The following is a 72,089-nucleotide window of genomic DNA, read 5'->3' as shown; positions in this document are numbered from 1 at the left end:
TTATATTCACACCTTTAGTTAATTCAGAATAATTTTTCTGAGTTTCCCATTTAGACAAGCCCGCAGATTATTTGTAGAAGTAAGCAAAAGAAATAGGAACCAAAGAATGTTTTAAAAGATGGTTCCAGTCTGCAAAATCCTTTGCAACCGGTCTCAGCTCCCTTTGAGAGTTGAATTATTAACCTGTATCTCCTCCCAGGACATGATAGAACAGGAAAACAATACTAAAATACACAAAGTCTTTCTCCTTTGATCAAAATTAAGGGGACACAGCCATTTAATCAATGCTGAAATAACCAGGCTAGAAATGACTAGCCCATAAATGAATTTCCAGCAGAATGTGCAGTCACAGTTTCATATTAAGATGGAATGTTTGGAAGAGGAGACCAAATGGGGACTGTTTAATAAGAGTTTGGAGCCATTCTTAAACTTTCTAGGTAAAGAAAATTACAGAAATGTAGTCAAACAATCTACAGTTCCATCATGCTTAGTGTAGGTTGTGCATAGGGGACAATCATGAGGAAAGGAGTCATTTTTATCTTCATCCTATAGTGAGATTGGATAAAAATGGAATGATTGGATTTGGATTTTAGCAAAATCATTGAGTTTTTAGTTTGCCAGGCCAACTTTTCAACTGTCCACGCTTGTTCCATTTTGGAGTGATAAACCCAGGTCTCCCAGTATGTCCAGGCTCACTCAGCTCGGAACTGGAGGTGACAGGGGCAATGGTGGATTTAACCCACCTTTGCACACCCCAATCCTGGGGCCCTGAAATTGCTTTAGTTTACAGCTGGCTCCGTAGGGTCCCAAGGATCTGTTCTGGCAGCCACGGATCAATGAGCTGTACAGACACACCCCAAGGAGCAGTGAGGGTGTAGCATTATAGTGGCCTTACACCACAGGATTCCTCCAGGCAGGATTTAAGACAAGTTCTACCACCGTTTTGCTTGATAATAATTCAGGTCCTCACACTGCACCATCACTGTGGTATCTGAGCACCTTCCAGCAGTGTAGTGGCATCAATCATGTGTTGTTCTTTCCCCCTCTCTCTCTCTTCCTCTCCAACAGGAAGATTATGTGTGGATTGATTTTTAAATTACATCTGCTGTGCTGTGCCTTTATGAATGAAGAAGTGAACCTTGAACTCGGAACAGAAAGTGGCAGCATTGGAAGTGGTTCTTAGATCCCGTGGGGAGTTCATCCCATAGCCTTGGACTGGCTCCTCCAGCTCCTGCAGAACCAAGCTACAACCTTGCAATAGGCAGTTACATGGTGCCAGAGAAGTGGAGTTGCCGATTACAATCCTCAACTCAGGGTTTTAGATGATCTTTTAAGCATCCCAAGCCCAGATCGTAGGAACATAGGACAGGAAGGGACCTCCTGGCTCATCGAGTCCAGTCCACCGCTCTCACTGGCAACCCCGACATATCATCCCATTCATAAACTTAACAAGCTCCATCTTAAAATTAGTTAGGTGTCCTGCCCCCATCACTCCTATTGGGAGGCTGTTTAGAACCTCACTCCTCTGATAGTTAGAAACCTTCCTCATTACATGCACTACATGCATCTAACGAAGTGGGTATTCACCCACGAAAGCTTATGCTCCAATACGTCTGTTAGTTTATAAGGTGCCACAGGACTCTTTGTCGCTTTTTACAGATCCAGACTAACACGGCTACCCCTCTGACACTTCCTCATTACGTTCACTGAAGATAAGGATTGAGATTTTGCGGTATTCTATGGACAGCCAGTGTAGTTAGGCGAGGACAGGTTTGACACGTGTGCAGTAATGACTTTGCTGAGAAGCACTGCTCCATTTTGTAGTAGCTTCAGTTTCCCCAAGGGCTGACACTGTCACACCCAGATAGATTTCATTACTGCAGTCCACTCGGGTGGCAATGGAGGTGTGCATTACTGTAGCCAGCTGATCATCATCTGGGATGGAATGGAGTCTCCTGGGCAGCCATATATAGCAGAAAACATTGTTTATGGATGATGCTGGGCAAGAGCTTAGTACCAGTGAGGAATCCAAGAGCACTTCTAAACTGTGGACTGACCTGACCAGTTGTGGGTGTGTGCTTTCAGCCAAAGGAGACCAAACCATGGCTTCAAACTGTAACGTGTTTCCATCTGGTTGCATGAGCTCCCTCCTGTTCAGGTTCATCTTCTATCAGCTGGTCTTCATCCGTGAGCTGAACTTGGCCAAGCACCAGGTTAGCTTGGTGACAGGTGTAGAGTGTGTTCTGTAGGATAGACAGAGCTGTGAGCCACTTGCACATGTCAGCCCATGATATCTTCTCAGCTCATTCTCCTAGTGGTTGCATGTAAATCTTGAAAAAAGACTGGAGGTCTTTGTGGGACTCTGCAAAGTCAGAGGTCTGGTGGGGGAGTCACTTTTAGAAAAGTTGCTGCAATCTAGTCCGCCCAATCATAGATGTAGGGGTGATGAGCCTTTTAATTTACCATTGCTTATTTTTCACCACTTTGCCTCCAGAATTACTGAAGAAAATATGTAGCTCCCACTGGAGTATGAATAATTATTGGACACACATCTGACTGCTTTCAGTTTTTCGCTTCATGCAGAGCGGAGTACAAAGTGAATTATGAGCCAAAGAATCATCATAGGGCAGGATTTGCTTTGTTATCATATGAAAGGCTTTTTGGAGATAACTCTCTGAGTTGGTGTCATAGCACGACCAACAGATGGGATAAAATATCCCTTGGTAGGTCATTATAGCCACCCATGTTTTTTCTGTGGGCCAATCTGAAAGCCATTTTAGGACAGTTATATACAATTTTAGTATGGAATGGTTTGTTTTATGGTTATACAGGGACATTTTATGATGTATTCACTGTTCCCTATACAGGGACATTTTATGATGTATTCACTGTTCCCTACAACATCTCTATGCGGCATTCTCTCTAGCTGCATGTGAAATAAAATAGCACAGTAATTAGACATTCGCCAAGAGGATATGACCTGGCAAACCAGTGATATCAGAAATATGAGTGGTTGGTGCAGACTTTGGCAATGATCTATCCAACACTAGAACCAAACTGCATTGTGTCTATTTGTGATACCGCACACTGTGTGTGGGTGTAGCTATCACTAAAACACCTTTATTACCAGGACAATCCAATCTCTGTGGACATTTCAGGTTGATGGTGTCTCTACTTTCCAGCCACTGTAAAGAAAAAGTGGGCAAAAGAGAAAATCTTGCAGACTTGACAAGCTCCACTGGCTTCGAGTCACCAGCAGAACAGTAGACATCTGGCCCCAGAGCTAGTCAAATTATTAATTTAACTAGCTGCACCAGTCTGTAAGCACATAGCTAACAGCTGGGGCCTCCATCCTGCAGTCAGAGCCACTAGTGTGAACCAAAGTCAAAGGGACTCTGCCGATACAGGGGCCGGTGCTAGCAGATCAGATTGCAGGACTGAGGCCTTGCTGCTCTACTTCTAATGCTGAATGCAAGAACTTTTAATTTAGAAGCTCTGATCACTGGCATATGGTCTCCCTGAGTGATGTGAAACAGATGCAACGTGTTCATTTAATCCTGAAGAATCTAACTCAATTGAAAACAACGGGACAGACTCTGCTCTCAGTTACAGTAGTTTAAATCCAGAATAATTCCACTGAAGTTAATGGAGTGACTCTAAATTTAGAGTAGTGCGAGAGCAGAAGTAGGCCCCGTGTTGCATTGACTCTATTATTTGCAATGCTAAAGAACTGTCAAGGTGTATTAATACTGATATTTACTCTAGGCTTTTACATCACCACTTCATGCAAACAGATTAATATTTACCTTTTTGTAAATCCTAGAAAGCTGTTTACACAGCACTTAATGCAAGGCAATAGTTTCAGCTGGGGATTTCGATCTCAGATGCTGTAGAACCTCGGAGTTACAAACACCGCGGGAATGGAGGTTGTTCATAACTCTGAAATGTTCATAACTCTAAACAAAATGTTCTGGTTGTTCTTTCAAAAGTTTACAAATGAACATGACTTAATACAGCTTTGAAATTTTACTATGCAGAAGAAAAATGTGGCTTTTAACCATCTTAATTTAAATGAAACAAGCACAGAAACAGTTTCCTTACCTTGTCAAATCTTTTTTTGAAACTTTCCCTTTATTTTTTTTAGTAGTTTACATTGAACACAGTACTGTACTGTATTTGTTTTTGGTTTCTTTGTCTCTACTGCTGCCTGATTGTGTACTTCTGGTTCCAAATGAGGTGTGTGGTTGACTGGTCAGTTCATAACTCTGGTGGTCATAACTCTGAGGTTCTCCTGTATCTATATCTGAGGCACCCACTATAAATAGTGACAGTAGTTTGAGAGGAACAATTTCTAGCTAACGGCTTCCTGAACCCCTCTGCTTCAGCCTTTTTTCCCCACAGAGCAAATAGCTTATTACCAATAGCCCCAAAAGGGGTTGTTTTTGAGGAAATTAAATAACAAAAATATGCAACTGAAGGCTTCAAAATATATTTAATTAAATATTCCATGAAGGGAAAAATCAGGTCAGGTTGATATGGGAATAATTTAGGTTGACTATCAGCCTTTGGGTGTTTGTTAGTGTAAGCAGAGTCTGAATGAGCTCTCTGCTGACATCTAGTGATGAGCTGTGGAAGAGGACTTCAGGAGCTGATCTCATTTGCATGGGCACACCCACCCTACCTACGTGATCAGCATGATGGGATTGCTTGCCCAAATGATCACTTCTGGCCTGTGTTGGATCCCCAGTCTCCTTGTTATTGGGGCAGGAGTAATAAAGGGTTGTTATCCTTGTTGTGTGAATGGAGGGCAGCAGAACTGTACTTGGCATAGCCCTCTGGAGAGACTCACCCTCTACTAAATGGCACTTGCTAGGCAGGGGACATGGGTTCCAAAGCCCAGTGAGTTTAGAGATGGGGTGGGTCCTGCCTGAGGGTTGCAGACACTATTTGAGCTGGTCTGTCTTCATGAAGCTCATTTAGACTCAATTGAGAGCCTTGTTACATGCTGCAGAGTTGAAATCACTGATACCTATAAGTATTAGACCTGCTTTGGGACAGTCTCTCTGATGCAAGAGATTGCCCAGTGTGCACTAGCAGTGAGGCTCCCCCACTAACATCTGAAATAACTGACAGCTGTGTTAAGTGGTGTGTCCTGAAGACCTCTTGGTCATCAGAGTGGCTGGTGGAGAGGCCCAGCGAGCGGCCAGCAGAGCCCTGCAGAGAGGGGTGGCAAGTGAGCACCTGGGCAGTGGAGCAAGTAAGGTGCCTCCTTACCCCCCTCTCCTCCACCCAGGGTGGGAGGTGAACTCTGCAGATGCACCTCTGAACTTTGGGTCTGCACTGACCAAGGAAGACAATTGTGACTGGGGTGCAGAGAAGGGATGGGCATGTTAAAGGGACTTTTGGGTTGCTGGACTTAAGAACCTGAGGGGAAAAGGACACTGCCCAACTTACTTATGTGTGGGTCTTTTGCTCATGGTTTATGTGACATTCTATACCTTGGGGGAGTGCCCTGTAACCCCCATATTCCTCAGCTGTATATAATTGTGATGTTGCCTATAAAGCAGGCCATGTGAGATATCAGGGGAAAGGTTATGATCTGCTGAAAGTCACTGTGCTATCAACATATGTATATCATTAATGCATATGAAGTTATGAGAATTGTGTTGCATGGTCGTCACTAAAATATGCTGTGGGTTTGGAAAGCGCCCAGCTATTAGCTTGCCAGAGATAATGCAAAGGAAAGTAACCAACACCTGGGCGGCTGTCAAACAACCATCAACAGCCATTGTCCAGCAAGGGAGCTACAATTCAGTGCATAAAGCCACACCAGAGGAATTGCTCAACCTTGCCTGGGTGACTCAGCAATGCCCACCAGACATGCCTGGACTTGTGTTCTCCAAGCACATGGGACTGAGAGTATAAAACAGAACATAGAGGCCCAATGCTTGGCCTTTCTCCTGCCCCCACCTGTGCTGCAAGCAACCAGGACACTCAGAAGAAGACTGAAGACTCCAACAGGGGAGACTGGCCCAGGTTTAAGGGACACACCTGCATATTAAGGACTGCAATATCCAGTGGGGTGAGGAAAAACTGCTTAATCTAGATGTTGCCCAATCTAATAGGGTTGGGAGTTTAGACTGCATGCTTATATTTTATTTTATTTTGGTAACTAACTCTGACTTTTTGCCTATCACTTATAATCACTTAATCTATCTTTTGTAGTCAATAAATATGTTTAACTGTTTATCTTTACCAGCGAGTTTGTGTGAAATGTGTGGCAAATCTGCTCAGGTTTTGCAAAGGAAGGTGTATATCCACTTTCCATCGATGAAGTGGTGAACCAATTAATACATTTGAACTGCTCATCTCAAGCAGTGCAAGACGGTATATTCCTGAGGTACAGTGCTGCTGCCTTTCGCTATGTGATTCATGAGTACTCTGGGAGCATTCATGTAATCCTCAGCTGGTATAAATTCACATGCTGTTGTGCTGAGTGATAACAGCACCTGGAGGGGTTTGCAGCTTGTCACTAGAAAAGCATTGTGAGGGACAGCCCCGGCTGGAGAGTTAAGGGGGCACAGCAGTCCCACGGTCCCAGGCTGCACCCCAGGGATCCCATCACAGTTTATGTTTATGAATCCTGTTTGCGATGTTTCCCCAAAATTAATGCCGAGTTACTTCCCTCCTTGTATTCAAAGTTTTTTGCTACATTCAGACTCTGTGCTTGCGAGAGGGGAAGTATTGCCTCTTAGAGGCAGCCAGGAGGTGGTGTGTAAATGTCCCAGGTCACTGGGTGGGGGCTCAAGCCGGTTTTGTGTTGTATTGTTGAAAAGGAACCCCTAGATACTGAACCCAGCCCTTGTTGCTGCCAACTCTGACTGGCAGAAAGGTTACATTAGTGACTCACTGGTTCTAAGCCTGGACCTTTGTCAGGTTTTTGTGGTTTTTAAAATTATTTTCTCTAAGACTAATCTCTATCATTTTGGGATCTCTGTCGCAGCAAAAGAGTTTTATGGAAACTCAAGAAGCAGTCAACCAAATCTAGCATGCAATGCACACTGTACATATATTGATAGATTAAGGCTGAAAGGGTGCGCATTGGGATCATTTAGTTTGACCTCCTGCATAAGATATGCCAAACATTTCGCTCAGAAATTCTAGGTCCAGAAGGAACAACTCTTCCCTCTACAGAAAAGGTTTGTTATCCGGCATGTTGGAGGAACTGGGGGGTCCCAGCTGGTCAAAAATTCCAGTTAACTAAGAGTTATACTTACCAATGGAAGGAGGGAGTTTGGGAGTGGGCTCAGGGCTGGGGGCTGGGGCATGAGAGGGGTTTCGGGGTGCCTGATTGGGCGGCGCTCACCTTGGGCAGATCCCCGCAAACAGTAACAAGTCCCTGCTGCTCCAAGGCCAATTGGAGCTGTGGAGCCAGCACTCGGGGCAGGGCGGGGCGGGAGCAGCGCGCAGAGCCTCCTGGCCATGCCTCCACCTAGGAGAAGCAGAGACATGATGCCGCTTGCAGGGAGCCGCCCGAGGTGAACGCCGGCCAGATCCAGACATCTGGCAACCCTATTGACGATTTGTATTGGGAGATATTAGAAATGCCAGTTTTTAGAGCTTTCTAGTTGGTAAAGTGCCGGATATACAGTAAAAGCTGTGTTAAGGGAATATATCTGAACCCAGTGACTTGTGGTTTAACCAAAGCGTCTCTTAGACCAGGGGTAGGCAACCTATGACACGGGTGCCGAAGGCAGCACTCGAGCTGATTTTCAATGGCACTCACACTGCCCGGGTCCTGGCCACCAGTCCGGGGGGCTCTGTATTTTAATTTAATTTTAAATGAAGCTTCTTAAACATTTTAAAAACCTTATTTACTTTACATACAACAATAGTTCAGTTATATATTATAGACTTATAGAAAGAGACCTTCTAAAAACGTTAAAATGTATGACTGGCACGCGAAACCTTAAATGAGAGTGAATAAATGAAGACTTGGCACACCACTTCTGAAAGGTTGCTGACCCCTGTCTTAGACGAATAGCATATCTCCCACCTTGATTTAAAGATTCCAAATGCTGATGAATTTCTCACTTCCCTTGGTAGGTTGTTCCACTGATTAATTACTATCCCTTTTTTTAAAAAGTTGCATCTTATTTCCAGTTTGAATGTATTTATCTCCAAGGCTCTTGCTGTGACTAGTTTAAGGAACATCACCTTTATACATACAGCTACTTTAAAATACCACCAAGTGTTTAGCTTATTGATAGACCCATCTCATTTTGTCTAGGAGTGTCAATTCATACAGCAGCAGAGGAAGAAGAGGGTCCAGTGCTGTAATGCAGGAGTCCATGATTTTCTGCATAAAGTCTCCCAAAGCACTGGACTATGGGAACTTTATATTCTAACTGTTTTACTGTGTGAAAGGAACCTACTTAATTACCTTCTCACCTCAGTAGTGTTCCCCTGCAAGTCAGAACAGAGGAGTCGTGGTGGAATGGTGTAGCGATGCTTGTATGTTCTCAGGATAAAGGACAATCTCTCTCCTGTGAAGTAGCATGCCCATCAGTCTGTCACTACAATAATGACTAGCCGTGACACACATACAGACAGAAAACAAAATAAAGCCAAATTAAAAAAAGAGCAAAATTGCCTAATAAAAAAATATAATTATATGCCCACTCCTGAACTCACTGAGATGAGAGTCACACTTAGTAAGCAGTGTTCATAATGTGAAGGAAAATTTACAGAGGGCCTCAGGCTTTGGTCAAGTTAGTAGGCCTGAAGTATTCGCTGAGCTTGCTTCTGTGTGTAAGGGGCATGAGAAGGCAAAAGTGAGATGGAAAGTCCCCAAAACAGAACAATGGCTTTCTGTGTATAGGAGGCATGAGGAGGTGAAGTGGAAAGTCCCCAAACACAATTTGCAATAGCCAAGCTTGCCGCAATGGAAGCGTTAGAAAAGTCAAACCGCAGAAGAGCTAGACAGGGAATAACAATAACAGGAAAAGCCAAATAAGGAAGATGATTGTTTCTTTTTGCTTTTGACCTTTATTGGATTTTGCAACTGTATTCCAAATAAGGTAATTAACACGAAATGTATGTGTAATTTGTCTGTGGTTTTAAGCTTTAAAAGGCTTGTGTTTTTCTTGTAACAGGGGGCAGCTTCTCAGAGCTGTTACCCCCCTGCGCTTGTATCAATAAAGGAACCTCAGGCTGATCTGATCCAAACTCAACGTGTGGTCCATTTTCCACCACAATTGAGAACTTGCCTTCAGTTGTTGGATTCTGGTAAGCTGTGAATCCAGCCTCCAATCTAACTTCACGGGCATTACTCCATATTTACACTGGTGCAGCTGAACAGAATTTAGCCCAGAAAATGACGGGTGTAATCTATCAAACCAGATCCTCCGCTGGTGTAAATTAACTTTGAAGTCAATGGACCTCTATTAAATTATCCCAGCTGAGGATCGGGTCAATAGTGGCTTGTGAACATGCAACTGCTGGTCCATGTCTCACGTAAGAGTACCTCTATTTCTGCACCTTGAATAATGTATGGAACTCTAGTCCCTACGGTTTAGAAAAGATTTTTTAAAAGTTACAGGGATGTCAAAAAGAGGGAAACAAAAACCGCATGAATATGGGATGCTAAAATGTGCGCAGAGAGGCAAGACTGAGGTGCAAAGAAATTCATAGCTGAGTCATGCAAACTGCAGTGAAGTCAATGGGAGTTTATCCACTAACATTAACAGGCTTTGGCTCAGATCCATCAGAGATCGCTCAGGAAGAACATCCTCACAATGGATCTCTCACAGGAGTTTTCTGCCCACGAGGAAGACATCACCAAAACCAAGCAGGTTCAGCTGCCTCCTAGAGAACATTATTAATAGCATCCCCTGAAAATGCAGATTGATATTCATTTGCAATAGAAAAGTTTGCTTAATATCTAGGACAAAGACAAGGAATATGGCATCTGTCCTTCCAATATTTGGCAGCTGGAGAAGGTATGAACACTTTACACCATCAAGATCTTAGATGAGTTGTTATAGTTCTGGTCCCATGAAGTGACTTACGGCAGAATGCGAAGTTTCATGTCTTCGGTGATCAAAACGCACTTGAGTTGCCTTCTTCTAACAGTAATGGGTTATCTTCATGGCTGAGGTCAGTATAGTGTCAATTCTTTTGTGTCTGAAAATGTCAATACATTCTGTTAAACATACCGATTTGAATGTAATTCAACATAAAGGTAAAGCCTATTTTTTGCCTTTCCCTCTTGTGAGAGAGAGGGATCTATTACTTCACTCCAACAGGACTCCGTGGAAGGACACAGTAGATGGAGAGTGGAAGTGGTTCCTTCACTCTGTGTTTGGGACTCTGCTCCATCACCTCTATTTTCAAAACTAAGTTAAAATTGTAAGTTGTCCTTTTAAATAGGCAAGGTGTAGGAATATAGGGCTATGGAGCCTGGGTGAATTTAGGTTTTAAGCTGAGTTTGGAGGTTAGCATGAGTAATAGGGAAGGCTATGATTTAGTCACGGAGGTCGCTGGAAGTCACGGATTCCGTCTTCTGTGACTTCCACGACCTCCGTGACTTCAGCCTGCAGTGGCTGGGAGCTGCAGGTTACCCCACTGCCCATGGGGGCAGGGAGCTGCAGGGTACCCCCGGCACCTTTGGCGGCCCCTGGAGCTCCAAGCCGCCATGGGCGGCAAGGCAAGGGCACCCCACAGCTGCCAGCCGACGCAGCTGTGGGGGAGCGCCCAAGCTCCTGGCCCCTGCGGGCTCCTGGAGCTGCGGGTGGCAGGGGCACCTACAGATCCTGGCCCCCTCAGGAGACAGGGGACCCCCCGGAGCTGCAGGTGACAGGGTTACCCCGCAGCCCCCAGCTGCTGCAGGCAACTCCTAGCCCCTGCGCAGCTGCCCCGCTTCAGGCGGTGTGGGGACCCGCAGATCCCCATTTTGTCAGGGATATTTTTAGTAAAAGTCATGGACAGGTGACAGCTTCTGTCAATTTTTCTTTTTTGCCCTTGACCTGTCCATGACTTTTACTAAAATACCCGTGACAAAATCTTAGCCTTACTAATAGGCCCAAAGCATGGGACCAAAAAGAATGAGACCCTGAGACAGAAGGGTTTTTTGTGTTAAATCTGTAGTGCCCAAGTGCTAGCTTATTGAGCAACAAAGCCCGTTGCCAACTCTGTCCACATATCTATTCAAGGGACACCATCATAGGACCTAATCACATTAGCCATACCATCAGATGCTCGTTCACCTGCACATCGACCAATGTGATATATGCCATCATGTGCCAGCAATGCCCCTCTGCCATGTACATTGGCCAAACTGGACAGTCTCTACACAAAAGAATAAATGGACACAAATCAGACGTCAAGAATTATAACATTCAAAAACCAGTTGGAGAACTTCAACCTCCCTGGTCACTCAATTACAGTCCTAAAAGTCGCAATTCTTCAACAAAAATACTTCAAAAACAGACTCCAATGAGAAACTGCAGAATTGGAATTAATTTGCAAACTGGACACCATTAAATTAGGCTTCAGTAAAGACTGAGAGCGGATGGGTCATTACACAAAGTAAAAACTATTTCCCCATGTTCATTTTCCCCTACTGTTACTCACACCTTCTTGTTAACTGTTTGAAATGGGCCATCCTGATTATCACTACAAAAGTTTTTTTTCTCCTGCTGATAATAGCCCATCTTAATTGACTAGTCTCGTTAGAGTTGGTATCGCAACACCCATTTTTTCATGTTCTCTGCATGTTTCCACTGCATGCATCTGATGAAGTGGGCTTTAGCCCACGAAAGCTTATGCCCAAATAAATGTGTTAGTCTCTAAGGTGCCACAAGTACTCCTGTTCTTTTTGCTGATACAGACTAACACGGCTACCACTCTGAAACAAATTAAATATGGTTAATTGGGTACCAGGTACAGTAAATAATATTGCTTCTACAGGTTTGTTTAATTTATGATGAAGAAATGCTTAGTCCAGTAGTTTGGAAGAAATATGGCAAATAGGACAAGAAGAAAACGTTGGAGAGGAGCTCAGCCATTAATCTTGTCTTAACTGGGCCAGAGGCAAGGTTTCGACATTGCCAGTTGTTTTGCCTGCGTCTTTAGAAACTGGCATGGGATTTTCAAAAGTGCTCAGTGTTCACATTCGGATCACTACCACTGACTTCAGTGGGAGCAGATTTGGGCCAGCACTGAGCACATTTGGAAATTCCACCACTGGGGACTGAAGAAAATGAGGTTTTGGGCTAGATTATTAATTCTGTTGCAAAGTCCAATTTGATCTAGGACCCATCCATCTGAAGTGGTCCGTCCCAATTCCACTGGAAAACATGTTCACTTATCTGGCAGCTGTATTCAAAGGGAAGAAGCCTGAAGTCATAAACTGGCTCAGCTGTTCAAAGACATCCTGAATCTGATTTGAACTTCCCTTCCTTCCATCATCTCACCTTGGTACTTAAAAATAAAGAAAACGAAAACCTCCGTAAGAGATACAACTGGATGGAAAAAAATAGATTGCTTCAATCAGAGGAAAATGTCACTGATCCTTCTTCCCCACTTCACCCCAATGGCGCTGTAGCCTCAGATGCAGCCATTGGAGCATCAATTGGGTGCAACCTCTGACAATGAGCCTTCTCTAAGGCCTGGTCCCCACTAAGCCCCCACTTCGGACTAAGGTACGCAAATTCAGCTACGTTAATAACGTAGCTGAATTCGAAGTACCTTAGTCCGAACTTACCACGGTCCAGACGCGGCAGGAAGGCTCCCCCGTTGATGCCGCGTACTCCTCTCGGCGAGCTGGAGTACCGGCGTCGACGGCGAGCACTTCCGGGATCGATCCGGGATCGATTTATCGTGTCTTAACCAGACACGATAAATCGATCCCAGAACATCGATTGCCTGCCGCCGGACCCTCCGGTAAGTGAAGACGTACCCTAAGATTGGGATAGATTAAAATTCTGGCCCTGATTCTCTTCTCCCCTGTTTTACTCTGGAGTTACTCCTGATTTACACTAGCATAAGTGAGATCAGAATCAGGTCCTTTACTCTTTCTTTAAAAACATTTGACTATTAGCCCCTAATGATCTTACAACACTTCTGTTCGGCGAGTCTACTTTCTGCTACCCATTCCCAGCACTAACTGTTATCCCCAGCATTGTCTCGACTCCCATTTTATCCAAGGTCAGCATACACTGGACATTTTATAGCAAACATCAAGCCACTCTTAGTATGTCCTCTATGTAAGTTCTTGATGTCCTTCCAACAATTTACCTTCCAGGCTGGGATTTTCAAGACAGCGCAGGGAGTTAAGTGCCCAAATGCCATTGAAATGTAACGGGAGATGTGTACCTCATTCCCTTAGCCTCCTTTGATCATCCCAGCCTAAATACTGAAAGCACATAACATTGTCTGAGAATGTAGGTGAGGATATTAATCCAGCCACTCTACAGTTAGGAAACACAAGCAGATGAAGGAAATTCACGGTGTTTGCTGCAGCAAAGTTGAAAAGGGCTCTGATGTTTTTCAAGTCACCCTGACACTCTGTGCTTATTAGAAGTTACGGCAACAGGCACCGGTGTTTTCCATGCTGCATTTGATACCGACTGAGACTGCAAATTAATATTTTTGCCACTCTTTAAAAAATTCAGCCTTCTGCCATATTCAGTCTTGATTTGACAATAAAGATGACGCGGGCTTTCATTTCGTTCTATTTTAAAATATCTCTCAGTTTTGCCATTTGAATAGCTAAGTATCTCAATAGTAAAAACCAAGGAATATATGGTTTATTTTAAGCACCCATGTAGAATAAGGCAAGAGCCAGAAACACACTTTATTTCCTGGCTATTAAGGAGTTATTCATAGCACACCTACTCTTAGCATTATTCTGAAGTATAGATTTTTCACTAACCTATATGCATGGCAGCGAAGTCCCAGGGTCAGTTATGAAAACGGAATCCAAGAGAAGTCAAGGCAATGAAAAAGACCACTTATCAAACACAGAGGCAGTAGGTTTGGCTACCCACTAAGAAATGCCCTAGTATCAAGTGCAGCCTCCAAAGCCGCCATTTTGTAGCTTCCTCCACATAGCAGTGTGGAGAGGAGATTTAGCAGGCTGGCTTCTAGCCGTTCCAGCTGAAGAAGGGAGACTACCACTTGGCTTATTATGAGAAATGGTGAGGAACAGCAGGAGGATCTTTCTGTTCTGTTTATTTTCCATTCCTTCTCAGAAGGCCTGATCCAAAGCCTAGTGAAGACAATGGAAAGACTCCCATTTTCCAAACCCAAAATAAGCACTGGAGCATAAAAAAGTAGTTGATTGGCCAAAACCACCCAGGCCTCTACTTTCTTTGGGATGGTCCATGTCTATTTTAGCTTTAGTCACATCCATTTCCATAAGAAATGTTTACCCCAGCCAAGGCCCTCAACGACATGTGTACAATCCCATTCTCCTCAAAAATCTCCCTCAGTCACATAAGGGCAAAACATGACTCTTATTTGTGCTTGCACTTAATTTTGTGGCCACTGAAAAGGATTCTGGGCCTCACTTCTCCTAACAATGTGTCCTTGAAAGATTGTGTAGAAGGGTTGTCTGCTCTTATAAGGACAACCCACCTCTATTCAATCATCAGACCCAACTGGGAAAGGGTCAGGTGATTCCTATAAAGGGCTGAAAGAGACCAGCTGGGGGGAGCTGCAGGAGGGAGGTTGATTCCTGTGGCACACCCTGAAACAGTGGGGAGGGATCTGGGGGCCCCTACAACCTGCTTTGGCCAGGGGAATAGTTTTGTGTTACTTTGAGTTGTGTGTCTGAAGGAACGGCCCAATCAGCCTTCGGATGTGACATTTGTCCTTCTGGGCTGGGGTGAGAGACCAGCAGCCTACAGATCACAGAACCATTCAGAAGACAGACGCAAGCAGTGCTGTTGAGTCAATATTTGCTATTTGTTATCAGGGATGCCGGGTGGCATAATGAGCTAAGGCAGAAGAATGAACCATAAATCTGGCTTAAGTCACAGTTAAAAAGCTTTTGCGGATATCTTTCTAGTCCTCAGCGGACATTTATCTGTATCCCGGGAAACATCATTCAAGGACTAACACTGGAAAGATCATGTCAGGATTAGGAGACACCATGAAGAGGACATTGCACTGGACCATAATCATCGTACTGGGGTTCAAATGGGTGTATTTAATCAGAGCTAAAGTACATCTAGCTTGAGATCTACATTAGGCAACATTACATACAGTGAACAAACCGACCAAGTGAGCACAGGAAAATGCAGCCCTTGTGCTAAAAATCCAGAGTTCTGTCGATAGATGCAGCAGGTGTGAGGGGAGGAAAAGTAAACCATATTTTCTAAGAGTGTTCATTATTTAAATTTAGTAATAAAAGCAGGACTCCTCAGTATTCTCAGAGACTGGCTTTCAGGGTGGCTAGTTACTGCACTATTAGATTTTTTTTTTTTTTTTACAGCCAGTGGAAGATCTGCCAAAAGCATTTACCCCCATAAAAGACGAACGCCTAGTCTCAGTCAAACTTTCTTATGGTATTCGATCCTTTGTGTAATATGCAATCAAAAGTGTTAGCAAGAAAGTGTTGTTTCATTGAAAGTCATCTCGACCAGCATATTTCTTGTCTGAAGATCCCAGCTGCACATTTCCACCTTAAAACTTTCATCCTAGGTCCCAAAGAATGCGGCAATGTACCAAACGCAAAGCCCTGGAGCCCAGCTGAACTAATGCATTTGTCGCCTGAAATCTGGCATGAAAATGGATCATTGAAGTACAAGGGAGAGACAGAAAAATTACAGGTTTTCAGTGACACATTTCACAATGGCATTCTAATCCACCATGAAGCCTTTTCAGTCTGAACACTGTAAAGTCCATTTAACTGGAATGGGAGCATTAAATCCTTAATTTCACAGGAAAGCTGTGATCAGATCGAAATATCATGTTTGAACAGAACTTCTGAATTACATACTTGAACTGGTACGTTTGTTTAATAAAGGTCACCCACTGCTGAGAATGCAGGTTTCTAGGTTTGACAAAGGTGAATTAATCTGTCATCGATTCAAAATGGAGTACTACTGAGAATCCCAGAAGTCAGAGGCTGAAAGAAATCCACGGTCCGTAGGGTGGCTGAACTGACACATTCATTACCTATGGACGTCTGAACAGTAAGCATCAGGTCTGCATGGCTGGTACTGGAAACCTGGGCAACAAAACTCTGGCATAAACCAACTGGAATGCCAGCTTAATCTTAGGGGATTCCCCTTCTAAAAGGGAAATCCGTCCAGGTGACATACAACCCGTTTAGCAAGAATATGCTACTCTCTTAGTCCTTAATACAGGAGGCAAAGAGGGAGTAACCTTGCTGCCTCTGGCTATCCCTGGCTGCTGGGACAGCCTCTTGGTGATGTGGGCCGCCAGGCATAAATTCGAGCAGCCTCTGCTGGGGACTGGTTTAGTCCCATCTGGCCCTAGCTTCCAGAAGCCTAGAAAGTTCATAGGAAGCCACTTTTGCCCCCTCCCAGAGCCTATGCCAAGTACAGCTTTGTCAACCTGGAGACTCTAGCCTCACATCTCAAACACTGACATAGCCTCAAAGGAATGCCAGCACTAGAGAAGCGCATTGGTCCATCCATTCTTCCATACTGGGCTATATGGGTTGTAAGATGCTATTTGTTGTGGGTCAGGGGTTCACTCACCTCAAGAGCACCTCCAGGCATGGTGTAGCAGTTTTCTTCCAGTATGGCGTCCCCTGCCGATGATCACTCTGTCGCTGTGGTGGACTCTCTTCTCATCATCCACAGTGCTCCCTCTTTGCAACTCAGCCCTCCGGCTAGATCACTATTTGGTCTACCCTTCTGGGGTATCAAAGTCTCACTGGACCAGCTGTCCAGATGGAAACAGTCCTGTGCCACTTCCCCATGGCTGGTAGGGTTCTACACTCGGTTCCAGCTCAGTGACCCTATAACTAGCAGCCACGGTCTGCACAGTCCTACTCCTTGCTGGTGTTTCTCTGGGCTTCTTGCCTACCCTGATTTTTCAGGGTTTCCTCTTCACAACTCCTCTGGAGTTGACCCTTCTTCCAGGGCTAGGACCCCAGGACTTATTCTCCCCCCCAGCTTTCCTCCTGCACCCACCTCTCTGCTCCCAGCAAGGACTGCAGACTCTCCCACAGCAGCCTCTGGTATTAACCAACTTCCTCTCTTTCTATTGCTTACTCAGCTTCTCCCCCAGCTGGGCTTCATAAGTAATTAGTAATTTACAACTCTCTGGGCCTCCCTCTGGGTGCAACTGTGAAGGTTAGTTGGCCTTGTCTGAGCCACCTTAACCCCTTCAGGGCTGGTATGGAGTGAACACCTGATCGCAGGGTGGTAGAATCAGATCCTTCGAGTGCAATCCTGCTCTACCTTACTGAGATTGTCAGCTCTTTGGAGAAGGAACCCTCTTTTTGTTCTGTGTTTGTATAGCACCTAGCACAATGGGGACCTGCTCCATGACTAGGGCTCCTGGGTGTACCATAATACAAATAATGGTAAACCACCACCTCTTTCATTACATTTTTGTCAATCCCAAAAGTTGAATGAATTTAATTTCAGTGATTATTCATGCAAAATTTTGTTACAAAATATTTATTGTTCATTTTTTGCTATTTGTGATTCTCCCATTTAAAAAGCTTTCACTCATCCAATCAGGGAACACAACACCATGTGACTCAGGTGATCAGTCATACCCCATGAATACCAAATACCAACCATTTGAAGCAAATAGCAAGCAACCAATCCATGGGGCCTGTCTTCATAAAGACTTCATGCGTGGGAAGCCAGGGCATAAATCTACAGTGGTCTCACCTGTTGTGCACTAAAAGGTCTGTCATGCACTTTGATTTGCACTTGTTTAAAACTGCAGTAGGTCAAAGCACGCTATGCAACTTTTAGTGCATGGTAACAGGGTCCACGCAGCCAGGGACTGTCTGACAAACTACAGCACTGCACATTCACACCCAGGCTTGCCAGGCATTAACTCTCCATATCCACAAGGCCTGAAAACTATTCATCAAAACCACCTAGCGATTTCTTGCAAAGAGCAAATGAAGTTAGAGAAATGAGGAGTGGTTCACAAATAATTTGCAAATCAAAAAGGGGCCTAGTTATTACTTGTAATACATAATTTGAGCAGCTCTACTTAGTGGCCAGATCATATAATTAAATATTTATATTTTCAGTAGCAATTCCAGGCCCCCATCAGGGTCAGGGTTCCGTTGTACTACAGACACCAGTCCATGTAAAGAAAACCAGATACTTATTTTAGGAGTTTACGTGATTTTGAATCACAAGTAAACTTCAGACTGCCTGCTTTCGAACCAGAATCCCTTGACACTCGATAACCTCCATGATTTACCTCTTGGCCCAGAAATTCAGGATTCCCGTGTTTAGTGGTAATGCATGTTGCACAGAATGGTTTGTTGGGAAATGCTGTGCCCTGGTGCAAAGAGCATGTGAGGAAGCTGAAATTTCGGTTTTGCCTGAAGCAGCCAGCTTCACTACCAGCCAAAATGACAAAATAACACCTGGCTGGGGCACTGAATAAGTCTGCCTAATACAAACAACACATGCCAGACACAGAAAGAAGCTTTTAGAAGGTTTTTTTCCTGAAAGCAGTTGGTGAAAATTACTGTAGGACTCTGACATTTTAGCAGGTAGCACAGAAACCCAATACGGTGTATTAGACCTGAATATTTTGATGCGTTTCCCAGGATGCGGTCAAATCAGTGTTTACGTCAAAAGAAGGCCTTTTTTGTGTTCGAGGCTTCACCCTTTGTTCCTGGTGGAGCAGAAGTAACTGTTCCATGGAATTCTTTGGTCGGAGAGACAACAAACTGTTTGCTGAATGGCAGAAAACGGACTGTGATGTCCCCACCTCAGAGGTTTCCTTTTTCTCCAACGACAGGAGAAAATTCTGCCACTGAGAATTAACATGTACAGAAGGGATTTGGAGAGTAAGGAATCTGCTAGCATCACATAAAGGTGTTTTTGTAGGGCCTCTCTCTTGCTCTATGAGCTGAACAGGAGGAAGTGCGGAAGAGTCCCGGGTAGGGCAGTGGGTGTGATATGGCCATGGTTACTGGGATAGGAGCCATAGGACAGGCGGTATTATTACAATTGGCCTTGTGTACGTGCAGCACGCTGATGCACTGTTCTTGGGACAGCCCATCAGCAAGGAAGGAATTACACCTCAGAGAAGCACAACCACCCTCCACCGCCATTGCTCCAAGGAGCTAGTGATCCACACTGACTAGACCCACTGGACTTGTCCTGGCCAGCAGCAGGTGACAGCCCCCACTAGCCGCAGTGGCTCAGCTACACTTTTCCACTAGAGCTGAGTGGGAAAAACCCACATTTTCACTGACATACAGGAAGCCTCTCTAGACATACAGGAAATCCCAAAACAGCAATAAGTAACCTGGGTGACTTGAGCGTGATGGGCATACAAACAAAGCTCCGAGTCAAAGGTAACTCCAAGGTTATGAGTCATGTAGGGGGGACACTGGCTAAGAGCATTAGAGGGTGTAATGAACACAGAGCAAACAGCCAGCATAAGAAAGTGCAAACAAACTCCAGACTAACCTGTACAGTTGCATAACAGAGAGAGAGACTGTCGTTATTGTTTTACTTCTTGGGGGCACCAAGGCAGATAACATAGACAGAATGGAAATGACCTCAGAGATTAAAACCCAGAAACAAAGCATCAGAGAAACCAAGAAACCTTCCAGAATACAGTCCCCAGAGTCCACCTTCCTTTCAGTTAAAACAACAGGGAGTCCAGTGGCACCTTAAAGACTAACAGATTTATTTGGGCATAAGCTTTCATGGGTAAAAAACCCACTTCTTCAGATGCAACTTACCCACAAAAGCTTATGCCCAAATAAATCTGTTAGTCTTTAAGGTGCCACCGGACTCCCTGTTGCTTTTGTGGATACAGACTAACACGGCTACCCCCTGATACTTGACACCTTCCTTTCAGTTGCTGGTTATGAGAATTCAAGTCATTTAGAGGTTTGTAAGTTTCATGCATAGTGCACATACTAATTCTAAATGAATAGGGGGATGTCGCAGCTGGGGCTAGAAGCAGATATTTCAGTTCCATGCAGTAAGACCGAAGAGCTCCTTCAAAAGAGAGCTGAGAGCCAAGACCTCATGTGACTTAATGGAGGCTGCTCTAGATGCCAGAAGCACATGTCCAGAGTTGCTGCCTTGGCCCCATCCTATGCCTACAACATTAATTTCTGTAGTCTTGGAAGTGGTCACGTCTGGGACCCACACCAAGGTGCTGGCAAGTGCTGGGCAGTGACTTAGCAGCAGCTATTTTATTCCAAGTCAACAGGGTCTGTTCTACAGACACAACGTCCTTTCACGCTGAATGTACATTTGAGGCAGCCAGTTGTCCAAATCCGTCCAGTTCATTTCCATCATACCTTGTGGTGAGGCTGTCTGTAGCTGAGCAATCTACCAAACATTTTTCATAAGCAAACAATCAAAAGCTTTCTTGTTTGTGGGGTTCTCGCAATTTGGGAATCACAGAAATAATGGTCTGGGGATCTGCATGGTCTGGGGATCTGCATGGTCTGGGGATCTGCATGGTCTGGGGATTCTGTGCGAGATCATGAACGGGCTTTCGTGGGTAAGTTGCATCTGAAGAAGTGGGACAGGACTGGATGGATAGCTCAGTGGTTTGAGCATTGGCCTGCTAAACCCAGGGTTGTGAGTTCAATCCTTGAGGGGGGCCATTTAGGGAACTGGGGTAAAAAAGTCTGTCTGGGGATTGGTCCTGCTTTGAGCAGGGGGTTGGACTAGATGATGTCCTTTCCCACCCTGATAGTCTATGAACTCTCTTTATCTTTACTATGCTACACGCTCCATTTTGAATGTGCAGACTTTTGCCTTCTCAGTTGCCTGTTTGCCTTCATGTTGAGCTGAAATTCCAAAGGCTGGGGGCAGAACCATAGAGAGACATTAAACTTTGATGATCGGCCACCCACAGAGATAGCTCCCACCCAGGAGGACCAGTTTGCCATGGCAGAGGTCCCCTTGGCAACAAACTCACCTGGCTAGTGAGGCACATTGCGGTGAGGCTGTTTATTGTTTTCTAAATGATCAGTTCTCTCTTGGGCTTTATACGATGAAGGCAAAGAGCAATTGTGTGAGACTTCTGTGCAGTGTGTGTGCGTGTGCACTTGTTATAAATTTCAGAAGTACCACAAGCCTCCAGAGAATAAAAACAGTAACCAGAGGGCTCAACCCTTTCCGTGGGATTCTGGTAGAGGGTGTGTTTACGTATAAGGGATCTGACAGCATCCAGAGGGGCTAGGCAGCTGGACTTCTATTTTAGGAGAGGGGACTTTTGAGATCCAGTATAGAAGCTGGGATGCCAGGGTTGGACTGAAGGCCCATGAGTGTACTCAATTCGGTTTCCCCTAAAACCAGTTCACTCCGTTCCCATAAGCAGGTAAGGGTGGTGGATTCTCCTTCTCTGCTTACAGGCATTAAGAAATGGCAAATACCTGATGCTCTTATACATCTCCAGGCAAATATTCAACATCTCTAGAGTTCTAGTTTCCATTAAGGAGGTCTTGTAGCTACCTCTCCCCAGCATCAACCCAGTTTCTCACTGCCAGCATTTTTAGCTTGCTTGGCACACAAAAGTTTTATGTGTTACATGGGATTAGCTGTTGCAAATAGTTTATGTGCTTCTAGTTTTAAAAGTGTGCTCAGATATGGTACATTACCCAAGACTGATTGAAGACAATTCCCAGTCCTGTGAATGTTGATGGCCCAATATGTCACACTAGTTCCTCTTTGCTGGGCAGGCTAGTTGACATTTCCTCATCAACGTTGACACATCCATAATGACACCGTTTTGCTGGAAAAGTCATCAGAAGGAGACTTTTTAAGGTCAGGGGTATTTTACAGGCACTAGAAATCAGAAGTCATTTTTCACTGTAACAAACAGAAGGGCTGTCCTCCCAGAGTTTACAGGTATGTGCATGAACACAAAGAGCGCCAAAACAAAATGACAAAATATTTGTATGAAAATCCATACTTACTGGGATTTGTGGCTCTGCCCACATTTCATATTTCACAGACATGTGCCGATATTTAAAAAGGGTAAATGGGATGACCCAGGTAATTACAGGTCTGACATTGGTCCCAGGCAAAAAGAAAATGGAGCAGCTGATATTGAACTAGATTAATAAAGAATAAAAGGAGGGTAATATAATTAATGCCAAATCAACATGGGATTGTGGGAAATAAATCCTGTCAAACCTACTTGATACCATTATGGTGAGATTACAAGTTTCGTTGATAGAGGTAATAGTGTTGAAGTAATATAGCTAGACTTGTGTAAAAAAACTAGAAAGTTATAAAATTAACATAGTTGGCATCCCTCGGAGTTCAAGGATGATTGTCTTCCATGAAATGATAGCCAGTTATTGCTGGTGGCTCTTCTGGTGGCTAATAAGACCAGTCTTGGACCCACAGATCTTATCACAGTAGAGGCAAATGTTTCCTGGTGGAAGAGGCCAATCTGGATTGTTGAACTGGAGTGCATCACATTCTTTTCTTCTTTCCCATTTCTCCATTTCTCCATTTCCTGTTGTCTTCGTTGGGCCTCGGAATGCTGGGATCCTTGGCACAAAATTAACATGGCACACATTAAGTGGACTAAAAGCTGGCTAACTGAAAGGTCTTCAAATGTAATTGTAAATAAGGAGTCATCATCGAACGGGTGTTTCTAGTAGAGAACCACAGGGATCAGGTCTTGGCCCTACACTATTTAACATCTTTATCAATGACCTGGAAGAAAATAAAATCATCACTGATAAAGTTTTGAAATGACACAAAAATTGGGGGAGTAATAAATATAAAGAAGATGGGTCACTGATTCAGAGCAATTTGGATCACCTGGCAAGCTGGGCACAAACAAACAATTTGCGTTTTAACATGGCTAAATGTATATGTATACAGCTAGAAATAAAGAATGCAGGCCATCCTTATAGGATGGGGGACTCTATCCTGGGAAGCAGTGACTCTGAAAAGGCAGGTGGGGTTTGTGGTGGATAATAAGCTAACCAAGAGCTCCCAGTTCAATGCTGGGGCCAAAAGGGCGAATGCAATTCTTGGATTCATAAACAGGGGAATCTCAAGTAGGATTAGAGAGATTATTTTACCTATTTGGCATTGATGTGACTGCTGCTGGAATCCTGTGTCTAGTTCTGGTGTCCACATTTCAAGAAGGATGTTGATAAATTGGAGATGGTTCAGAGAAGAGCCACAAGAATGATTAAAGGATGAGGAAACTATAAGATATGTGACAGACTCAGTGAGCTCAATCTATTTAGTTTACAACCGGGAAGGTTAATATACTTATAGACTTGATTACAGTCTACATGGGGAATAAATATTTAACAATGGGCTTTTCAATATATCAGAGAAAAGTATAACACCATCCAAAGGCTGGAAGTTGAAGCTTGACAAATTCAGACTGGAAAGAAGGTATACTTTTTTTTTTTTAACAGTGAGAGTAATTAATCATTGGAATAATTTATCAAGGATCATGATAGATTCTCCATCACTGAAAAGTTTTTAAATCAGGATTGATGTTTTTCTAAAAGCTCTGCTCTAGAAATTATTTTGAAGAAATTCTATGACCTGTGTTATACAGGAGGTCAGACTAGATGATCACAATGGTCCTCTCTGGCCTGGGAATCTATGAATATTATGGTAAGAAGCACAGCATGGAAACAACTACATAGCAAGCCTTCCCAGTTATTGCCTGCATGTTCTTAGAAGAAACTGTTTGTATTTCATGGATTATTTCTGACTCACTGTAAGCATGACAAGAGTTGTATATTTGTTATTAATCTCCTAATGGTTTCTATAGCTGTACCAAAACAGCACAGAGTGTGTTCTGTCTCCCTCTAGTGTCTGGTCACTGCAGGACAACAGCCTACTATTGCTAACAACTAATGGGTTTATTCATTTAGCTCAAATTGTGGAGATCTGTGCTGGGAAGCTGAAGTACCAAACTTGCTGACATCTGAAGTTTTTTTTTTAACCCATGAAAGCTTATGCCCAAATAAATCTGTTTATTTATTTATCTGCCCAAATAAATCTGTTAATCTTTAAGGTGCCACCGGACTCCTTGTTGTTTTTGTGGCTACCCCTCTGTTAGTTGGGGATTGGTCCTGCTTTGAGCAGGGGGTTGGACTAGATACCTCCTGAGATCCCTTCCAACCCTGATATTCTATGATTCTATGATACTTTGAAGAAGAATGAGGTTTACAAAAAGTAACCTGGATACAGCACAACAGAAATTGGATGAGTGCTGCAGAATTGCTTATAAAAAGGCATCAATCCTACACTTCTGACCATCAAGAGCTCCCAGATCTTCATTACAGAGAAAGACTGTCTGGAGCATTAATGACTCCCTCCCAGCCTGGGCGGGAGTCATTATTCAGAGACCCAGGCTTAACATTTTAAATTAAAACAACAGGACCTGAGGATCCTCATCTGGTGTCAATCAGTATAGACCTACTGGATTCAGAGTACAACACCTGATCTCATCTTGGGCCTCTATACATCGAACCACATCTCCTAGAAAGAGTGTATTTCATAAGAATGAGTAGAATCAGTTAGCTGTAAACTAAAGCAATCGAGGTTCTCAGATAGGCTTGGGAATAGAGTAAAATAGGGCAAAGGCTGGACTACAGGTGAGATGGGAATGAACATTCCAGAAACCAGTGATAGCAGGAACCATCGCAGAACTGGCCCTTGTGTAGAACTTTGCAGAGACACTAACTAGGCAAAAGTCGCACTAGATGAACTGCTCATTGGAGCGAATAGAAAGGCACTTTGGAATGGAATGGAAAATCTTCCACCATCAGACCTGTCAAACGAGCCCAAACCAAGGTACTGCTAGAAAATTCAAGGATAATTGTAGGCACAAAGAGCAGTCCAAGGCGGAGAGAATGTAGTGGTACCTGGGATATCAGCTATGCCATGTTTATCTAAAGGCACTAGGAGGTCACCAGTGTATCGGGGGCGGAGGGTGTTTTGGGGATTAAAGATTCTGAAGAATGAAAGGCCAAGGTGCAAAGGGGCCAGGAAGCTGCTGTATCTCATCAGCTAACAACTCCTTATGGTGGGCAAAATCTCAGCCAACACAGTGTGTCCAGAACAGCCCATCGGCTCCTCTAACCTAAATGTGTCAGAAGAATCAGAGAGTAACCCTTAGCTCCCTGACCACCCTCTCCCTCTCCCCTCCCAGCACTGACAATTCTACAAGAATCTGAATCCAAGAGCGGAATAACATACCAGAATAATTGAATTATTGTATGTGTTACAAACTAGCAGTGGGCCCCAGAAGACCATAAGAACAGCCATATGGTCCATCTAGCCCAGTATCCTGTCTTCTAACAGTGGCCTGTGACTGCTGCTTCTGACAGAGAGAACAAAGCAAGGCAATATATCAAGTGATCCACCCCTTGTCATCCAGTCCCAGCTCCTAGCAGAGGTTTAGGGAAACTGAGGGCATGGGGTAGTGTTCATGACCATCTTGGCTAAAAGCCATTGATGGACCTATCCGCCATGAACTTATCTTGTTCTTTTTTTAACCCACTTATAAGTTTGGCCTTTACAACCATCCCCTGGCAACAAGGTCCTCAGGTTGACTGTGTGTTGTGTGAAGAAGTATTTCATCTGTTCGTTTTAAACCTGATGCTTATTAATTTCATTGGGTGAGCCCCGGTTCTTGTGTTATGTGAAAGGTTAAATAAAAACTTCCTTATTCACGTTCTCCCTACCAGTCATGATTTTATAGACCTCTATCACATCTCACCTTAGTCATCTCTTTTCCAAGCTGAACAGTCCATCTTTTTAATCTCTCCTCAAATGAAAGCTGTTCCATACCCTTAATTATCTTTGTTGCCCTTCTCTGTACTTTTTCCAATTCTAATACATCTTTTGTGGGATGGGCGACCAGAACTGCATATATAATTCAAGGTGTGGTCATACAATGGATTTATATAATGGCATTATGATATTTTCTGTCTTATTATCTATCCCTTTCCTAATGTTCTGTTCACTTTTTTAACTGCCGCTGCACATTGAGCAGGTGTTTTCAGGAGCAGCGTCCTTTGCTTCAGGTTGAGTCCAACACCCAAGTTCTTGTAATGTGTCCCTCCTTAACACCCCACACAGTGACTCAAAGGTTTCTATCTTGAGTGGTAACAGCTAATTTAAACCCATTCATTTTGTATGTATATTGGGGATTATGTTTTCCAATGTGCATTACTTCACATTTATCAACATTAAATTTCATCTGCCATTTTCTTACTCCGTCATCCAGCTTTGTGAAATCCTTTTGTAACTCTTCAGTCAGCTTTGGACTTAACTATTTTGATTAATTTTGTATTGTATGTAAACTGTGCCACCTCACTGTTACCCCTTTTTCCAGATCATTTATGAATATGTTACACAGCACTGGTCACTGTACAGATTCTTGTGGGATTCTGCTATTTACCTCTCTCCACTGTGAAAACTGACAGTTTATTCCTACCCTTTTTTCCTGTCTTTTAATCAGTTACTGAACCATGAAAGGACCTTCCCTCTTATCCCGTAACTGCCTCCTTTGCTTAGAAGCCTTTGGTGAGGAACCTTGTCAAACGCTTCGGAAAGTCCAGCTACACTTTATCCACAGGACCACGTTTGTCCACCTGGTTGTTGACCCCCTCAGAGAATTCTAATAGATTGGTGAGGCATGATTTCCCTTTACAAAAGCTGTGTTGATTCTTTCCCAACATACTGTGTTCATCTATGTGTCTGATAATTCTGTTCTTGACTATAGTTTAAACCAATGTGCCTGATACCTTACCAGCCTGTAATTGCCAAGATAGCCTCTGGAGCCTTTTTTTTTAAATGGTGTCACATTAGCTATCCTCCAGTCACCTGGTACAGAGGTTGATTTAAGCAATAGGTTACATACCACAGTTAGTAGTTCTGCAGTTTCATATTTCAGTTCCTTAAGGACTCTTGGGTGAATACCATCTGGTCCTGGTGACTTATTACTGTTTAGTTTATCAATTTGTTCCAAAACCTCCTCTACTGACACCTCAATCTGGGACATTTCCTCAGATATGTCACTAAAAAGGATGGCTCAGGTGTAGAAACCTCCTTTACATCCTCTGCAGTGAAGAGTGATGCAAATAATTAATATAGCTTCTCTGCAACAACCTTGTCTTCCTGGAGCACGTTGGTCGTCCAGTGGCCCCACTGATTGGTTGGGAGGCTTCCTGCTTCTGATGTACTTAAAAAACATTTTGCTGTTAGTTGTTGTGTCTTTTGCTAGTTGCTCTTCAAATTCTTTTTTGGCCTGCCTAATTATACTTTTACACTTGAATTGCCAAGGGTTATGCTCCTTTCTATTTTTCTCTGTAAGATTTAACTTCCAATTTTTAAAAGATGTCTTTGCCTCTAACCTCTTTTTTTACTCTGTCATTTGGCCGTGGAGACTTTTTTTTTTTTTTTTTGTGGTCCTCTTACTGGTTTTTGTTTTTATTTGGAGTATACATTTAGTTTGTGCTTCCTTGATGGTGTTTTTCATACGTTTCCATGTAACTTAAAGGCATTTCATTCTTGTAGCTGTTCCTTTGAATTTCCATTTAACTAGCTTCATCTGTTTGTGGAGTTCCCCTTTTCAAGTTAAATGCTACTGTGGTGGGTTTCTTTGGTATTTTCCCCCCTACAAGAATGTTACATTTAGTTACATTATGGTCGCTACTACTGAGCAATTCAGCTATATTCACCTCTTGGACCAGACCCTGTGCGCCACTGAAGACTAAATCAAGAATTCCCTTGTGGGTTCCAGTTGCTCCAAGAAGCAGTCATTAATGGTGCCTAGAAATGTTATCTCTGCATCCTGTCCTGAGGTGACATGTACCCAGTCACGATGGAGAGACATGAAATCCCCCATTATTATTGGGTTTTCTCTATTCTCCCTGAGCACTTCATAATCAAAGTCACAGTCCTGCTCAGGTGGTCGGTAGTATATTCCCACTGCTATATGCTTATTGTTCAAGCATGGAATTTCTATCCATAGAGATTCTATGGTACAGTTTGAGTCATTTAAAATACTTATTATGGAACCCTTCTGCCCGTTGGAGTGGGCAGCAAGAAGGGCCGGGTTCAATATCTAGGGGGCTCCTTTCCAACAGTATAACCAAAACCGGCTTAAAACCTGGGGAAACTTCACTCTACCCTCTGGGCGCCTCTAAGAGGCAATTCTTCCCCTCTCACAAGCACAGAGTCTTAGGTAGAAAGAGTTTTTCTTTAATAAATGTAACCTAGCATTAATCTGAGAAAACGGCACAAGCGGTATTCAGAAACATAAAAGCATGAGCAAGACACCCGCTCCAGAGTACACTGAGCAGTGTCCTTTGCTTCAGGTTCTTGAGTCCAACACCCAAGTTCTTGTAATGTGTCCCTCCTTAACACCCCACTCACAGTTGTTGTGCCCGGTCAGCGCAGACCCAGAGTTCATAGGTACATCTGCTTGAATTCTCCTCCCGCCATGGGGGCGGGGGGGAGGGGAAGGAGAGATTATTGCCACCAGGCTCCCTCCACTGTCTGAGCTCCCGCCAACTGCCCCTGCCAGCCACCTGCTTGCTGCTCCCGCCATGACCTTGGCCAGTCAGTCTCATAGTGATTTCAGCTCTGTGCAGGAAACACAGTCCTGCCACAAGTGATTTTAGCTCTCAGTGATTTCCAGCTCTGGGCAGGGAGGGCAGAAACATAGCCCTACCACCACTGGTTTCAGCTCTGATTGAGCAATTAAAATAACAAAGAGGCTCCTAATGAAGCCTATTTAGTTCTAATTTTTGACTAGTGGGGAGGAACAGACTAAACCAGTCTAGGAAAGACCCTTGAGGGTATACAGCCTCTTGACTGGTATACCTGTCCCCACCCCTGTTACTTTCACAGGGCTCTGACATTCGAGCCCCTGGCTTGACGAGATTCTTTCAACTGAGGGTAGTCCCCTCATTTGGGACAGGTTAAGCACAGTCCTGCTTTCCTGTATTCCTACAACATTGGTAACCATATTGCACTACCCCTGCATTCAGTACTGGGGTCATTTGCACCCAACACCAGCCAAAGTTGATCACTTGGGCATTGCTGAATTTGCTGAATATATAAACAGAGCAGGAGCAAACTGTATTTACATAAACACACCCATTGTCTCTTCCCCTCCCAGCTAGCTGTCACGGAAGCATTCATTCAGACCCTGCTTACATCCTCCCCCAGCCGAGAATTTGTCATCCCGGCAAATCACGCTCCAGATTATACCAACTACATGAGTTCTCCTCAAAGGGTCTGAGGAAACCCTCTATGGCTGCCACAACCCAATGAGCTAAGTGTATCACTTCCAAACTAACCACTCCAGGTGCATCGTAAGTTAGCCTGTTTCCTGGCCTTATAACCCTGTCATGCCTATTGAGAGTGGGCACGTCAGGGGCAGTGGGGACTTCTGGGGCTAGGGATGGTGAAGGTTCCCTTGAGGGTACCCCCTCTATTGGCACAGGCCCCTGCATCTCTTGCTCGGGTACTGAGATGTCCAGGGCACCAGGGACACCTTCCACTTGTATGTCCCCTCTGTCCACCAACCTAGAGGTGTCATCACAGGCCTGTTTTTCTTCCAGGAGGTCTGGGAATGTGGATGGGACAAGGTCATTATCCCAGGCTTGTCTCGTCATTGACAGGGGGATCAGTAACAGGCCTAAATGCTTCTGCCCTGGAATTTAGAGCTGAAGAAGTGGAGCTCTCTCCATGTTCAGCTGATGGAGTCCGGAATCTGGTCTCCATTCTAGGATACTCCATGGTAGTGCATTCTCCGCAGACACGCTCTTGGATGTGCTCGATAAGGATGGATTAGCCCCACAGGGCCCACTGTGCATGCTGGGTGGTGGATTTGGTCCAGCACCCCTTTTTCGCCCAGGTCCCATGTCATGGTCCATTCCCTAAGGGGTACCTACCGATTCCCCTCCAGGCAGTAGGAGGTTTCTATGTAACTGAATGGGACTCTTTCACTTGAGTGTTTCTCTTCAGTTCCTACCAGTACTTTATCAACTTCTATGCTCTCCTCTTTACTAGGATTTAGAGTATCCCCTTTAATAAATCCTCCCCTAAAGGATGTCTCTGTCCAAACCATGTGCTCCTCTGCACCTGTTGGCTTTCCCCCAGCCCTTACTTTAAAAACTCCTCTATGACCTTTTAAATTGTACATGCCAGCAATCTAGTTCCATTTTGGTTTAGCTGGAGCCCATCCTTCCTGTACAGGCTCCTCCTTTCCCAAAAGGTTCCCCAATTCCTAATAAACCTAAAATCCCTCCTCTCTATACCAATATGCCATCTACGCAAGGAGACCCTGTTATTCTGCCTTTCTAACTGGTCCTGTGTATGGAACTGAATCACTTCAGCAAATGCTACTATGAAGATCATGGACTTTAATCTCTTCCCTAGCAGCCTAAATTTGGCCTCCAGGACCTCTCTCCTACCTTTCCCTATGTCATTGATACCTACAAGTACCACGACCACTGGATCCTCTCCAGAACTGCACATAAGCCTATCTAGATATCTCAAGAGGTTCCCAAACTTAAAACCCGGCAGGCAATTCACCAGGCAGTTCTCTTGGTCATCACAAACCCAACTATCTATATTTCCAAAAATCAAATCCCCATTACTATTACCTGTCTCTTCCTAATAACTGGGGTCCACTCCCCTGAAGAGTATCAGAGGGGTAGCCGTGTTAGTCTGGATCTGTAAAAAGCAACAGAGAGTCCTGTGGCACCTTTAAGACTAACAGATGTATTGGAGCATAAGCTTTCATGGGAGAATACCCACTTCGTCAGATGCATATACCTGACGAGGTATTTTCAGTGCGAGAGGATACCATTAGATCATCTGGAAGGAGGGTCCCAACTCTGAGATCATTTCCCTCTGCTCCAATTTGATGTTCTTCTTCCCCGAGACTTTCATCCTCCTCAGCAACACATTATGCTAGATGGTGTGCAGACACACAGAACGAGGCAGTCCCTGTCCTGGAGAGCTTTCAGTCTAGACAAGGCAGACAGAAGATGGGAGGAGAACAGAGCACAGAGATGGGAAGTGATGTGTCCCAGGGCACATGATGATGTGTTTTGATCAAATCAGTATCATTAAGGACATGCATCACTTTGGTTTAAACTCTGTTGAAATCCAAGTTACAAGAGCAGGAGTAAGAAGGTTGTGAAAATACAGAACTACCCCTTTACAAAGAACAAACTCAAGGGCTGGCCAGCGGCAAAGAGAAAAGTCTCATCCGTCGTTTGTCATTATTGGTGGTAAGCTGACGGCTGTCGGTAATATGATGCTTAAAGGAGAAAATAAAAACAGATTCCAAGCTGCATAAGGAGAGAAATGCTACATCACATTCCCATGTTATTCTGCCAAAGGAGAGCCATGGAAACCATTTCCTGGGCTGGGGTGAACACCCAGATTGCTGATATTATTTTGAAATATTCAGTGTTTCAAATGCATTGATCACAGGAACCTGATGAACCAGTAACTACTGCAATGATATTTGCAAAATGTATCAACCAACTTCTTTTAATCTGAAGGCAAGGACTGTTCAGTGGTGGGGAACTCAATTGCACAACTGAGTCGAACACAAGCGAGAAGTGAAACAGGAAATCGTCTGGTGACATCTCTCTTTGCAAGGCACCGAGTGTCTGATCTAGTCCTCAGAACTCCCATTGGTTTGAGTGGGAATCCTGGGGGTGCAAGAAATGTAAATCAGGCCCCGATCAGACATTTTCATTGTTTTATGGTAATGTACTTTTAAAGCTGGAAAATAAGGTTTTTCACATTTGTCAAAGCCACTGTCATGATTAGGTTAGATGGCATCTTCAGAGAAAGCCCTCCACAAGGGGAGTACCCATGGGAGTGGTACAGCCCAGAGACAGCTCTGAGTCACAAGCCCTCCTTGCTCCTGGCAGCTGGGAAGGTGGGAGGGTGATTAGTAATTTACTCCTGGCCTATACAAGCAGCAAATTATGACACCCCACACAGTGGATCAGCTGTGCTGTCCTGTGCTTTGTGTCGGGGGCGGGGGTCAATCAGGTCTTTTACATGTACTACACAGGCATAGCCAGGCACACAGAAATGCACTTACACCAGCATACCTGGACCCCTACTCTGGGTAGTCCACACAGGCGTGTAAGTGAGAGTTTTACTTCTTGGTGTGGGTGCACAATCCAAGGCCCAGTCCAGCCCGTTGCAATTATGCCCTGGCTTAGAATACAGTGAAACAGCTGGCTAGCAAACCCCGAGACAATGGAAGTTTTGTGGAGTTTAAAGAGAAAGACACTTCTCCATCCAGTGTCACTAAAACCATCCATCACACGAGCACATGGAAGGCATCATGATGTCAGTAACCCTGTGCGAATCAGCCCTGCTAACGGCCAACATTAGGAGCACACCGTCTCTCCCTCCTCCACTGAAGGTTGCAACACTAACAACAGCAGCAAAGTTAACAAATATCTTTGCACCAGGTGTTCCACATGGAGACACTCGGCATTTTGTTACCCTCCTGCCCGTTTAATCCCAGCCAAAAGAAGCCCTCCCCCCCCCCACTCACTTATGAAACAGCAGCACAGGCAGTGTCCGACCAAGGTTAGTTAAAAGCAGATGGCAGCCAATCAACAATCGTTTATTCCAAAGCAGTCATAACACACCCCTCTCTTGAACACTACATACCCATGCTGGCTGCTGACCAAGCAATGAATGGCATTGTGTCTATTAAAAATGCCTCTGACGTGATCCAAGACTTCCCATTGATTTCAATGGGCATCTTTCCATCAGTTTTGGGTAATGCCTTCTTTGCATATTAGTGTTGTCTTTTATTAAGTTAGACTCATCTAATGAATGATAGTTTCTGAATGGTGAAGGGATATTTTTAAGCTGTTATTCGTCTATTCTGAGATCTCCAAGATAACTTCATCCTTTGTTAATATATATGTATTGGAACAAGGTGTATTACATTTTGCTTGCTTTTCCTAATTCTAATGAATTCCAGCAAAGAATTAGGGTTCATCTTTCAAAAAGTGCTGGTCACCCACAACTCCCATTGATGTCAATGAGAGCGTGGGTACTCAGCGCCTTTGAAAAAAGTCAGACCCTTAATTATTAACAATATGCCACCTTTTCCATAGAAGCCGAGAGATCACTGATATAGATCAATCTGTATCACTTGGTAAGCTGGGCACAAGTAAATAATACAGCCAAATGTAAGATCGTACATCTAGGAACAAAGACTGTCTACCACCCTTACAGGATGGAGGACTCTCGCCCGGGAATCAGAGACTCGGGGCTCATGATGGAAATCAGCTGAACATGGGCTCACAGGTGGAGTCAAAGGGCAAATGCAATCCTTGGAAGTATAAACAGGAATACAGAGTAGAAATAGGGAGGTTACATTATCTCTGTATTTGGCAGTGGTGTGACTGCCACTGGAATACTATGTCCAAGTTGAGTGCCCACAATTCAAGAAGGATGTTGATAAATTGGAGAAGGTTCAGAGCAGCACTACGAGAATGATTGAAGGACTGAAAAACATGCTTTATACTGGTAGATTCAAGGAGTTCCATCTATTTAGTTCATCAAAGAAAGAAAGTTAAGCCGTGACTTGATCACATTTTATAAGTACCAAGCCTGGGAAAAATAGATTTGATAGAGGGATCTTCAGTCCAGCAGACAAAGGTATGACAAGATCCAATGGCGATAAGATGAAGTTAAACAAATTCAGACTGGAAATAAGGCATACTTTTTTCTTAACAGTGAGGATAATTAACCACTGGAACAATTTACCAAGCGTTGTGGTAGATTCTTTATCACTGGCAATTTTTAAATCAAGATTGGATGTTTTTTCTAAAAGATCTGCTCTTGTTCAATCAGGAATTAATTCATGGAAGTTCTCTGGCCTGTGTCATGCAGGAGGTGAGACTAGCTGATCTCAATGGTCCCTTCTGGTCTCATAATCTAGGAAAGATTTACAAAAAAGAGTAGAGGAATGATAGTGACTTAAATCAAGGTGGTAACGAGATTAGTTGCTTAGAGTAATTTGATGTAGAGCTTGCTCTCATCCCCTGAAAAAACAGGGCAGATACTAAATATCAAATCCTCCCTTTGTATGGTACCGACAACCACACAGTGCCTCTGGGGGAGAACCTGTACTTGGCACGAAGGAAGCAGGGACTTCTACTGGTGGCGGTTTTCCCTACCACATTTTCAAATATGTTCTCCACCTGGCCTGGGAGGACACACTTGGCTCAACACAGAATCAATACTGACCCTCATAAAATAATACCAGAGGCACTGTGACTGATACCAAATAAATTAAGAAGGGCAGTGGAAAAGGAACAAAGGAACTCCAAGCCATGCTGGAGCTCAGGATTATAGAAGAATCACAAAGCAACTGGAGAAGTCCTATTGGCCAAGTCCCAAAGCCAGACAGGTCCCTGCATTTTTGCATAGACCTCAGGAAAGCGAATGCAAGTTCAAAATTTCATGTCTATCCTAAGCAGTGGGTGGATTAATGCTTAGATTGATTGGGAGAAGACAGTACATCACAACCTTAGATTTAATGAAGAGATACTGGCAGATCCCTTTGACACCCGAGCCCCAGGAGAAGATGGCCTTCGCAATGCCATTGGGGTTGCTTCAGTTTAAGACGATGCTTTTTGGACTCCATGGAGCAGCTGCTATTTTCCAGTGTCTGATGGACTGTTTACTCCAAATGCATTATGCTGCTGCTTACCTAGACGTAATCATTTATAGTAAAGATTGGGACTCATAGCTCAGCAAAGTGGCCACAGTCTAGGGTGACCAGATGAGAGGAAGAAAATATCAGGACACATGGGCTGGGGGGTAGGCCACCGGCAGAGAAAAAAAAAAAAGCCAAGTGCTGCCAGCCCTACCAGAGTCCTACAATCCCAGAGGGAAGCTTGGGTAACGACCAACCTAACCCCACCAATTGCACAAAATATGTAAGCAAGAGACCCGCTACTTAAGGTATCTCATAGATGGCAGACAAATCTGGCCTCTAGTGGACTAGGTCCTCGCCTTGCAGACTTACCAAGTCCCTACCACGACGAAACAAGTCCAGGCCTTCCTAGCGATAGCAGGATACTACCGCATGTTCATACTTTGTCACCAGAGCAGCACCACTGACCAACTTAACTAAAGACACTGCCCCAACACACATTATATAGAAAGCCTTCCAAGACCTCCTGTGTAGATACATGTGTTATATGGTCTCAGTTTTGAACAGGAATTTGTATTACAAACAGATGCCTCTGTTTGAGGTGAGTATGGGGCAGTTCTTTCCCAAGAGGTAGATAATGAAGAGCACCCAATATTATACATTAGTCGAATATTGTTTCAGTGAGAACAGGTAATAGAGAGAGCCTGTCTGGCTTTCAAATGAGCTGTGGAGGCCCGGCATTATCACCTCCTCGTGAATGAGTTTACACTGGTTATGGACCTTACACCTTTACGGTGGTTGAATGTGATGAGGGAAACAAACCCAAGGATCATGTGGTGATACTCGTCCCGACACTCATATTCATTCTGAGCACAACATTGAGCAGGAACATCCCACCGAAACACAGAATTTCTCTCCAGAGGGGCCATCTTCACCAGACACACCCAGGCTTTGATCAAGGGAGTGGAGGTGTAATGGGGTCTACAAACCCCGCAAAAAACACAAGCAGAGAGGGGTTAAGAACCCTGCAAACCCAGCCCCATGCCAGCACAGCTGTGATAACTGTCCATTATGGAGAGACGCGTCTCCAACTGTTGTGGATTTGAACCACTGTTGCGTGGGAAAACCCAGGCCCCTTGAACTGGCGTTTTGCCTGAGGCAGTGTCCATCAACGCTGCCAGCCAGTGGTGCACGGCTCGATTTTAGCTTTATAGAATATGATTATCAGACAAAAATAAAGCTGTGCAAAGAAACATGTGCCAAAGGCCAGACTTGGGTGGTGGTGGACCACTGGGCCACAGGAGTGAGTGAATTCCAGAGTCAAGGGACTTTGACTAAGAATCCCCTGCAACCGGCCCTCCAAGTATATCAGTCAGGGAACTATCTGCACAGGCACCGGAAAACCGGGAAAAGGACAAATTCTGAAGTAGCCAAAACCTCAAAGGGCTTTATAGGTCAGAACCAGCCTCTCTCATTTCATCCACTCAGAAGCCAGAGCAGACTGCTTAGCACAGGCGTCACCCCCTTCCTGAGTTAAACCGAAGGTGGCTCATGCTCCCATTGAAGTCAGTGGCAAAACGCCCATCAACTTCAAGGGCACAAGATCAAGCCTGAAAGAAGCTGGCGCCATAATGAGCACTCGCGGAAGCTTACTATGGGAATTCAAGCAGAGCCCCAAAGTAAAAGGCATGAGAGCAGCTTATCCCGCAGGTAACAGAGACATGAGTAATGGCACCAAGGCTCACCTCCGAGCGATCTCTTTGCTAACGGGAATAGAAAAGGAACCACTAGTTATTGCTACTCACGGGTCTGGCAGGACGGGAGAGCAAGACCGACAAGATAGCAAATCCCACTAACAAACGATGAAGAAACCGTCTCTGTCAAGGGCTTAGACAGCAATTCTGCTACATCCTCTGGATGTTTCCCCAAGCCTACCAGGATCACGTCTCTGTCTACCCTGTACTGAGGTGCAGCCACCATCTTGGCTAGACACAGAGAGTGGTTGCCTCATCCCAGCCCAACAAAACAGAGTCGTTCAGCACTCTGACTTCATGCATGGCCCTGCTGCATAGACCATTTCTCTCCAGCAGTACACCGGTATACACACCACACAGGACAGGTGACAAAACACAGCCTGACAGCACCCCACACAACAGAACCACGTTTAAACTAGTGGGCAAAATACTACCCCATGCCACTTACTTGACCAGTCGTGGGTGCATTAAAGATAGAGGGAAAATGTCAGAGCCCAGTTAAATATCCATTGTCTTCCTCCCATTCTGTCTTCTAGCTCATCCCCTTTTATATCCTATCCATGCTCTATTTATTACTCTCTATGCATTTGTAGGTTGCACAGGCCAAATTTAGTGCCACCACAGATAGTAATTATTTTTTACATTTATGCCAGACACCAGCCCTGTGCTTTTTTTCCATGCTGATTTACTCATTTTGGAGTCTATTTCTGTTTTCGTGGTATCTCCTCAGGACAGTTAGGTAAATCAGTACCCATCGATCTGCAAGTGCAGTAAATGCATATTGAGCAGTACAAATCTGGGTGGCAATTCTTTCCTAATGAAACCTGTGTTTCTGAGTGACCATGAAACAGGCCTAGTCACCAGTTTGGCTGACACAAGCCAGTTTTTTTGAAACTCCAGGTTTTGGTCATTTTTACGGCAGGACCATTTTAATGATGGAAGCTCACAAATGTCAAACGGAGGATTCGAATGCAAGATTAGAGGCCAGGTCTTGCGGGCATTATAGGAAGTGAGGAGAGGCTACATACATTATTGGAAGCTGGACACAGCAGTGCTGGTAAAGTGGAGAAGGGCAGACTTCCAGTTATGAGCTGATTGATGGTACTGAACTGGACACGCCATGATTTACGAGGCCCCGCTGCTGACTCGCATTTATTAATTTTTATTGCATTGCTTTTTTAGCATTTAGCTCATAACCGTGGGATGACGGCAAGCGTGGTTTGTGCGCACATATTAATCTGGGCCAGCTGAGAATTCAGCTGTGATGATTTCTGAAGTGTCAGAGAAAGTGTAGTCCCTGCGAAGATTAAGTCAAGTGGAGGCCAGAGGTTAATATCATTACTTCTTTTAGGTAAAGTGACTCCAATAAAGATTCGGGCCCAGTTGTGCTAGGCACTGTACATACACAGATTTCAGAGTAGCAGCCGTGTTAGTCTGTATCCGCAAGAAGAACAGGAGTACTTGTGGCACCTTAGAGACTAACAAATTTATTAGAGCATAAGCTTTCGTGGACTATAGCCCACTTCTTCTATATGCATCCGAAGAAGTGGGCTGTAGTCCACGAAAGCTTATGCTCTAATAAATTTGTTAGTCTCTAAGGTGCCACAAGTACTCCTGTTCTTTTTACATACACAGAGAACCTCTGCACCAAGAGCATGCAATCTAAATAGACAAGTCTTCTTATCCCCATTTTACAGACAGGGATCGGAGGCACACAGAGTAAGTGACTTGCCCAAGGTCAAAGGAATTGATCAAAGATCTCCTGATTCTAGCCCCAGGCTTTCACCACAAGACCTTCTATCTGCTCCAAGGGCAAAGTTGCATTCTTTCAAACCCGCAAACCACTAGCTGTAGCCACGTAACAAACTGGCAGCTAAATGTACTAACAAATGGTATAAGTGATTTACTGTTGTTGAAGCTTATTTTCAGATAAACTAAATACACCTCATTATATGCAGCTGGGTTAGAAGAATAGCCCAAATGGGTTTTTTTTTTAAACAGCTGCAAAGGCCAAGCATTAATTTCTCTGCAGCTAATGATTTCTCTGTTTGGCTCAAAGTTTGCATGAGGTCATTCTCTCCATCTGTTCTGCTACCTTTCAAGCAACAACAGGATTCTGAGCCACAGAAGAATAGCATCTTCCTATGGCTTTAAATGGGGCTGGAACGTGGTGTGTATTAAACCACAATGTCAAGGAGTTGTGTTTTATTTTTGCGAATTATTCACCATAAATACAATTCAGCTTTATCGTGCCTTTCATCCAAAAGTAGCACAGAACTTCACAAGCAGTTATTGCTTATGTATCCAAAGAGTGCTGCAGAGAGATGTACATATAATTGTGTTAAGAAAAAGGCAAATAAGGCACAAGACCTCTAAGGAGAATCATTAAGGATGGCTAATGAATCCAAGAGGCTCCAGGGAGTCGGATTTGATTATTTGAACAGAGGTGGGGTTGGGAGTCACAGCAGAGACAGATGAGCCATTTGAGAATTAAATATATTTACAGAAGGAATGTGACATAGAAAGCCAGGACTAGTGCAATGGAGAAATTGGGAATGGGATTCTCCCTGTATTTGCTTTAGCAGATTAAATGACACATCTAACCTTGCAAACTGTTTCTTTTCCTATAGTTCTTTATTCTTAGTACATCCTGTTTTGATACAACCCTTGCTAGAATCCCTGTGATTTTAGACAGACTGGCAGTTTCAGGCAGGCCATCCCAGACAGTTGAATAAACCGTAGATCTCTAACAAGAGGAAGGGAACAACAGACGTCTAGAGCCTACACCGCTTGGGATTCTGGACAAGGTTCTCTCTCCCATGAAGCATGAAGCCTCTAAATGGACTGGAAATAATGATCACTGATCAGAACCATGTTAAGGGGATATAAGGTGACAAAAGTTACATGGATGGATATGCCGTCTAACGTTGACTTCTTTAGCTATTTCAGTTTTGTTTGGGGATTTCGGATCTTATCAACAGGCCATTGGAGTCAAAGGCAGGCGTCCACTGATTTTGATGGGCTTTAAATCAAGCCCATGAGAAACAAGTGTTGAAGTGCAAGTTATTTTGCCATATCCATGGAAGCCCAAATACCAAGGTGAGGGGCCAAAACAATCGAGTGTATGCCCTACAGTGACCCCCTCATCTCCAGCAATGAATGCTCTCCCCAGGAACACCCCTTTCCCATGATTGCTGAAGTTAAGCGGTTCAGTTCTAACTGGCCATTTTTCTTTGTGTATTAGGAAGAAACTCTAAGGAGCAGCTTGAGGAAATCTGCTAGTAATTATACCACCACAGTGTACTGATTCTGTGTATCCATAGGAGAAGTTTTAAAAAGCTACAGTAGCTCTGTGAATGAGACACTGCTTAGGTCTTAAGAGAACAGCTGGCTAGTTTTTTTTTCCCTCACATCCTCTCTCCTTGCCCCCAGAAAATTATGCAGCAGAACTGAGTGAAACACTGTTGTAAGATAATAACAGTGTCTTCAACCCACCCCAGCACAACCATTTCATTCCGCTCAATAAAGAGAAAGGAACAGTGAAGATAAGGATAAAACGGCAGCTGTCAGATGTTCCCAAGGCACCATAATTATGAAAATATTATTTCATGTTTTGCAATAGTATTTTCCACTGGAGGTTCACTTGCTCAGAGCCTGCAAATCTCATCATATTACAAGAACTGGTGACCGTGATGCACTCCAGGAGGTAGATGAATACATACAGCCCTCCATAACTATACGTCTTAAATATCTCTCTCGGCTCCTCTTTTATGTAGCTATGGAACATTAAAATGGGAGCATCATTACCCACAAAGAGCACCTACACAACGTGGCCATTTATACTGTATGGGTCCTCCTTGCCATTTTTCTTTAGTGACATCTCAAGATGTCTATTAGGGACAGAAAACAATATTCTCCATTACTCACCAAATGAAATACCTATGACTTCTAAATTACAAGTGCACCACAGTGAAGAGTCAGAAAGAGCCTATTTGGGCCAGCTGACAGCACATCTGTCTTCTATCAGACCTGCCACGTTTTCTTGCCTGCTATGCAGGGAACATGTGATGAATTAATGAAACCTGACACACACTCGTTTAACTGTGGTGCACCAAGGATTTCGTGTATGTAAGTAGAGTTGGAGGACGACTGAAATATTCACTGTATCAGATTACACCGAAATACCAGGAACCCAACCATCAGAACAGTGCTGTCTGTCTAGCGATTGATACTGTACTCATCGCCATGGCATCCGAGAGTCTGAGTAGTTCAACGTGAGCGGAAATTCACCCCTCACATTCTAAGCCTGATTGAGTGAGCTCTGTGCAGGGGACTCTGCAAGGGATGGAGGGAGATGGAATTCAAGGCAGCACACGCAGCTCCACAAATATCCACCCCAGCCCATTGGCTAGATCAGTTAGTGAACTCCAACCCACAGCTCTCAGTTGAATAATGACCCTCTTTTGCCAAGGTCCTCACTCCTAAAGGGACCATAGAGTCAGAGTGTAAGGCCAGAACGGACCACCAGATTGTCTAGACGGACCTCCTGTATATCACAAGCCACCACACCACCCAGCACCTGAACACTAAACCCATCAACTGAAATTAGGCCAAAAATATTACAGCTCACAGGAGACTAGACTATTATGTGTCAGAGGCAGAGAATAGGAGGGACCAAGATGAACCAATGCCTGAGGCCCCCATAATGGCTAGAAAGTAAACAAACTAGGAAAATCCAACCTAGGTGGAGCTACTATAAGGTGGGTGCAGAACTGGTTGGAAAACCATTCCCAGGGAGTAACCATCAGTGGTTCACAGCCAAGCTGGAAGGGCATAACGAGTGGGGTCCTGCAGGGATCAGTTCTGGGTCCGGTTCTATTAAATATCTTCATCAATGATTTAGATAATGGCATAGAGAGTACACTTATCAAGTCTGCGGATGATACCAAGCTGGGAGGGGTTGCATGTGCTTTGGAGGATAGGTTTAAAATTCAAAATGATTTGGACAAACTGGAGAAATGGTCTGAAGTAAATAGGATGACATTCAATAAGGACAAATGCTAAGAACTCCACTTAGGAAGGAACAGTCAGTTGCACACATACAGAATGGGAAATGACTGCCTAGAAAGGAGTACTGCAGAAAGGGATCTGGGAGTCATAGGGGATCACAAGATAAATATGAGTGAACAGTGTAACACTGTTGCAAAAAGCAGTAAGTAAAAGTAAAGATACGAAACACCATTGAGTTAATTTAGAGATGTCTGAGAAATTAAAAACCGGTCACACTTCAGAGTTCAATTTTGTAGACGTGTATTGGACACTTGTATTTGTATCAGTGGAACCCACTGGTCGGGTGGGTTACTCGCTATCCTCTGTGCCCGAGCCGCTGGGAATGTGACTGTTACAGTCCACATGGACAGAGCCTGGCTTTTTAGCTCAAGCTGTGCACACTCAAACTTGCAGTTCCGGAGATCCCTGGTATGTTGGCCAAGATGGTGGCCATTGACTTCCTGTGCCATGTCAGTAACGTTGGTGTCAACATACATTTGCCCAAACCAACACAGAGACTTAGTCAAATTCTGCTCCTTCTTGAGAGTGTCTCAGACATCTGCTCTGAGAGCAGACACAATGTCACCTGTCTTTAGGTGTCTAATCGCAAAGAACAATTCTTCAGGATCAGTGGCGGAAGCATGAATTTCTTGGCACTTCTGTCTCCATAACAGTTCTTTACAATAATTTCAAATACAAACACATTGTTACAAATATCCAAGTCTCTCCCTGGATAATTCACAGAAGGAAAGGTGGGCTAAATGGATCAAGTAAATTGTTTTCAAGAACTGTTTGGCCAGCTCTGGGCAAGGCATAGAAAAACTTGGTAGAAATGGAGAACAAGATGTCAGCATTTCGCTTTGAGATGGGAAAGCAGATTTGACAATGCTGTGATTTATGAAGAACAAAAACTTATTTGAAGAGAATGTGGTTTCCAATAGCCGTGCTAGCAGAGGCAAGGACTGTGGGTCTCATCTCTTCCAATCATCATATTGCTAGGGCTAATAGTTTGTAAATGTAAGAGATAGGCAATGACCTACCCCTTCACGTTTTAAAAGATGCTCATGGGTTGACTCATTTTAAAACAAAAAAAGTTTACTTTTGTCCAAGTAAAATATGACTCAGATCCTATCTATAGCCCAGCAATTCACTGGAAACAAACTCAGGCAGAAAGATTTAAGAGCACTGTCCACAATGTATGATCCTGTACTTACAAATATTCATTTAGCAACTCACAGTTCACCTTGACCTAGAGTATACGTCAGTGATAACAAAAAATTAAACAGAAAACCACTCCAGTATACTACTTACTAAACGTTCACTTTGAATAAATCTGTTGCATAAAAAGATGTCAAACCATTTCACATTTGCACGTTAACGGCTATATAATCCAGAAAATGATAAGCAATTCTTGCCCACACTTTGGCAAAGAATTTGCTTGCTTCCTCTCCATTTCATGGATTTGCTATGCAACTGGCTCCCATGAAGGCCATCAACCAGAGGCCCTGTCCTTCAGCCTTTACTCAACAGAACTACTCACCTGAGTAAGGCCTGAAGGATGAGGCACCAATCACCTAACGTACCTGTGGCAGAATGTCATACATTTGGCACAGGAACTCAAGAAATCACTGCTGCCTGAAGGCCCCAGTCATGCAACTGGAGTCCTTTGACCCAGGAAATAGAGACCGTGTCAACACTTAGCATCTGGCTCATTGCCATGATATACTGTGAACATGGACATAGCGACTACAGCATGAGAAGAAATGATTGTTGTCGTCTCATCATCTCCTTGTGCTACTACAACCCGCAAGCCTAATAGGCAGATGTCTCCTGAGGAGATTGAGAGAGACGGGAGGGAAAGAAACGAGTTGGGCCTGGGACAGCGGGGGAAACTCAGGCCCAGAGCAGCAAGCTGCCCATAGTCACCCAGCAGATCAGTGGCTGACCTGAGACTAGAACCCCATTCTTCTGAGTCCCAGCACAATGCTCTAGCCACTGGGCTACACTGCCTCCTGAAACAAGTTGGCCTCTAACTGGGGCCACGGGGAGCAGACAATTCCATGACATTCCACCAGGGAGTTTGCTGTGGTCTACTTTAACCTGGGAAGTGCTTAGCACTGCAGAAATGGGGTGCTGTAGAAAGCCCTGAAACAGGCAATGCCGAATCCAGTTTTCTGTGAAGGCTCTTCCCTTTCCCCACCCATCCTCTGCCCCCCGTCAGGAGGCTTAGGGTGTGAGGGCAAGTTCCTACTCCCCTGCGTGCAGCGCCATGTCCCCCTGGGACAATGGGTGAGGTTCGCTCAACCCTGGGTAGGAATGTAATGCATTCATTAACACAGGAAAAAAAGCACGTGCCTTTTCTATCAGAGATAGGGCAGAGGAAATGAGATTAAAGAATCCAGCTCTTGGCAGAATGTCCCCTTTCTATAGCTTCAATTTTATGGGGATTTTTGTAGGTTGGGCCAAAAGAGGACCTGAGCGATGCCTAGGCATTGTGCTGGCTCTCTGCAGGCGGGAAATCTCATCCTGACCAAATGTATGGATTTTACCGCACCACTTCATATGTCATTTGTCTGCCCAAGGAACCTGGTGGCTCAGCTCTTGGGATAATTGTTGGATTTCACACTGAAAATCCCCAATACAAATATTTTAAAATGAACCACAGTAAAGAAGCTTCCTATTATTAAGCGATGAAAATAGAAGGGTGTATTAGTGTTGTAACAATATGGCATCCACTCCTCCAGTTTTCAAAGAGCACCAGAGGGTAGAACAGTTGGGGAGACATATCTTCACCAGATGCTTTGGATTAACTATTTTACTTAAGAATCATGCAATATCAGGGTTAGAACAGACCTCAGGAGGTCATCTAGTCCAACCCACTGCTCAAAGCAGGACCAATCCCCAGAAAGATTTTTACCCCAGGTCCCTAAGTGGCCCCCTCACGGATTGAACTCACAATGCTGGGTTTAATAGACTAATGCGCAAACCACTGAGCTATCCCTCCCCGCTACATACAGTGCTACTGTCCCAGTGCTTGAAGTGGGCATGGGAAAGCAAGGTGGCGCCAGCCTTGGGGAAAGCACCAAGGTAGAGCATGACGCTGTCCTTTGCAGAATGCCAGTGACTTTCTGCTACGCTTCAGATTTCATATCCGCCGTCTTCAAAGTGCATCAGTTGGCGATCCTTCTGAATGCTGCAGTACGATGGACGGTCTGTTACTATGGGGGAATAGGGAAAAGAGCCGTGTGTACCCCGTCCCTTATTCTGAGGAGCATGTGCTTGTATCCTTGCAAAGCAAAAGGGCATCAGAGTGGGTTGCAAAGGTGAATCAACACTGTACATTGAGTGGCCACACTGCAAAATGAATGGGAAGGGAAATACGTGGTATTTAAAATACCACATTTAAGTCAGGGGCAAAGTGGATGGGCCCCCAAACTTTACCCCTCCCTATTAACACAAAGAACCAGATTTTTAAAGGTCTTTAGGTCTAAGTTTTTAAAGGTCTAAAGATGCAGTTAGGTGCCTAGTAGCCAATGGGAGTTAGTGTTAGAGGGTTTCCCTTCACCCTCTCCCCTGGTTCTTGTCACATGGACAGAAAGCAGAAGACCAGAAGTCCCAAGTGTAGGCAATGAGATGTTATTGGGGTTAGTTCCAAACAAGCATGTCCATAACTCTACATACAGGCAGAGTCTGTTCCCAGTTCCTATCCCTTCCCCCAAAAAAATCATCTAACACATTTTCCATTTAAAACATTTAGTTTACATAGGAAGCTTTGAAGCCCATATGAACTTTTGATTTGAATCAAAAAGTTTTTGGTTTTTTAGTTGTTTTCAAAAACCAAAATGCATTTCTATTTCCTGTTTCTGGATTTGCCTCCCCCCTTTTCTCTGGAAGGGGAGGGAAATCCCACCTACTGTCCCCCTCCAAAAATGTTAAATGGAATAGAAACGCAGCTTGAAATAAAATAAAATTTTCTATTTTTCAACTTCCTGTAGAAAAAAACCATCAAACAAAATTCCCCCAAAAAATATTTTGCTCTGGACCAAACCCTATTTTTGGCAGGAAAATGTTTCAGTGGAAAAGAGAACTCACCGGCACTGTTCTGCTGCTAGCTAGACAGGTCGTGTGCTCCTCCATCCTCATGGAAGGTTGGTCCCAGCACCTCTGCGGGCCTTCTGCGAAGCCATTCAGTCAGGGCCCCTCTGCTGCCCTGCCCAGGACTGGGAACGTGAAGGAATGCAATCCGCCGAGGGAAGGGCTGAGGAGGAGATAGGGAACAGGCCTGATTCTGAGCTCTCTTCGACCGTGTTTACACTGGTGTACTGTAAATGAGATCTGAATTAGAGCCGCTGTGTCTATGGAGGGTGTTAGAGGACTAGTGGACGCAGGCTTCCTGAAGGTACCGGGGAAGCTGCACTGACCCACCCAGTGTGGGGATAAAACGGGAGGCTCCTATATTCTACAGGGAGAGCAAGTGATCACTTACTGAGCTCTGTCAGCAAGCAGCCACTACACCCCACCTGGTGCCGAAGCTGTAAACATCACACCTGCATTAGTGGGTCCCCCCTGTGGCTTCAGAGTAGGCAACTTTTGCTGTACCATCTTTGCTCACGTGGGTTGAGCATGCTAGCAGCACACCCAGTCCATGTTGGCCTGCAGAGTGAGAATCAGGATCCAGGAGCTCTCCCCAAGAGCCAAATTCTGCTCTCCAGTTACTCTGGATTTACAGGGATGCATCTCCATTGAAGGATCTGAACTCATTCTGGATGGACAGTGCTGGAAGTGAAATCGGAACCTATTCTGGAATCTTCTGCATGGCTGTGAGGAGCTGCGCTAGTCACAGGAACCCTGGATCAGCCCCGGTGCTGCGATTTTTAAGGTAAATATTTGGAGGGTGAGTTTGTTTGTTTAAAAGCGAAATAACAAAGCCCTCCACAATGACTTGGAAAAGGACTTAGATGGCTTGGTCTCAGCAGATGTAGAACCTTTAGACCTAGGACTTAGAAAAAGTTGGCTATGTATGCAAAAGGAAATTTGCTTAAATATTGTTTTATACTCATTTCATAAGAGAAATATTTTATCTTTCGTTAAGATGATTTATAGGCATTGGAGCAAAACAGAGGAGCCAAGGGGAAAAAAGCAATTAGCAAATTAAGTGAAAAGCACAAATACTGCAGGGTAAAAATAAAAAAAAGATTCTTCTAAAAGCTGAAGTAAGGAGAATAATTGATGGTTCCATTTTAGCCTAATGTTATTTCTGGATCTCTTTTCTAATGTGTTATTTACTGCATAGTTTAGAGCTGACAAAGAATAAACAGCATTTGCAATATAATGTCTTTAGCACCGCGCGGCACTTGCTCATCCTACTTGGCTGTCACGTTTGAACTCCAACCAACATCAGTCAACGTCTTCTGTGATGGAGTCTGTTTTTAATAAGCACAGCACTATAATTACCTGACTGCAAAGTTAAAGCCAAATGACACTTATGATGAAGGTTTCACGGCTAAACAGTAAAGCCAGTGAAGCATTCGCATACCAACTGTCAGACAGGGAAATAGCTGGTTGAGTATTTGTTTCTTTATTGCTTGACTAGGGTCACTTCGTTTGTACTTGGAAACTTTGTCACAAACACAACAGGTGGGAAGAGGGGGCAAAAAAGTTACTCTGAGAAAAAACAAAAATTCTATCTTCACAAGCCAATTAGAATCTCTTCTGTAGGGAAGGTATGATTAATAATAACAATCTAATAGACTGAAGAGCTCCGTGGTACTAGGGTAGAGCAGATAAGGCTGCATTAAGGACCTTGATTCCTGTCTTTCAGCTCCTGCTTTCTTCAAAGCCATTGCAAGTCTTACAATGTCCTGTCTTCTAGCAAAAACACTTCATGCTAGAGCTCCTTCCACTCAGATTCTGCGTGATTGGATTTCTTTGGTTGGGGTTTACAGCATTAAAGGAGTTAAGTGTATTTTTAGTGAAATTAACACTTTCCAACTCTCATAATTTTATCGCAAGTCTCATATCATCTGATTTTTTTCCCCCAGCTCCTGGAGTCTTGGGATTACAGAAGACTCACAGCTTTCACTAAAATTAAGTTTCCAGCCCTTGTGGTTGCAGAGAAAAGCTTGGAAACGTGAATCCTAGAGGTTCAGAAACAAAAAGGCAAATTAAAAGAAGCCAAAATTAATTTTTAAAATCTCATGATTTGTATCACTTAGGGTTGGCAGTTCTGCATTAACTCTGTACTCAAATGCCAAACTTTGTTGAAAGCAACAAAAACTCCCTTTATACCATCAGGGCATACATCCAAATGGCTGCGTAAGCCTCAATCTGTATCCCACGTCCTACCTTGCTGATGCCCTTTCGAGGTGTATATCATGCCTCACCTGTCATTTGTGCCCATGATTTAGATTCTGTGAGGTCTATGGGGCTGGAACATAGTGTCTGTTGTGGAGCACCCAGCGCACTTACATGTACTACAAAATAATAAAAATACTTAACTGCAGTGATTGTAAGCAAGACACAAGATGTAATTCTTCTGCTCTACTCTGCACTGATTAGACCTCAACCGGAGTATTGTGTCCAGTTATGGGTGCCACTTTTCAGGAAAGATGTGGACAAATTGAAGAAAGTCCAGAAGAGAGCAGCAAAAATTATTAAAGGTTTAGAAAACATGACCTATGGGGGAAGATTGAAAAAACTAGGTTTGTTTAGTCTGGAGAAGAGAAGGCTGAGAAGGAACATAACAGTTTTCAAGTATATAAAAGGTTGTTACAAGGAGGAGGGAGAAACATGTTTCTTCTTAACCTCTGAGGATTGGACAGGAAGCAATGGGCTTAAATTGCAGCAAGGGCGGTTTAGGTTGGACATTAAGAAAAGCTTCCTAACTGTCAGAGTGGTTAAGCACTGGAATAAATTGCCTAGGGAGGTTGTGGAATCTCCATCATTGGAGATCTTTAAGAGCAGGTTGGACAAACACCTGTCAGGGATGGTCTAGATAATACTTAGTCCTGCCATGAGTGCAGGGGCCTGGACTAGAAGACCTCTCGAGGGCCCTTCTAGTCCTACAATTCTATGATTCTCAGCCAGTAAAGTCTTTTTCAGAAGTTATGCGCTGAACATTTACCATGAAATCTGTTGTTAGAGCTGGTCAAAACTCAGAATTTCCATCCTGTGCAAAATTCTGATGATATTTAAAAAAAGAAATCCCAAAAGTCTAAATATCAATTTTTTTATGGGACAAAATGGTCAATTTTTCCTGTAATGGAAATTTCTGGGAAACTTCAGTTGGGACATAGCAAAACCAGCCCAAAATGTCATTTTGTCAAAAACTAAATATTTGGCATGAGAATGTTGTTTAATGGGTTTTTTTTCTATGGGAAGTTGAAAGAGTAGAAATTTGTATTTTATTTCTTGTTGCATTTTCTTTTCTTTTCTTTTTTTTAATTTTTGAGGGGATTCCCTTCCCTATTTTACTTTTTCACCCCCTCTGGAAAAAAATGGGGGGAAAGCAAATCTGGAAACCGAAAACAGAAACTCAGTTTGGTTTTTGAAAACCAAAAAAATAAACAAACTTTTTTCATTCAAATCAATGGAGGGGGGGAAGATAACTTCGAATCATCCTACAAAAGATAAACATTTTGTTTGAAGCTTTTTTGGGAGGGATGGGGAATGGGGGAAGGAGGAAAGAGATTTTCGACCTGCTCTAATTCTGAAGTTTCCTTGCTGCAGGGCCCAAGTTGGATGGCGATGGAAACTCAGGAGAAAGCCATAGAGATGCTCAAGACTTAGAGAGGAACCCACCCATCCCGGGGAAAAACACTCCACAATCTTTGTCTGGATTGTAAGGTCGTTGAGACAGGGACCATCTTTTCTTTTGTGTGTGTACAGCACCTAGCACTGTGGGGATCTGATCCCCAACTCGGGGGCTTAGCACTACTGTAATAATACATGGACAAAAATATAGCCTTTGAACAGGAAATCCTCAGCCTTCCAGACTGAAGCCCTCCTGCATGACTTGCGCATAGAACATTGCTGAGATCTTGGGCCAAATTATGGCTCTAGATAGGGCTGGTAGCATGGCCTAGTATGTGACACACTGCCCTAGGATCTAGTCCCAGCTCAGCCACTAGCTGCTGTGTGACAATGGGCGAGTCATTTTCCTATCTTAAAACAGGAATAACAATGACTCTCTCGGTCATGGATTGTCTAGGTATACTTAAGCCTGCCTCAGCGCAGGCAGGACCTCTTGAGGGCCCTTCCACACCTACCCTTCTGGGATTCTAGGCATACCTCTTTTGCAAAGTGCTTTGAGATCTACCAGGGAAGCAAGCTATATAAGAGCTAGGTATTATATTTTTCAGAACAGCTAGGAACACTGGGATATAAAAGGTTTGCCCTAAAAATAATGCCCCTTACCCAATGGCCCTATTCATTATTTCAGAAACAGAACATCCTATGTCTGCATATTTACAAAGAGAAAATAAGGACTGGCGTAGCTTTTCCATAGAGTCTAGCAGCTGGAGTGGGTTTGAAAGTACCACAGTCACATAATAGAAGGCGGAATCTAACCTAGTGAGATCTCCCTAACAGAAACCAGGGTATTCAGTACCTCAACCACTCAACTCAGTTGGAATGAAAGAATTCAAACAGCCTTGCAAACACAATAATGAAAAACGCACTTGGCACTTAACTGCTGACCGGTTATACTTCTGTCCGCTATGCATGTGACCCATGTCCTCTTAAAGATTTCCTATTCCTAGCTCAACTATTATTCACGTGCTCCGTGCAGCACAGGACAATAAGAGTTCCAGCTGTTGCCAGTGAATGAGTAGGAGGGTTGGGTAGCTGAAATATGAGTAAGTTCTTTACCCACTCTACAGCCTCAGGAGGACCTTATCTGTGTGATTCCAATGGGCACAAACCTGCACCATTGATGTCACAGGGAGTTTTGTAACTGAATTTCATGGACTTTGGCTAGCTCGCCTTTATACAATACCTTTGTCCAATTGCACTTGGATGGCACGTCTTACTTTCTAAGTATTTGTCCTACTGCAGGGAGCAGAAAGTAACATTTTTTAAAAATACACCCCTTTTCACAGGTGCCAGACAGCTTCACCTTCAGCATTTGCACAAGTAACCTTATGGAGATTTTCCATACAGTTGCGGGTAAGCAAAGTGTTGCTGATTGTAAGGTCACATACATTTTTGTCATTCTTCACAGCTATGCAGAGATGCACAGAACTTCCTCCCATTAAAAGCTTTGATAACTATCAAGGCCGCGGGGCAAGAATATTAATTATTAAGAGGGTTTATTTGTACAGGAAATATAAGCTGATATATTTTTAACATCACCTGGCAACTTCTTCTGAATAAAATAACTAGTTACAAAAAAAACATATTTTCTATTAACAGTGTGGTGCAAAAAGGTCAAAATATCCAACCACAAATTACCCAATGCACTGAGAAATATTTCTTCTTCAAGTACCCATTGCTATTAATGGCTCACTGTACTACTCCTCCCAGTGAAACCTGCTTTGTCATTTTGTTATTTAATATGAATCCTGCAGGAGCTGAGGGTAACCCCGCCGACCTCTTAGGTGCCAAAGATGGGGAGTAGTTAGGTTGACGTTTGACAGGCAGTCAGCACTAATCAGAATAAATTACTTCTTCTTGTCTGAAGTGTTCCTTTGTCAGCTTCTAAGGGTCAGTTGCTATTTTAGCGCAGCCTATGCTGCCACGAACAGAATCTCAGATGAGAGGTATGTCAGTTCATCTCGAAATCCAGTGCTCTGAACTAATGCAGTTGGTTGTGTACATTAGTCGTACGATACACAGCAATGATATCCAAAATGAAAGTTGCCATTGGATAAACATTTCCTTACAGTGCAGTTCCGCTCTGAAAAGTGGCTATAGAAATGGCACCTTTGTAAGTCAGCAACAGCTCTGCTCTTTGTGTAGATATGGAGACATATTCACGGTGATCCACATCGGTTTTTACTTCTTGCCCATTACACAACAAAGCATGAGCTGGAGTCTGTTCCTCCTTGGGCATGATCAGAGTGTTTTCCCCTCCTTCCTTGGTATCTGAAGTGAGGGTCAGAAGCTACAATTGCATAATTTAGTTGCAGAAATCACAGAGACACAATTATGAAAACTATGATGCCAGTTTCTCCTCCCTCCCACCCCTAGGGTGACCAGACAGCAAATGTGAAAAATTGGGACGGGGGTGGGGGGTAATAGGAGCCTATATAAGAAAAAGACCCAAAAATCGGGACTGTCCCTATAAAATCGGGACATAGGGTCACCCTACCCACCCCCCAAAGTCACTTATCAGAGATCTTACCACACTTCCAATGTTTATTACCTCCTGAACAGGATTATGGAGAATGTAGGAATAGATGAAACTTGCAAATATTATGGGGCTTACTAATCTTACCAATGTAAAAGGGAAAGAGGCACTTAAAATATTCATCCAGGTTAATGGAAATTCATCAGGGTGCTTTGAAAATATAGAAACAATTTTACTATTGTATATTTTTATTTATGTTTTTTATTGTGGCTAGGTTATTTGAAGGAACGGATCTGGCTGTCTGATAGTTCTTTGTAAAAAGTTAAAGTTGACATTTAACTTTTGGAGAATAAAGCTTTTAAAAAAGAGAATTAATATTTGTGCCTAATTCTGGAGCTGCACATCTACCAATGTGATATATGCCATCATGTGCCAGCAATGCCCCTCTGCCATGTACATTGGCCAAACCGGACAGTCTCTCTGCAAAAGAATTAATAGACACAAATCTGACATCAGGAATCATAATATTCAAAAACCAGTGGGAGAACACTTTAACCTGTCTGGTCATTCAATGTCAGACCTGTGGGTGGCTATCTTACAACAGAAAAACTTCCAAAACAGACTCCAACGAGAGACTGCTGAGCTGGAATTGATATGCAAACTAGACACAATCAACTCAGGATTGAATAAGGACTGGGAATGGCTGAGCCATTACAAACATTGAATCTATCTCCCCTTGTAAGTATTCTCACACTTCTTATCAAACTGTCTGTACTGGGCTATCTCGATTATCACTTCAAAAGTTTTTTTTCCTCTTACTTAATTGGCCTCTCAGAGTTGGTAAGACAACTCCCACCTGTTCATGCTCTCTGTATGTGTGTATATATATCTCCTCAATATATGTTCCATTCTATATGCATCCGAAGAAGTGGGCTGTACTGCTACTCTGAAACCTGATATAGAATGGGGCATGGATCAGCATTCATGTCGCACTCCCCATCAGTACCCAGCCCAGGCCAGGAAAGCTAATGATCCAACCAGCAGACCCAATTCGGTGATGAATCCTGGTCACGTGCCACCTGAGGCACGTTGCACACACATGCTAAGACTGATATAGAGGAGAATCTCTTTCGCATTTATTATTTGTATTATGGGGTCCAGGATCAGAGCCCCACAGATACAGTCTCTCTCACAGACATCTTTTCAATGCTGCTATGAAAGTTTACGAGCCCAGGACAAAATCCACTTGCACCCTGTGCAAACAGTTTATGTCTCATACCAACCACTTAGTTTCTGTATATTTAACTTGAAAATCATCCATCATTTGGAACTAATTGAGTTCATTAAAATCTCATTTCACTTCCAAAAGTGTCAAAAAGATTCTTTCAGTGGAGACCTGGGATTCTGTTACTGCAACCCATTATAATCAGCAATATGATATCTAGTATTTCATTGTGTAGACCTTTACAACTACTTGCAAATCCTTCTTGCATCCTTTAGCAGGGTAAACTGTGAAATCTGTATTATGGCTGACTTGGATTTAAAATGTGGAAGCAGCTGAGAAGGTTTTCAAAGTGCTACTTGAAATATTTCAAAGTCATAGTCATTAATCATATCTCCGCTCCGTGCTGAAGTCGTTTTAGTGCTATGTGGGGAATATGCTTGGTCTACAGTACGTCGGAGAATGAGTTTTTCTAAATAACTAACTTTTGTCTTCTGCTCTTGCTCATCTAAGGAACAGATTACAGCAAGTTGAGAAAACGTTTTTGCCTTTTTGTTGACTCTGGCCTTAAAGAATCTTTTGAAATACCTTTTTTCAGCAGGTAATATTATCCCATCCCATCTCCTAGAACTGGAAGGGACCTTGAAAGGTCATCGAGTCCAGCCCCCTGCCTTCACTAGCAGGACCAAGTACTGATTTTGCCCCAGATCCCCAAGTGGCCCCCTCAAGGATTGAACTCACAACCCTGGGTTTAGCAGGCCAATGCTCAAACCACTGAGCTATCCCTCCCCCTATACGTTCCCATTGTCCCATATTATCTCTCTGCTTTATCTCTCTGTGATTAACACGATGATCACAATAAAAATGTTTTATTTAGTAGATAATTGTGAGTTCCAGTATCTGCGGTTTCCAAATGTCTTACTTTATTATCCTTGTTCAAGAAGGTCTTAATATTTAAGTGATTTACTGATCACTTAGAATGCCAGCCTAGCCATTAGGAGGTACATTTCATTATGCATTGCCTAATTTTATAGCACATTCTTTCTTTATAAACAGACCCATTACTGTGAGACATTAATTAAACCTCTTTGCCCATTATGAACTACACTTGGAAGACAACAACCATAACCAAAACATTTGCCCTGATGGATGTTCCTGCAACTCCAGTCCTTGGCTTGCAGAGAAGTGGTTCTAGTGGGACACGGTCACATTACACCATGGATAGCTGTGATCTGTGAAGAAAAGGTCTACTGAATAATACATGGCATTTGCACTTCAGCCCCTAATTTGCTGAACTGTTTAGCATCAATAACCTGGTCGTAAAAGACTCTCTGGGTTATGAGCCTATCTTTAGTGGAATGACATCACCCATGCTTATTTGACCTAAGGGTTAAAGCAAACAGCAGCCTGTTACATCACTGAAGAGACCGCCCTATCCCTGTGAACTCTCTCTTAACACTTCAGCTCAGAGGGCACATATCTCGACACCTGGTCCAGTAGATTGCCACATCCCTACCACCATCATGCCAGCCCATTCAGCACAATGCAAGAGAGATTCTCAAGGGTCAAAACACTGCTGGACGATGGTGATACAAGCAGAGAATTTGACCCACTATCTCCATAGGTGGAAATTTCAGCGTATAGTCCTGAAGGAAAATTCCAGCAAAATGCCACACAACGTGCTTCCTGACCTTCCAGCTTGCACCACTAGCTCTTGTAAAAGTACTGAATGGCTAGCCTTAGAAATCAGAGTGTTCTGTTTGTCCATAAGAACATAAGAACGGCCATACCGGATTAGACCAAAGGTCCATCTAGCCCAGTATCCTGTCTACTGACAGTGGCCAATGCCAGGTGCCCCAGAGGGAATGGCCCAACAGGCAATGATCAAGTGATCTCTCTCCTGCCATCCATCTCCACCCTCTGACAGACAGAGGCTAGGGACACCATTCCTTACCCATCCTGGCTAATAGCCATTAATGGACTTCCCCACCATGAATTTATCCAGTTCTCTTTTAAACTCTGTTATAGTCCTAGCCTTCACAACCTTCTCAGGTAAGGAGTTCCACAAGTTGACTGTGCGCTGCGTGAAGAAGAACTTCCTTGTATTTGTTTTAAACCTGCTGCCTATTAATTTCATTTGGTGACCTCTAGTTCTTGTATTATGGGAATAAGTAAATAACTTTTCCTTATCCACTTTCTCCACATCACTCATGATTTTATAGACCTCTATCATATCCCCCCTTAGTCTCCTCTTTTCCAAGCTGAAGAGTCCTAGCCTCTTTAATCTCTCCTCATATGGGACCCGTTCCAAACCCCTAATCATTTTAGTTGCCCTTTTCTGAACCTTTTCGAGTGCCAGTATATCTTTTTTGAGATGAGGAGACCACATCTGTACGCAGTATTCGAGATGAGGGTGTACCACTGATTTATATAAGGGCAATAATATATTCTCAGTCTTATTCTCTATCCCCTTTTTAATGATTCCTAACATCCTGTTTGCTTTTTTGACTGCCTCTGCACACTGCACGGACATCTTCAGAGAACTATCCACAATGACTCCAAGATCTTTTTCCTGACTTGTGGTAGCTAAATTAGCCCCCATCATATTGTATGTATAGTTGGAGTTATTTTTTCCAATGTGCATTACTTTACATTTATCCACATTACATTTCATTTGCCATTTTGTTCATGAGTGGGGCACACCTCCCTGTGCTACCCCAGCAATACGCTTCAGTTATCCTTTGATGGGACCACTTAACAGAGATAAGAAGGTGATTCAGCCTCCATGTCCGGTCAGCCTCTGCCTCTTTGCTGATACGATCAACGCCAATTGTAAAGGTGAGTTTTCTGATGTGGCTGCCGGTCCCGTAGGAACTACATTGGGATCAACTAACTTATTTAACAGACCCGTGGATTTTTAGGCCAGAAGAGTCTATAATGATCATCTAGCCTGGCGCCAATTCAATGGCTGTAGCATGTTGCCCTGAACGCCTCTGCAATTCTGATTTTCATTCCAACGTGGGCTGGATTATAACAGGTGACCTAAATAGGTAAAAAGCTCTGTACTCTGTTATGAACCCCCAAGTCCTTTTCTTATCCAGCTCCATACGACTGAAGAAATATCTTTAATCCGACTGTTCCTAGGGCATGTTACCATGTTACTATGGTCCTAAAAGAAAATCTTTCAATTACACGTGGTGCCAAAGTAGCACATATTCCCAGCCCATATGCCTCGAAAGGCCATTTTGCACATGTTCACTCCTCCATGACATTAGCTCCAATTAATTATGCATTTTGAATATATTAGCACAGGACAGTTTTTGTTCTTGGCAACAGAGGGTTAAGCTAAGCTAATGGACAGAAGTGGGGCCAGCAGCTAAACTACAGAACGTATCACGGGGCTTACATAGGAAACAGGACATACTTTTTGCAAAACCTAGCCCTTAAGGTTTAAGAACAGAGGCACCATTTAGGCACCAAAATAAGTAGCCAGATTTTCAATTTAGCTCAGCATGTTGGGTGCTGAGCACTTTTGAAAATCAGGTCCTGGTCGAAGTGCCTCAATGAGAGCCAAGCTCCTCTGAAAATCTGAGCCCCAGCGGTGGGTGCGGAGCACTTGAAAATCTGGTCCTAAGTTGCATAGATTCTGTCTCCATAGGCACTAGCACCTACACTGGAGTTCTGGACCCACTCAGCCACGGAGGTCTACAGGATGGAATAGCGGTAACTCCGCCAGGCTATGTAATACACGTAAAGTCTTACACTGTTGCGCTAGGAAGTGGGGTCAATAGTGCAGCAGCTACACCCAGCCAGATTCACAAAGATGCATGAAGATGCGCAGAGGAAAAGCACAAAAACTCCCCACTCTATCCCACACACACACACACGAACCTCTCTTATAAATCTGGCCACAGCCTCCCTGTGGTAAGGGCCGCCCAGAGGATTCAGGGGGCCTGGGGCAAAGCAATTTCGGGGGCCCCTTCCATAAAAAAAATTGCAATAGTATAGAATACTATATTCTCATGGGGGCCCCTGTGGGGCCTGGGGCCTGGGGCAAATTGCGCCACTTGTCCCCCGCTCTGGGCAGCCCTGCCTGTGGTCACTGTGTGAAAGAAGACAGAGAAGGGCAGAATGGGGGCAGGCCTTGGCGCCATCCCCTTTCCAGAGCAACTAGCAGAGCGAAGGAGGAATTAAGTGGGGAGCGTGCTGCAGCCTCTCAAATGCGTTCTCCTGGAGCTGCCTCTCAGGCGTGTACAGCCTGGTTATTGTGTGTGGCAGGTGACATCCAGATCCCCTGCTTGGGCTCCAGATCCCAGAGTGCCCCTCTTCGATCCTTTCCACCACTGCAGCATGAAGGGCAGAATCCGGCCTCTGCTGTCTCTTAACATACCCCTTAACATTCAATATTTACTGGCAGTTCCCGTGTACAGGTAACCCCAGGTGTGGCTGATAAGCTGGAATAGGAAATAGCTGTGGTTTCTCAGATACCACCATGCAGCGACTCTTGGCAAATGTTTTAATGGCCACCATTGTAACTGAGAGAGCAAATAAACTATTAAAGATTGTACCAGAAACGCCGTCACAGTTGGAAGAATCTTGGCTGTGCTGAACCAAGGGCCACCCTGAGGGGATTCTATTTATGAGAAGCACAAATAATTCCTGAGACAGCAGAACATAGGCCAGCCAGTGGAGATCAGTGCTGGGCATCAGAGACAAAGCACATCCCGACATCCGCTCTTTGGAATGCAGCAGCCGCTCAGGGCTGCCTCCTCTGTGCGTTTTGGACAAGCACTGTGGAAGCCAGTGCGGACGGCTCCTCGCAGCTCCGCGTATCAGAAAACTGCCTCCCCCACCACCAAAGAAACCTACACTCATTTGGAAGAAAAGCAACCCTTCCTGAAAAACAAAGAGACCGTCTCAGCAGTAGCGCTGGCAGCAGATATTGCTTTTCAGCTATCTCTGCACTCCAGACTAAACCAATGCTTGACAGAGAAGAAGAATGTGTGTTGGCAGCATTGCTTGGTCCAGATTTTCAAGGAGAAAATGGAACCTATTCTTCCACCGTGCGTGGACACGGAGCACTGAAAGGTGTTCTTGAAGAACACAAAGCAAGGCATACTGCGCCATCCTGCCTCTCTCCTTCTCTTCTTCCTCCGCGTGCCTAGTTCCACGGGCAGGACCCCCTGCACATCCCTGAAAGAACCCTTTCAACTCGGAATCCAGCCCAGACAAAGAGCTTATGACTTGGACTTAGCTAAGGAAACTGCAACTGTGATAGCAGCTGCAAAGTGATAGTTCTGCCTTACGAGTAGAAAGTTGGAAATTTGGAATAGAGAGATAATATTCCAGGGGACATTCATCTTCTGGGGATGGCAGAAAACTGTGAAGGCAGACACACAAACTTTGCAACCATAATCAGCGGGGGCAGCTGTGGTATACTTGAGAGCATCGTTCTGCCTATAAGCCATGCCACAGGACTCCGGTCCTTTGCTCTGAATTACAGTAATGCAACCCCATTAGCTTCCTTTCACGTTTGCAGCACGATACTGGTGGTTTTGGGTGCCCAACTGGAGACACCTCAAAGTGCTGAGCACCTGAAAGAGCAGGGCACCGGAGGCAGCCAACAGGGCGGCTAACAGGGGAGTTTGAGAGGGAGTTCTCATTGGAGGAGAAGGTACCTGTATTTGCATCTGTCCTGGGTGTTCCTGGGTGTTCTTGTGTGTTTGTTTGTTTTGGTTTGTAGGGGCCGGCAGGGGCTGGGTGCTGGGACGGACGCCGAGGCCTGAGCAGGGGGCGGGGCTTGGCTGATTAGGGGGCCCATAAAAGCGGCCGCCCAGCCAGGCAGCGGCACAGCTGCGAGCAGCCAACAGGGCGGCTAACAGGGGAGTTTGAGAGGGAGTTTGCAGGGGGAGGTAAGGGGGGAGGCAGGAGGGCACGGTGTGGTGTGTGCTCTGAGTCCACAGGCGCCGTGGGCAGGGAGCCCAGCAGGCATGAGCCAAGCAGCAGCAGCAGACAGAATGCAGATGGCTGCATGTGGAAGCTGTGGTATGTATATGGTCCTAGCAGGGGAGCCGGAACACAGGTATGTGTGTATGAAGTGTCGCCTGATAGTGTTACTGGAGGAAAAGATTAAGGGGCTAGAGATGCAGGTAGATACCCTGGTGGAGTTTAGGCGGGGGTTTGAGCAGCTGATGGAGGACAGGCAAGGAGGGGCTGAAGGAGAACGCCCTGCGGCGCAGGTAGAGGCAGAGGAGGGTGATAGGGGAATGGAAGGGGGAGAGCATGGGAGGTGGAACCATGTGACTGTCAGAAGCAGGCCAAGGAAAAGAAGGGCCAGTGAGGGGGGAATAGAACTCAGGAATAGGTTCGAGTGTTTGGATAGCGAGGTGGAGGGGCAGCAGGTGGCGGCTGAAGGTGGGAGAGTGAGGAAGAAGAGAAGAGCGGCTAGTCCGAGAGAGAGAGGGGAGGAGTTGATGGAGACAGCACCAATTCTGGGCCCCGGGAGGATTCAGGAAGGCATAAGGGGGAGCATTAGGGAAGATAGGAACAGGCTCAGGTCAGGACTAGAGGGATTAGAGACTAGATTACTAGATGGCACTGTTGCCAGGCGAAGGCAGGTGTATGTAATTGGAGACTCATTACTGAGGAGATTGGACAGGCCTGTGACCAGGGCGGACCCGGAGAACAGAAGGGTGTGCTGTCTCCCGGGCGCAAAGATACGCGATGTGGACCTGCGGTTGAAAAGGATCCTAAAAGGAGCAGGTAAGAACCCCTTGATAATCCTTCATGTAGGAACGAATGACACGGCTAGGTTCTCGTTAGAGAGAATCAAGGGAGATTATGCCAGGCTGGGGAAGACGCTCAAGGAGATAGAGGCTCAGATTATCTTTAGTGGGATTCTGCCCGTTCCGAGGGAAGGGCAGCAAAGGGCTGATAGGATTGTGAGAATAAATACTTGGCTAAGGGAGTGGTGCTATAAGGAGGGCTTTGGGATGTATGGCCACTGGGAGGCTTTTGGGGACAGACACCTGTTCTCGCGGGATGGGCTTCACCTGAGTAGGGAAGGAAATAGACTTCTGGGAGGGAGGCTGGCTCATCTTATCAAAAGAGCTTTAAACTAGGAAGTTTGGGGAGAAGGTTGGGAGATGCACAGTTAATCTCCACGCCAGATTCCAGTATGGAAAAGGTGAGTAAAATGAGAGGAGACATAGCCGGGGAGACGAGATTGGACATAGGAAGGACAGGGGGGACGGGCGCAAGGAGGCCCGCAACATATAGTGCTACTAATGGGAGACAGGCTAAACGACATACATTAGGGTGTTTATACACCAATGCGAGAAGCCTAGGTAATAAAATGGAGGAATTGGAGCTCTTGGTCCAAGAGCTGAAACCGGATATCGTAGGAATAACAGAAACGTGGTGGAATGACTGGCACGACTGGAACACAGGTATGGAGGGGTATACGCTGTTTAGGAAAGACCGGAACAAAGGTAAAGGTGGGGGGGTGGCATTGTATGTCAACAGTGAAATAAGCTGTAAAGAAATAATAGTGGATGGATTAGATAACACAGAGTCCGTCTGGGCAATACTCACACTGGGTAATAGGACTACTAGAGCCTCTCCGGGGATAGTGCTTGGAGTGTGCTATAGACCGCCGGGATCGACCCAGGATATGGATAAGGAACTATTTAATGTGTTTAGAGAAGTAATTACTAATAGAAACTGTGTAATTATGGGGGACTTTAACTTCCCGGATATAGATTGGGGCACAAACGCTAGTAGTAATAATAGGGCTCAGATGTTCCTAGATGTGCTTGCTGATCAATTCCTTCATCAAGTGGTAGCTGAACCGACGAGGGGGGAGGCCACTTTAGATTTGATTCTGGTAAGCAGTGAGGACCTCGTTGAGGAAGTGCTAGTGGGGGACAATTTGGGCTCCAGTGATCATGAGCTAATTCGGTTTAAAATACATGGGAGGAGTAACAGAATTAAGTCAAAGACTAGGGTTTATAATTTTAAAAAGGCCAATTTTAACAAATTAAGGGGACTGGTAAGGGAAGTGGATTGGGCAAACGTATTAAGGGATCTAAAGGCAGAAGAAGCCTGGGATTACTTCAAGTTAAAGATGCATGAGCTGTCGGAGGCCTGCATTCCAAAAAAGGGAAAAAGATTACAAAGCAGGAGATTTAGACCGAGCTGGATGAGCGACCGACTCAAAGGGGTGATTAGGAAAAAACAGAAAGCGTACAAAGAGTGGAAGAGGGGAGGGATTAGTAAAGAAACTTACCTTAGTGAAGTCCGAGAATGTAGAGATAGAGTGAGAAAGGCCAAAGGCCGTGTAGAGTTGGACCTAGCGAGGGGAATTAAAAGCAATAGTAAGAGGTTTTACAGCCACATAAATAGGAAGAAAGCAAAGAAAGAAGAAGTGGGACCGCTGAAGACTATTGCCGGAGAGGAGATTAAAGACAATCTAGGCATGGCGCAATATCTCAATGAATATTTTGCATCGGTGTTTAATGAGGCCAATGAAGGTATTAGGGATACTAGCACCACTACAGAGGGGCATTCGGGATGGGGGATTACCGTATTCGAGGTAGAAACAAAACTTGATTGCCTTAATGGGGCTAAGTCGGGAGGACCGGACGATCTTCATCCGAGAATATTGAAGGAATTGGCGCGGGAAATAGCAGGCCCGTTAGCGATAATATTTAATGAATCTGTAAACTCGGGGGTGGTCCCGTTAGACTGGAGAATAGCTAATGTGGTTCCTATTTTCAAGAAAGGGAAAAAAAGTGATCCGGGTAACTATAGGCCTGTTAGTCTAACATCTGTAGTGTGCAAGGTGTTAGAGAAAATTCTGAAAGAGAAACTAGTTGAGGACCTGGAGGTTAGTGGCAATTGCGATAAATTACAACATGGTTTTACGAAGGGCAGATCGTGCCAAACGAATCTGATCTCCTTCTTTGAGAAAGTAACGGATTTATTAGATAAGGGAAATGCGGTGGACCTAATATACCTGGATTTCAGTAAAGCGTTTGATACTGTACCCCATGAGGAATTATTGGTTAAACTGAAAAACATGGGGATCGATATGAAAATCCAGAGGTGGATAAGGAATTGGTTAATGGGGAGAATGCAGCGGGTCGTATTAAAGGGTGAACTGTCGGGTTGGAGGGAGGTTACTAGTGGAGTGCCTCAAGGTTCGGTTTTGGGACCCATTTTATTTAATCTATTTATAACTGACCTCGGGACCGATTGCAGGAGTGGGCTGATAAAGTTTGCGGATGATACGAAGGTGGGAGGCGTTGTAAATTCGGAGGAGGATAGGGATATCCTGCAGGGAGACTTGAATGAGCTTGTGAATTGGAGTATCAGAAATAGGATGAAATTTAATAGTAAAAAGTGTAAGGTAATGCATTTGGGGATGACTAATAACAATTTTAGTTACAAGATGGGGACGCATTGGTTAGAAGTAACGGAAGAGGAGAAGGACCTAGGGGTCCTCGTAGACCGCAGGATGACTATGAGTCGACAATGCGACGTGGCGGTGAAAAAAGCCAATGCTGTCTTGGGATGCATTAGGCGAGGTATATCTAGTAGGGATAAGGAGGTCCTGCTCCCGTTGTACAAGGCGCTGGTGAGACCTCACTTGGAGTACTGTGTGCAGTTCTGGTCTCCCATGTTTAAAAAAGATGAACTCAAACTGGAACGGGTGCAGAGAAGGGCCACTAGGATGATCAGAGGAATGGAAAACCTGTCGTATGAAAAGAGACTAGAGGAGCTTGGGTTGTTTAGTCTGACAAAGCGAAGGCTGAGGGGGGATATGATTGCTATCTTTAAATATATTAGAGGGATTAATACAAGGGAGGGAGAAGAATTATTCCAGCTTAGTACTAATGTGGATACGAGAACGAATGGATATAAACTGGCCGTGGGGAAGTTCAGGCTTGAAATTAGACGAAGGTTTTTGACCGTCAGAGGGGTGAAATATTGGAACGGCCTTCCGAGGGAAACGGTGGGGGCGACGGACCTGTCTGGTTTTAAGATTAAGTTAGATAAATTTATGGAGGGAATGGTTTAATGGTAAAACATAGTAGTCAAGGAAAACCAAACAATGGTAGGTAAATCGTATAATGGCTGACAGGGGTCAGGCTGGTGACTCTTGCCTATATGCTCGGGGTCTGACTGATCGCCATTTTTGGGGTCGGGAAGGAATTTTCCTCCAGGGCAGATTGGCCGAGCCTCTGGAGGTTTTTCGCCTTCCTCCGCAGCATGGGGCAGGGATCTCTAGCAGGAGGGTCTCTGCCGATTGAAGTCACCTAAAACAGGATTGGGGACTTCAACAGCAGAGTCCAGGGAAGGGGTAGGGACGGTTTTATGGCCTGCAGCATGCAGGGGGTCAGACTAGATGATCATAATGGTCCCTTCTGACCTTAAAGTCTATGAGTCTATGAGTCTATGAGGTCCTTTTAAGGGGTCTCAGGTTGGACTCCCCAAAATTGAGGCCCCTGAAGTCACGGGTCACGTTTAGAAATGTTGGCCTCACCATACAATGTATTTGATCGGGGGAAGTGTCTCTTGTGTCTGGAACATGGCCAATTAGTCGTTAACATAGCCCCACGCACAATAACTAGCATGCTGCATCTTGTGTTTCACAGAGCTGTCCCAAAAGAGCAGCCGCATTTAATGTCACTGTTCTTGTTTGGGGCATCATCGCAGGTTAGAAACAGGATGACAACACGGACAGGTACTGAGCGTCCTTGGCTCCCATTGGTTTCCGTGTTGATGTCTTAAACCTTGCAGGATTGGGTCCCAAAGCAGGTACATTTCTTATTTTAAAAAAGATTCTCATAGTCCCTCTGGCAACCTCATAGATCCACACCCTTATCACTGCCTTCTTTCTGGCCAAGAAGAACAAAACCTTCAGAGTGACCTCACGTGCTCTTATATCAGTGACAGATGAGCACAACTCACTGTTACATATACCATGCATTCTGGAAGTTGTGGGCTTTGCATGTTAGAGACCCTGGGTTCTGGGCCTGCAGTGACCTCAGCTAACTCATTTAAAAACTGTCTTCTAGGTTGGAGGTTTGTGGGTATTGTCAATAATAAAGACAATGAAGTGCATGGGAATTTCAATAATTGTTATATAAGGTGACATATGAACTGCTCACCTCTTTCCCAGCTCAGGGAAGGTTATAGGGCTGTTAGATAAGAGAAGCTCTCATTCTCCTGCTTGGTAGCCTCCAAAGGACTGAAGTAAAAGTGTTCACATCACAACAGATTTGTCATGGAGTGAGAATTCAGCAGGTTCACATTGGCACATTTTCCATGATGTCTAAAAAGTTAAAAATTCTCCATAGAGAAGCACTTTTGATGTACAAATGCTATACTAGGAATCAGTACATGAGCAGCAAAAATGAGCACCCCCAAGAACAGGTCGCTGAAGGTTGTAGGTTTCTTGCAAGAAGGGTACAGAAAAAAGTGAGACAATCCAGAGGAAAAATTGCCCAGTAGGGTGGTTTTTGAACTCTTATTTTTTGGTGTCAATTCATTTTTCATGGAGCCACTAAACGCCCTGAGAGTTTAGTCAGTGTTTTGTTTTTTTGCCATTTCAATGAGATTTTTTACAAAATAAATAAAAAATAAATAAAAAAACCTGAACTCTAAAAAAACAACCTCAACTACGGTGCTTTAAAAGCGACTGCTGTACTGAAATGGAGCAGATAATTCCATTTAACAGTTATGGCACTGCAAAATAGCTAAGCAAGAGAAAAACACATGAAAAGCAATTAAATCGGTAAAATCAAATCTTGCAAGGGATGCAAATATAAGGCACAGAACTGCTATAACAAACGAACAAATAACGCTTACGTTGCAAGCTGGGAGGAAGTCGGCTGCCAGTGCACTGGCTTGCAAATATCTTTCCTAGCATTCCTAAAAATGAGGTTATGATTTAAGGATTGGTTGACAACAGCAACTAACCTTCTATGACTTTACACTATCAGAAAATGAGGGGGGAAATATAATGCTGGTAATTGCTTTCTACTGGCCTGGAGAACTTTGAAAGGAGAAAGATCTGCAAATACAAGACCAAATTCTGCTCCCTTTACCTCACCTCCAGCAGTACCTTTCTGCATGACTAGCCTGGTTGAAATCAATGGGACTACCTGCAGACTACATAAGGAAGGCAGAATTTGGCCTGCAGTGAACAAAGAGCTGCCTTTACAACACAGGTAATTCTGAGTGAATGTTGCTACAGGGTCCATCCTGATGCCCAAATTCACTTCTGGACTGCCTGCCCTGTAGCACCCCTTTCTGGTCACATGCGGCTCTGCTGAGGCCTGCCTCAGTTTCTCCTTCATGCAGACTTTAAAAGTCCACACAGTCCAGATCTTGGACACTTTTGGGGTCCAACTGATTAAGTCCTGCACAAAGACTTCCAAAATAGAACTCAAACGTATGATGTCTTCATCCCAGTTTCAGCTGGGCCCAGCCCATCCTCCTTCAAGGTCCATCCTCTTTCTAAAGGTCTTTTCTTTTGCCCCAGTTCCAAGGTAGGCCCAGTCCCTCTTCCCTGAGGGTCTTTCTTCCTTCCCACACACCCTGTCTGGAGTTTGACCTTCTCCACTGGTGTCTTCGCCCTGTTAACTCGGAGCTTTCTTACTCCCTGAAGTGTCTGCAGGTATCTGCTACCCCATGTGCATCTGTCTCTTCTCCCTGGCCCTCTCCCCCAACACCCAGATAACCTCCCTTAAGCCCAACTGGGCCGGAGTAACATCCTAGAATACTGACAACACAAACACACTGGTAAAAAAAGCAGCTTTCATTTTTCATTTCATTTCAAACCCTGAGATTTGTGGCCTCCTTTATTGTGAGAGACACAAGACATTTGCTCTTTTCTTTCCCCGTCCTCTTATTCTTCTCTGCTGTTTTAATTCCCTTCCTTTTTACCTTGCTGGTATTACCATCTAAGACTCTCTTCCTGCCTTTCCACGTCTCAAAGCTAGCTGTCCAAAATGGCCCAAGCTACTTCTTAAAGCTAGTCTGCTCATTGCAACAGGTTTGCTGCACTGCAACAGAGCCGAACTGACACCCCATCTATGCACAAGCCAGGTTTCTGAGAGGCTCTTCCTCTCTAGAAGAAGCAGAGTTGCCTGTCCAATATCCAGATAAACAATGGCCTTCCCAAGCTAAATCCAGCAGTCATATTTTTACCACGTCAGTAATTTCTAGTCCCCTATGTTACCCCATCAGGGAGCTCTCCTTGCTAGCCGCAGCCGTCGGTTTTCTACATCCGAGCCAACCACATTACCCCTTTTTACATGACTAAAATGCGTTCCCCCACGCAAAATAAGATTTCATATCATAAGCCAAAATCCTCTATCATTCATGTAATTGCCTTACTAATGCTAATTAGCAAGTGACTACAAGCACAGACTAGTATCCCAGAAGATTGCTCCTGGTCATTACACTTGGAGACCAAGTTCTGGACTGAAGAGCACCTGACTCACAAAAGGCAGTTTCCAAATGCAAGGTGCTGCTCTCCTGATTCTCAGACTCCCCATTGTGGACGGCTGCACTACAGGAGCCGTGCTACCAACAGCTAAGCCCTCGCTTCGTGTCTGCTCCGCTGCAGCTACAGAGAGAAGCCAACAGGAGTCAATGCGAATTCATGGTTCTGATCCCACACAGGGCACCTCGCTCCTCACTATCCCCTTCTGCAAAATCCTGGGGAACCTAATCCCACAGAGCTCTAGTGGAGGCACTTCTGAGGGCTCTCCAGAGGGGAGGAAATGACGCTACTGAGTCACAGCCACGCTGAAGAGACAGCACGGATCCCAGTCCTCGCTGATCATGGAAATGGAGGGGATGGATGCACGAGCCAGCCTGACGTTACCAACAAACATGTCAGTGATGCATATCAGCAATAAGCTAAAAAGTTGGTTGTGTGGAATTGTGTATCAAATATGACATCTGCTTCTGATCTGCTACACCGCTGAGAAACGAAGACCAGAATCTGGCCCAAATGAGTTACTGTACAACCTCTAGACAGTCTGTGTGTGTGGACTAGGGAGACAAAGGAAGGAAGGCCTTGTGGTTCAGACAGCAACTGGGACTCCTGCGGGCTGGGTTCAAGTCCTGGTTCTGCCATTGACTCTGACTGGCCTTGGACCAGCGACTTTATTCCTCCGGGACTCAGTTCCCTGTGGGACTAATAATACTTCCCTGCTTCAAAGGTGTTGTGAGCGTCAATTCTTTAGTGTTGGAGACTATGGTCATGGAAGCCCTATGTACCTAGAGAGGGAACTGAGGTGAGCACAGGAACAGCTATAGAGAATGAATGGAGTAGGAGAGGGTGGAAAAAAGCCAGAAGATTTTTTATGTCTTTATACTTGTGTCAGATGAAAACTAACAAGAATCTCATAAAAACCCATGTGGCTTCCCAAAGCACATAACTCCGCTCAGCACACCGGAAAGGGCTTGGTTTTGTGAAGCATGCTACAAACATCTGCCGAGGTAACACTTGGCCACAGGGAACTTGTTTCACTCCGAATGACAGATATTCAGAGGGTTTTTGTTTTTTTTTCACTGAGCCAAAGCAGTGACCCCTCAAGCCGAGCTCACGATGACGTGCGCAGGATGGACAGTTGTAAAAGGCAATTAACGGGGGTGAGCAACGGGGGATTTCAGTCTAATCGGCTATTTCAATCACAGGTGCACAACCCAAACATTCACAGCCAGACTGTGCCAGGCAATGTTCAGCCTGTCTGAAGGAATGTGTGGCATCTACCCGCACAGCAAGCAAACGGAGGTGTTAATACAGCACCATTTGGAAAGAATCGCACTGATAGGAATCAGACGGGGCAGCTTTGGTCCACCAATAGTGTCAAACTATTTATAGTTTCTTTGGCCCTGATTCAGCAAGCTATGTAAGCCTGAGCCTCACTATAAGCATGTGCGTAATCCCACTGATGTTGCTTTTCACTTGCTAAGACGTAGGCACCATAACCACCATGCTGAACAGAGGCCACAGAGATTTGCTGTTTTTAAATCAATCCTGAAGCAGGGAGGCCGTGAATTTCAGCCCCACGACGACAGCGGCATGGCTTTTTCTTTGGTTAAAGATGATCTATAAACACGACGGTCTTAATTCCATTGCCAGAGGAAGGCTGTTTGCACCACCGAGCTTAGTGTCGCTTTCCTACAGTTTAGAGAAGTCACTACGATTTGTAATCCTGTTGTTAAAGAATTGTCTTGAAGAAGAATCAATCTGGGCTTTGTCAGCTGTAACTGGACTCCCTGCAATGCCAAAGACTGGATACTGAACGCTGCCAAATTTCCTGAATTCCCAATGTGACTTTAAAGCCTTTTTTTTCCCAGTAGAAAGGCTTGCCCTAGATTTACACTCCAAAGCAAATTTCTAGGCCAGGCAGTTTCACTAAAACACAGACTTTAATGTTGTGCAGGGAGTTATTAAAGAGACATTAATGAGATAGGATGTGTAAACTTCATCCACAGCTAATGGTAATTACCTGAGAAATTTGCATCAGACTAACAAAAAAAAAAAAAGTATTTTTTTAAAAAAGCTTTCTATTAGAATCCAAATTCTCACCCCTTCTGATCTAAATTGGACCTGGATAATGACAAAAACAGTCAATCTATAATTAGTTACCAGTCCTTAATGGAACTCTCTTCCTGTCAATCACCCATGGGCTAAGTGAAGCAATCCAATAAACAGTGGACGAGAAGATCCCATCTCTTTGCTTTCTTTCATCTTGGTCCAATTTCAAAAAGCAGAACAACCAGTAAAGGAAGAAACCAAACTGCAATAACAAGGGACTTTCCCTCAAACATTGCCTAGCCCTACAGACAGATGGCAGCTTTTTCTGAGAAGTAGCCAATCACAAGCCTTCCTGGACAAAACAATGGTGCTACTTGTGTCATAAGAAAATTCCAAGAGACTCCAAAACATCAGGCAAATCATAATCAGTAGCTCCAAAGCTCTAGGCTCTGCTTCCCCATACACCTGTCAGTGCACCGGAATCATTGGTATCATTTTTCAGACATTGCAAATTCACAGACCCTCGTGAAAATCTGTCGGGAGCGGCTTGTGACAGTGCTGGAGAGTGGAGTTCATGCAACGAGAAGGAGGCAGCCAAAACATAGGATCTTTTCTTTTAAGTATGATATACTTGGAGGAGGGGAAGGTGATCAGGAACAGTCAACATGGATTCACCAAGGGCAAGTCATGCCTGACCAACCTGATTGCCTTCTAGATGAGATAACTGGCTCTGTGGATATGGGGAAAGTGGTGGACTTGATATATCTTGACTTTAGTAAAGCTTTTGATACGGTCTCCCACAGTATTTTTGCCAGCAAGTTAAAGAAGTATGGATTGGATGAATGGACTATAAATTGGAGAGAAAACTGGCTAGTTCGTTGGGCTTAACGGGTAGTGATCAATGGCTCCATGTCTAGTTGGCAGCCGGTATCAAGTGGAGTGCCCCCAGGGTCGGTCCTGGGGCTGGTTTTGTTCAATATCTTCATTAATGATCTGGATGTTGGAATGGATTGCACCCTCAGCAAGTTCGTGGATGACACTAAGTTGGGGGGAGAGGTAGATAAGCTGGAGGGTAGGGATAGGGTCCAGAGTGACCTAGACAGATTGGAGGATTGGGCCAAAAGAAATCTGATGAGGTTCAACAAGGACAAGTGCAGAGTCCTGCATTTAGGATGGAAGAATCCCATGCACCCTTACAGGCTGGGGACCGACTGGCTAAGTGGCAGTTCTACAGAAAAGGACCTGGGGATTACAGTGGATGAGAAGCTGGAGATGAATCAGCAGTGTGCCCTCATTGCCAAGAAGACTAACGGCATATTGGGCTGCTTTAGTAGGAGCAGTGCCAGCAGATCGAGGGAAGTGATTATTCCCCTCTATTCGGCACTGGTGAGGCCACATCTGGAGTATTGCATCCAGTTTTGGGGGCCCCACTACAGAAAGGATGTGGACAAATTGGAGAGTGTCCAGCGGAGGGCAACAAAAATTATTAGGGGGCTGGGGCACATCACTTACGAGAAGAGGCTGAGGGAACTGGGCTTATTTAGTCTGCAGAAGAGAAGAGTGAGGGGGGATTTGATAGCAGCCTTCAACTACCTGAAGGGGGTTCCAAAGAGGATGGAGCTCAGCTGTTCTCAGTAGTGGCAGATGACAGAACAAGGAGCAATGGTCTCAAGTTGCAGTGGGGGAGGTCTAGGTTGGATATTAGGAAACACTATTTCACTAGGAAGGTGGTGAAGCACTGGAATGGGTTACCTAGGGAGGTGGTGGAATCTCCATCATTAGAGGTTTTTAAGGCCCGGCTTGACAAAGCCCTGGCTGGGATGATTTAGCTCGGGTTGGTCCTGCCTTGAGCAGGGGGTTGGACTAGATGACCTCCTGAGGTCCCTTCCAACCCTAATATTCTGTGATTCTATGATACCTTTTAAGGGACTGGCACTTTCTCAGGCTTTCCAGTTAGGGCCTCTCTCTCTCCCTGGCAAGCAAATTAAACCAATTTAGACCTAGTACTCTACATTCAGAAGCAGTGCAATAGTAAGTTACACACTGGTAAGTGAGTGTGAGTTACTGTGAGGTCTGGTCTATGCACAAAGTTGCACCAGTCAACAAAAGGTGTGACGTTGCGCTGATTTTGCTAAACAGGTGCCGTTTGTGTGTGGACACTCTTACATTGGTTTAAACTTGGCTGATACCAGCTTAGCCTGACATTTATAACTCATATATTCCATCTGAATACCCTCCAATATCCTCAAGTGCCCTCAGCAGCAACATCATTGGCAAGTGATCTCAGGGAATTAGTCAGTATTTACAATTCATCCTTCCCAGAAGCACAATTTTTGAAGTCCATGTTTTTGGGACGGGCAGCAACCTCATGGCATGAATACCAAACACTTGCCCCATCCTCCTCCTCCTCTCTACTCCCAGGCATTGGCCATGCAAAGAAGACAGATTACACAGGACTACAGATGGTGGAAATTTCTGCCTGCAGCACCTATTGTTTACCCAAACCATGCTGAAAGTGATGAATGAAACAAGCCAGCTGCTTGCAAATATATTCCTTTCTCAGCAGACGTATGATCAGAAGATTGACTTCTACGAGTTGGTTGTAAACCTCTTGGGTCAAAATGAAACATACTGAAATATTAATAAAAAATATATTTACTCTTCTTTTTAAGAATTCAATACCTCGAAATAGGCCCAGCTAAAGATCTCCCATAGCAAAACTCCCTCTCTATATTTAAACTAACTATTTGTATCTTTTAACTGCTTTGCAAGTCTACCGAAAGAGGCAAGTCAAAATTTCTCTTCTCTGAGGTTTTAGTTTATTAATAAAAAAGAACAGGAGTACTTGTGGCACCTTAGAGACTAACAAATTTATTAGGTTCCACAAGTACTCCTGTTCTTTTTTGTGGATACAGACTAACACGGCTGCTACTCTGAAACCTAGTTTATTAATGAAATTACCAACAGAAGAATCAGAAATATTTATTTTAATGATTCATGTTTATGCAGCACAGTCACTGAAAAATCATGCAGATCAGCAAATCAACTTTCTTAGTGTTTACATGCAACACACACGCACAACACTCACTGGGCGAATTGCTGATCCGCATGATATTTAAATGACTGCGCTATATAACTATGGGAGCTGAATCAATATCCGTCAATATCAATATCGGAAATAAATATCTGTCATTCTTCTGTTGGCCTGCCATAGGCCTGCATGGACATATCATTCTAGAGCAGTGGTTCCCAAATTGGGGTTCACGAACCCCTGGGGGTTCGCAGAACGTTACAGGGGGTTCGCCAGAAAAAATTCACTAATGGCGG

Source organism: Malaclemys terrapin, chromosome 4 (assembly GCF_027887155.1).
Source record: "Malaclemys terrapin pileata isolate rMalTer1 chromosome 4, rMalTer1.hap1, whole genome shotgun sequence".
NCBI lineage: Eukaryota > Metazoa > Chordata > Testudines > Emydidae > Malaclemys > Malaclemys terrapin.
Note: the sequence above shows the minus strand (reverse complement) of the source record.